This window comes from Lactuca serriola, chromosome 9 (assembly GCF_051521515.1).
Source record: "Lactuca serriola cultivar US96UC23 chromosome 9, Lser_US96UC23_V15, whole genome shotgun sequence".
NCBI lineage: Eukaryota > Viridiplantae > Streptophyta > Magnoliopsida > Asterales > Asteraceae > Lactuca > Lactuca serriola.
In genome coordinates, this window is record NC_136416.1 from 45,421,556 (window position 1) to 45,493,644 (window position 72,089).

At 33.9% G+C, this 72,089-nt stretch overlaps 4 protein-coding genes and 1 pseudogene across 5 annotated transcripts; 2 read left to right on the forward strand and 3 right to left on the reverse strand.

Moving 5' to 3' along the window:
• The first annotated feature begins 5,694 nt into the window (after positions 1-5,694).
• On the forward strand, positions 5,695-8,570 carry LOC145073578 (uncharacterized; annotated as a pseudogene). Its single transcript, XR_013691437.1, has 8 exons — positions 5,695-6,241; positions 6,586-6,733; positions 6,838-6,988; positions 7,071-7,196; positions 7,283-7,363; positions 7,443-7,635; positions 7,710-7,991; positions 8,098-8,570. The product of XR_013691437.1 is annotated as an uncharacterized LOC145073578 (transcript).
• A 2,736-nt stretch (positions 8,571-11,306) lies between these two features.
• Positions 11,307-14,494, reverse strand: LOC145076963 (2,3-bisphosphoglycerate-independent phosphoglycerate mutase). The gene is made up of 9 exons (XM_079022750.1): positions 14,245-14,494; positions 13,627-13,754; positions 13,360-13,510; positions 13,039-13,242; positions 12,516-12,940; positions 12,239-12,431; positions 12,072-12,167; positions 11,833-11,988; positions 11,307-11,744 (listed from the first exon to the last, which is right to left on the reverse strand). The coding sequence occupies exons 1-9, from the start codon at positions 14,404-14,406 to the stop codon at positions 11,583-11,585; spliced, it is 1,677 nt and encodes a 558-aa protein (XP_078878876.1). The 5' UTR covers positions 14,407-14,494; the 3' UTR covers positions 11,307-11,582.
• Positions 14,495-38,390: 23,896 nt separating this feature from the next.
• Positions 38,391-39,111, reverse strand: LOC145075649 (uncharacterized). Its single transcript, XM_079021811.1, has 2 exons — positions 39,049-39,111; positions 38,391-38,960 (listed from the first exon to the last, which is right to left on the reverse strand). Exons 1-2 carry the CDS (start codon positions 39,109-39,111, stop codon positions 38,391-38,393), a joined length of 633 nt encoding a protein of 210 aa, XP_078877937.1.
• A 3,859-nt stretch (positions 39,112-42,970) lies between these two features.
• LOC145075650 (uncharacterized) lies at positions 42,971-44,796 on the forward strand. The gene is made up of 6 exons (XM_079021812.1): positions 42,971-43,202; positions 43,255-43,390; positions 43,483-43,510; positions 43,566-43,746; positions 43,867-43,935; positions 44,264-44,796. Exons 1-6 carry the CDS (start codon positions 42,971-42,973, stop codon positions 44,794-44,796), a joined length of 1,179 nt encoding a protein of 392 aa, XP_078877938.1.
• Positions 44,797-46,143: 1,347 nt separating this feature from the next.
• LOC145074814 (protein LURP-one-related 8-like) lies at positions 46,144-47,365 on the reverse strand. Its single transcript, XM_079021140.1, has 2 exons — positions 47,004-47,365; positions 46,144-46,911 (listed from the first exon to the last, which is right to left on the reverse strand). The coding sequence occupies exons 1-2, from the start codon at positions 47,256-47,258 to the stop codon at positions 46,501-46,503; spliced, it is 666 nt and encodes a 221-aa protein (XP_078877266.1). The 5' UTR covers positions 47,259-47,365; the 3' UTR covers positions 46,144-46,500.
• Between the last annotated feature and the right edge of the window lie 24,724 nt (positions 47,366-72,089).

The following is a 72,089-nucleotide window of genomic DNA, read 5'->3' on the forward strand; positions in this document are numbered from 1 at the left end:
TTATGCTTCCACAGTTTATTAGGATATTCAAGTCGATATATTTTACCTCGTAAAATGATCTCATTCAAGAGATTGGCATTTGGACCCATGCAATTCAATAGTTATAAGACATTTTCTTTGAGGTAGGCGGCCTATGAATTTTGACAATTACACAACCTATTTAAATGAGGTCGATCTTCACATAAGGAAGGAATATGACTCAATTATGTATAGTGACGCCATAAAGTGTGATTAATCAAGTAATTGTAATGAAGAAATGATTAAAGAGCTTTAATTCGACATAAATGAAAGATGTTTGGGAACTTGCCGAATTACCAAAAGGTTTTTCAAACCCGTAGGATGGTTGTTAAAGGGTATTTATAAAAGGATATCAAGAAACGTTCTCACCCTACTTCGGCCTTTATAGCTCATTTCGATTTAGAGCTAGATCAAATATACGTCAAACGATTATTCTTAATAATGATTTACATGAAGATGTATACATGACCCAAACGAGAGGTTTTATTTCTAAGAGTCAATAACATCTAGTCTTTAAACTCGAGGAAATATTACATAGGCTAAAACAAGCTTTGTGTCAATGGTATCTAAATTCGACAAAGTCATAAAAAGGAACGCCTTCATTAAGAACCAATTAGATAAAAGTATATACCTTAAGATGAGTGGAAGGAAATTTATCATGCTCGTTCTATATATAAATGACATTTTATTGATGAGTAAATTACATTGATATGTTGCATTAATCTGATCACTTATTATCGTATCACCTCGATATGTAAATTATCTATGAAGCCACGCATGTAACGGACATATAAATAAATCGAGAAAACTAAAAGACTTTAGGATCCTCCCAAAAGGTATATATCGAGTATGTAGTAAATCAATATAATATGCAACAATGTTTCCCTTCAGTTGCTTCCGTAGTTAAAGAAGATGTTTTCGGTTTATTTTAACGCTTCAAAACAGAGGTAGAATGAAATCAAATAGAGTCAGTAGATTATGTTTCAGTAGTTGGAAGATTTATGAATTTCTGAATTTGTACTCATCTTGAAATCTCTTATGTTACTAATATCCTACGCCATTATCAATCAAATCAAGGTCTAGATCATTAAAATGTTGCCAAGAAAGTTTTGCGATTTTTCAAGAGACAAATAATTACAAAATTATGCAATAAGTGATAACTTATAAGTATTATGATTTTAGACTCTCACTTTGCAAAATGCAAAGATAAATAGTCGTTATTGGGATACATATTTGTGATGTCAATTGGCTAATATTATGGAAGATTACTAATCAGAATTTGATGACTACATCAACTATGATGACGAAATATGTTGTAATAAATAATGCAACTTGTCATCAAATTTTGTTGAGAAATTTAATTACAAGACTCGTGATTGTAAATTCCATTTTAAGGTTATTAAAAGAAACTTTATTGCTATAACATTTCCCATATAATCTTTTCCACTAGCAATAATTATAGTTGAGTGGTAACTTACCTCGATACAAAATACTTGTTCGTATGAGAACAAGTGGAGGATAATGATATTTGTATCGAACACATTAACACTACTTATATGCTAGCGGATCCGATGAAGAAAGGTCTGCAGCCCAAAGTATTGCAACATGTCGTCAATAGGGGTTTAAGGGTAGACCTAATATAATGTAATTTTGGCATAGTGTTTTAATGGAACTTTTAATTTTAATTTTAATTATTCAAGTAGTTGATTATTATTCCTCCATAATATGCAATTTTCTATATTAATAACTTGTGCACACTTATTCTCTATATAGACAAATGTATTGCATTACCACTTAAATCTTATGTCGTTTGGCTTAAATTAATCATAAGTTTCATATGAAGCACTAAAGCATGATAGGTGGGGGTCTCGTGTCAAAAAACAACATTTTGGTTGTACTTTTCTGCTTTTTGTGTTAATATGAAACAAGATGAAAATAACTTGGCCAAAACAATAAAACATGTATATAAATAGTCACTCGGTCAGGTGGAAAAATGTTGGAAAATAACACATCAGTGTGGCCTTTGGACTATTTTGTAACACTAATTATATATTAGGTGGAATTATATTTTGTACCATAATGTTTGTCATAGTGACATATCAGGTCCCAAGACATTAAATTATATAGTAGGATGGATATGACCGATCATGGGTGGTGTAGGAAACGGAAGAACATGGGTCAGATAATGGTATATTAAAGGTTGAACTGCAAATAAAAGTTATAGTTACCATAACTACTATAAGTACGAAGTACAAGGGAAGGGGTAACTTTGATGTAACCTTTTAAAATTTAAGGATAATGACATGTAAAGGTAACAAACTTTAGATTTTGTACATATTTAGTCACCAAACTTATTTTTATGCTCAATCCACCATTGAACTTCTTCAAATTTTTCAAAACACCGTTATGACCGAACGACCGGCTATTGTAAGTTTCTATGTATATATTTTACACATTAAGTCACTAATATTTTATATACAAATTTAGTCACTAATATTTCTTTATACATATTTTACTATTAATCTTACATAATTTGTTCAAAAAATACATATAGTTACATAATTTGTTCAAAGAATAAACATATACATATAAATAAAATAAAGTATTTTTAAAGATAAATATGTGCTTTTTGCATATAAATATATTTTTTAATGTATAATATGTATTTTTACATTTAACATTCGTATCTTTAGGTATAAATACATATTATTTATATTATACTTATAGTAAAATTGTTATGATATTAGTGGTGGGTTAAGAATTTATGTTGTGACAACTCGAGATTGTTTTGTATTCCGAAATAATTGGTAGAGCATATTATGATCCCTTGGATTATGTTATAGCATAGGCTAATTATTGTACTTTTAATAGTATGAATATATATTTGTGAGTGGACTGTTGTACTTTTCACTTGTTTTAGTTTATGTGTCTATGTATGATTGGTGGTATACTATTATTTGTTCTCGTATCTATATAGGAATATGTCTTAGATTGAGAGTAATGTTCTTAGAAAGTTTGTATTCATCTAAATACTTTAGCCTTACTTTGTAATCTATTTCTACAATCAATCAGAGAGCTTATACTGATATTGACATTGTTTGTTGGGTAAATGACACAAAAAATACTATTTTTACATAGAAATTCGATTTTGACACCGTATAATTTTTTGTGTCAATTTTGACACTGTGTTTTTCAATTCGTTACAATTCTGACTATTTGACCGGTTAACCAGGTTACATGCTGACGTGTCAGTTTTGATGACGTGGCATACTGACATGATATGCTGACGTGTCAAAATTGATTTTTTTTCCACAAAAAACACTAAGTTTTCACTTTTTTTCGAATTTGATACTAAGTTTAATTTTTTATTTCAATTTTGACACTATGTTTTTTTTGTTCCAATCGAACATCATTTATCAAATTTTGTTTAATTTTGTCTATTTTCCATTTGAAACCGTATAAATATATTTTTTTATTACATTTTAAACCGTATAAACATATTTTTTTCGTTTAAAAACCACATTTTTAATTAAATACAAGGTGTTTTTTTCTTACATTCAAAGCATTAGTTATATCATAAGAATCAAACTAACCATAAGCTTCTAATAAGATGTAAAAATTTGATGGGTTGCAAACTTGATATCCAAATTTTGATCAACTACACGCCTATAAACCTTCAAACACATTTTAAAGTTGCATATTAATATAAAATACAATTTTTATATAGCTAATACATATTTATACATAAAAATATGGTTTGAGTGTAAAAAAAATGTATTTATACAAAATTATGGTTTTTAAATGAAAAAAAAAACATATTTATACGGTTTAAATGTATTAAAAAATTATTTATATGGTTTCAAATAGAAAATTGTCAACATTGAACAAAATTAGAAAAAAATGATGTTCGATTTGGAACAAAAAAACGTAGTGTCAAAGTTGAAAGAAAAACTAAACGTAGTGTCAAAATCGAAAAAAATGAAAACTTAGTGTTTTTTGTGAGAAAAAAATTCAATTTTGACACGTCAGCATATCATGTCAGCATGCCACGTCATCAAAACTGACACGTCATCATGCCACGTCAGCATTCAACCTGGTTAACCGGTCAAGTGGTCAGAATTGTAACAAATTAGAAAACACAGTGTCAAAATCGAATTTATGTGTAAAAAAAGTGTTTTTTGTGTCATTTACCCTTGTTTGTTCTTACTTTTAATTCCACAAATTCCTTTCCTCGTTGAATTCTTGTATAAATAAATGGTATCAGCTAGGGTACGATTGCTCCACTTTTATTTTTAGATCCGAGTTATGTTTTCATATCTAGTTTTTATTTCAAAAAACCAATTTTATGGATATTTTGACAATTTATGTTCCTATTTTCAACCAATGGCGAGTCGTAGTAAATCAACTATTAATTATACTATCACTGTATACATATAAACCTATAATAACCTAATGATATTTTTTGAACAAACGTAAATAAATCCTCCTTAATAAATGAAAGTTTTTTTTGTCACATGTTCTTTCATGAGTTTTGACACTTGTAATTTTGTGGTATTTTTGAAATAAATATTATCCATTTGTCAATTTTTGTTTTGTTTTAATTTTTAAAATTAAAGTCATATATTTATATATGTAAATTATTAAATATTTTCTGTGTACACTTTAATGTTATATATATATATATATATATATATATATATATATATATATATATATATATATATATATATATATAAATCAACAATTACACGGTTTCACATCTTGTTCAATAATAGATCAAATCTAAAAATAAGTTTAAAGATTAAATAGATACAAGAACCTAAAATTAGATACTTTATTTAAAGACAAAATATAGGCAAAACCTAAAAGTTGGATTGGTTACTATAGTTATCCCTAAATTGAAGATTAGATCAATCTCCCTATCTAATAAAAGAGTAGCACATTTGTCACGTGTCAATTAATTAGATCTTCACATTAATTATTTGTCACTTGTCATTGTAAGGTTTTTCCTCATTAATTAAATTTCCACTAATTCACTCCTCCATTTTACACATATCAAACACGTCAACAAAAAATTTATTTGTAATATCTATTGCCTAATTTATTAAATTATTAATTTTTTTTATCATTGTTCAATAATCCCTATACTAATAAAAGAGTAGTTTTTTTGTCATGTGTCATCATATTAGACCTCTTAATTAATGTGTTGCCACTTGTCAATATATTAGTTCTCCATTTAAAATTTTTTAGACATCCTCATTAATGTGATGCTATTTGTCAATGTATTTATTATCTATTTTAAAATTTAAATTTTATATTAATGTTTTCATTAATTCACAAATAAAAAAAGTCTAATATATATTAAAAATTAATTTTACATATTTATTTGAATCAACTATTATAATTTTGCATAACTAAAAAAACATCTTTTAAATTAATAATTTATTTAAAATAACTGATTAATAATTTTGAATTTTTAATATAAAAATTTAATTAATTTTATAACCGTGGTTCCCACGGGTTATAAACTAGTTACATTATAATTTAATTAAAATTATTTTTACCTTTTTAATACTAATGCCCACGGTTATAAATTAGTATCGTTATATATGACTAGGGAATAGGGATATAGATGATCGTCTCAAAACCAAATATAAACACCAAGACGTAACCGTAATTGTCGGTTTTATTTTTTATTTTGGGATGACGAGAACCGCAATGTGACTGTGGTGTGGGCTTCATACTTTACCAATTTTATTAATACAAGTAATCGGGGAGATTCCCCTTTTTCGTCGTTTCGATTCAAATCAATTGAATTATATGATTCTTTGAAATCTAGTAGCATTCTGAAGATCATCATCTACTCTGAACTAATCAACTCTCGCGGCGTATACTTCCTGGAATTCCGATTGCAAAAATGTGTTTTCAATACCTAGATTCTTAATGAAGGGGAATACAAGGGTTTGGTAGTGGTACTGGTACTGCTACTGACAGCAGCAGCAGAATTATGATGGCGAGCAGCAGCGGTAGTGGTGGTAGTAGGCCGCCGCCACACTGCGGTGGTCGGAGGAGAGTGGTTGCTACGAAGAAGCGTGACTGGACCAACTGGCTCTCCGTCAACAACAGCGTCAAGAAGATTCAAAGACGTGAGATTTCTTCCAAACGCCAACGTTCCGTTTCCATCAGCAATTCCATCCACCGGTTTAGGAACATCCGCTTGACGGTAAATCCTCCCTCGTTTACCTTGGTTCCAGTCAATTTTGCAGCAATTTTTCGAAATTCAATGACCTGGGATGACAAGAACTTGAGATAAGCTTAGTTTAGGGATCCCTTGTTGTGCATTTAGATCGACCCAATAAGGAATTACTAATGGCCATGATTGATTGGACAAGAGTGTTAGTTCTCTTAAACAAACAGTTAGATCTTTTTATGTTCTTGTTGTCCTTGATGATTGTATTGCTATGTGTAGTCATATAGGCATATTCATGTTCGATGTTAACATATGGTAACTCCATCATTTGTATTACCCGTTTCATTTAAAGTTTAAACTACTCATAATTGGATCAGGAACAATATAGTACCCATGATCCCAAGGAAAGTTCATCATTTGCATTACCATTCTTGACAAAAAGGGCAAAAGTTGTTGAAATAGTGGCAGGACGTGGTATCATATTCGCTCTTACAAGTTCTGGTGTTTGTGCAGCTTTTAGAAGAGGTGATGGTTCTTAATTTATATTCCATTCTTGTCAATTTCTGGTTATATTTGAAACAACAACAGTCTTAAATCTTAATAGTTTTCATTTGGCACTCTAAATGCAGATACAAAAAAGAGGATATGTTTCTTGAATATCTTCCCAGATGAAGTCATCCGCAGCTTGTTTTACAATAAAAATAACGACTCATTAATTACTGTGTCTGTATATGCTTCAGACAGTTTCAGTTCACTCAAATGCAGATCAACAAGAATAGAGTCAGTTTCCACTTTCTACTCCTTACCTTTACATATTCTGCTTTTAAGTTACATTGATATTTGATTTTTATATAAACTGTAGATACATAGAAAGAGGCAAACCAGATTCTGGTTTTCCTCTTTTTGAGTCTGAATCCCTCAAGTGGCCTGGCTTTGTGGAATTTGATGATGTCAATGGGAAAGTTCTTACCTATTCAGCTGAAGATAGGTACCTTTCTTTTTATAAAATATTACATTTTTCTAATTTGGCTGTGTAAAAGTTGTTGCTGATTTCTATTTTCTTTTTGTTTTTAGCATATACAAGGTGTTTGACTTGAAGAATTATACACTGTTGTACTCTGTAGCAGACAAAAATGTAGAAGAAATCAAGATCAGGTAATATCCTTTGTAAACATAACTTCATAATTATAATATTATCTCTCCTTATGCTAATAAATTTTGTTTTATGACACAGCCCTGGTATCATGTTATTGATTTACAGTAGGGCTGCAAGTCATGTTCCTCTTAAAATACTTTCAATTGAAGATGGAAGTGTTTTAAAAGATTTCAATCATTTACTTCATCGAAACAAAAAGGTGGAATTCATAGAGCAATTCAACGAAAAGCTTCTTGTTAAGCAAGAAAATGAAAATCTCCAGATTCTTGATGTATGTTCATATATCATTTTTATGGATCTTGTTAGTTACATATACTTTATTTATTAACTTATTGAAATAAATAGGTAAGAAATGCTGATGTGAAAGAAGTTGGAAGAACAGAGTTCATGACACATCTGCATTCATATTTCTATATGAGAATCAACTTTTTTTAACATTTAGAAACCGAAGTGTTTCTGTTTGGAATTTCAAAGGAGAGCTTGTGACATCATTTGAGGATCATGTGTTATGGCATCCAGATTGTAATACTAATAACATCTACATAACTAGTGATCAAGATCTTATAATTTCCTTCTGCAAACCTACTGATTCAGATGATCAATCCACTATTTATGGAGATGGAAAAGGTACAATCAACATTTTTATTAAATATATCAACACCTGTCATGTCATGTCATGTCATGTCATATATATATTTATGGATATGGTTGTTGTTGTTGATGATGCGTGCAGTTGGTTCGATTAATATAAGTAATATATGGACTGGAAAATGTGTGGCTAAAATAAACTGGAGGAATGCGTGTTTAAATGAAGAAGATGAAGATGAAAAGAGGAAAGTTGCAGGGGCACTTGAAGAAGTGACAGCTCTTTACTATGATGAAGAACACAACGCCATTTATACGGGTAATGCTCATGGTTTGGTTCATGTTTGGTCTAACTGAAGTTAGAATGCAACAGATTGTTGACACTTGGCATGCTTTTTTTTTCTTTTTTTAAGTTAAATAGTTTTATGTGTGTGTATATATGATGATGATGATGATGATGATGATGATGCATATAGCATATGGTGTTTATATATATGTTAGAGAGGTTATGTTGAGTAATGGTATACTTATTTGATGCTTGACATTTTGAGACTACAACTATTGATGAGGTCTTGTGGTTGTTATTCTTTTTTTATTGCATTGACTTTTTGAGTTGTTGAATCTTGACTTGTTGTAATTTTGGAGCTTGCTAAAAAGAGTTGACACATTAGAGAGAGGTATTGATTTTGTCACTCTCCTTCAACGTAGTGACAAAGGTGTCCTAATTGTGATTAAGAGGGTTCATATACTTATGGCAAGCTTTTTCATATCTTTCACCAAAGTGTCAAAACATGTGTGTATCGGTGAAAATGATTATTTCATACACATTAACTATAAATTATAATTCTTAAATTAGTTTGGTTTAAAACTATACAATAAAATGGTATGAAATAAATAATAGTATATATTTTTTGGTTATAAGTTTATTATTTATTGACTAGAATAAGTAAATAAATAATTGGTTATTTATTATCTAGCAAATAAAACTAAACATATAATTAAAAAGGTTTATTTATTAAAGCTAGTAACTTATTTAATGGTAATTAATTAAATGGATTGAACATGTGGGATTAATCATATATGTCGCACATGGCATTTTGTATGCCTTAAGCATGCCGAGTTAAGTTCAGACCAATCCTAACAAGACCTGTGCAATCAAAAACATTCTCAGATGTTTGATAGGAATGGGATATATGTTCTTGATTTATAGAGGTAAGGAAGAGCTTGGAGTAAAGAGTTACATTGATGCTAGCTTCCAAGTTGATAAAGACAATTCTTGTTCGTAGCCAGGATGCGTGTTCTTATTAAACGGCGGAGCGACGACTTGGAGGAGTTCCAAATAAGATATTGTAGCTGATTTGACAATATAGTTTGGGTATATTGCAGCTAATGGAGTTGAAAAGAAGGCTATGTGAATGAAGAAGTTCATAGGAGACCTCGGTGTGGTTCTAAGCATTGACCATTTCATAAAGATCTACTATGACAATGAGGTTGCATTCGTTTTTGGCTAAAGAACACAATTCACACAAACTCACACCACATACACTCATGAAATATCATTATATTTGAAAGGTTGAAGAAAGAGGCCGTATCCATCAACATAATTGCATTGGGCATGAATTCGGCTGATTCGTTTACCAAGCAACTACAATAGACGAAGCATGATTCTCACACTAGGTCGGTTGGCATTGGATTTGCAAACGACTTGGCTTGACTAATTTTATTTTAGTTGACTAGATGTCAAGGAACTAAAAATTTTGTATGATATTAAGATCTTAATATATGTTAGGAACAATTATTTTCATTTTGTTCATTATTGCGTTCCATTTGCATTTTTACTTACTTCCTTGAATACTAGTTTATTTGGAATTTCAATATCCGTTCCTTTTTATGGAAAGATGTTATGAATTAAGATTGATGCGAGGTGTTAGTTAATTACCCATAGAGATAGATATTGCATGGAGATGTGACTATACTCTCATGTATTTTATAAAGATCAAATATTGGATATCCCGTACTTAGATATTACTTCATGGATCACGTCACAAATAATTCTAAGATAGTAATATCTTACGTCCTTAAAACAGAGATACATAAGATTCTTGACTTAGTCTATTATGTTTTAGCACAACGTTGTTTGTAATTGTCACCCGTACATGGAATGACTAGGTGTGACATGATGGGTGGGTGCAGTCTATGTAGTCAACGTTTATTTGTTCATTGTAACATATAAATGTTTATTTGTTTCTTCTAACCTATAGTAGAAGTGATATCATAGGACCCCTCAATGATTATGCTAACACTAAATGCATGGCCATGCTTAGAATTGATTGATATTGGATCAATTGTGCAATCTGTTTTGTTGGTCCCCATGAATCTATGTTGGTAAACAAAATATTGATGGTCTATATCAAGAACAAAAGGATGCTTGATAACTTACCTATAAGATTGATTCATACCTTTGGGTTTTTGATTTCTTTACTTGTTCTGGATAAATTATCATATGCTACTTTTGGAGTGCTTCCATATAGTTGTAGTGTCATGTGTAAGCGAGAGTTTGTTGGAAATATGACCACTGACACAACAAGTTGGTAACACTACTAATAATACATATGCATATTGAGTTGCACATAGAGGGCAATCTAAAATAGCAATAACAGTAAATATAGGGATTAGTTTGTTATTCATCAATAGTTTGATGGTTTTAGTTAGAAACTATAAAAGAGATAGGCTTTGCTTTGCAATTAGGCATATTTGAATTATGAATAGATGATTATCTATTTAATTAATAGATAATTATGTCATTATTCAAATTGAATTACCTATAAAACTTCTCTTTTGGCATCCCTTTCCAAGCAATCCCATATTCGAACTCTTTCTCCACCCCCTCTCTCACATTTTTGGTAGCACTAGCATCTTGCTATTTGTGTTTTTTTTTTAATTTTTATTTATTTATAAAAAGCATTCTGCCGTCTAAAAAAAAGAACGTGATTCCATAGGTGAACAAGTTCCACGTGTGTTCCTACTGACATTTTCCAAAATGACATGGTCTTCTATTACCAGTCACACAATGTGTTGAGTATACTGTATACACTCTTCAAATTCCACAGCTGAAGGATATGCTTCAAGTGAGAGTGAAAGGAACATATTCAGAATGAGGTGTTTGGCTGAACAGCATTTTGTTCATCAAATGAAATCCAACACTTCAATGCCACCCAACGATGATTGTCAACAAACCAATAACAAATACAGAACAAAATGGATCTAAGGCTTGCGTCAAACAAAATTACCAAAAAAATATAAGCAAGAACAACAACTTGACAGAATATTTTAAAACCCATAATGCAAAAAAAAAACTATGTAACCACAACTTTTACTTTTAAATCAAACAAACCGTTCGTTTTACCAGTATCATTTTGTTGCATAAACATAAAAAAGCCTAAGGCTAAAAGTAAAAATAAAAGTAAAACCCACTGACTCAACCGTGGTGATGCGACCAAAATCGGAAAATGGTAACTAAACATATTGGTGTCATATGTTTTACATTTTTACTGTTTCCATCAAATTATTCAAACGAAAATGTTCCAAACTCCAAAATCACCTTTTTTCATCTTTACCACTTTAATTACTCAATCAATCAACAACTTCAATAAGAGTTGTCTCATAATCATCAGGAGCCACAAACCCATGAAGATTCATCACTGTTGCTGCAACATTCGCTAATCCTCCACTCGGCACATCCTTCCTGAACTTCACCCCCTCTGCTAACCCAGGTCCTCCAATCGCAATTGGCACCTACACATTAACTCAACCATGGTTAATTACTTAAACTTAACCCACACCTTCAATTATTTCTCATTATAGTAAGTAGTAGCTGACTTACAGGCTGAAGAGTGTGAGAGGTTAAAATTTGAACATTTCCTTCTTTATCAAGAGCAGGCTCTCCCTTTTTGTTTCTCTTCACCATGTCCTCAGCATTACCATGATCAGCAGTCACCACAAATATTCCACCTACTTGCTCTACTGCATCCAATATCATCTGTTTCACAAAATAAATTCCTTCATATACAATAAAAATAAACATAAACGATTTTCAATTTTCTATTATCTCTCTCTTTTTACCTTAACAGCTTCATCAGCAGCCTTACATGCTACAACAGTAGCCTCAACATCACCAGTATGCCCAACCATGTCACCATTTGGTATGTTCACACGCACCTAAACACAACAAATTATTTCTTGTCCATTTTTCATTTAAAAAAATATATATATTCAAAATTGCGTTTTACCTGATCGAATCTTCCACTAAGGATAGCATCACGTGCCTTTTCACCAATCTCCAAAGCTTTCATCTTTGGTTGAACATTAAAAGTAATTCCACTATCACTTGGAATCTCAACATATTCCTCCAGCTCAGCATTGAAATATCCAGACCGGTTTCCATTCCAGAAAAATGTCACATGTCCAAATTTCACTGTCTCACTGTTGAATCAAAAAGTCAAACATGGTCAACTCAAGATTCAAGAAATCAACATTTCCTTTCTTACAAACAAATAAATAAATTACCTGCAAGCGAAAGTGCGGACCCCATTATGAACCAAGTATTCGCCAGATGTCCTATCGATCAATGGAGGAGATACAAGGTAGTAATTTGGAAGCTTCAATTCTCCATCATACTGAAGCATACCTGCATATCTGATTTTCGGGACCCGCACTCTGTCAAATTTATCAAACTTTTCATATTCAAGAGCTTGTGCAAGCATGGTCATACGATCTGCACGGAAGTTGAAGGTGACAACAGCATCCCCGTCAACAATGGGGCCCACAGGGCTTCCACTTTCATCAACAATCACAAATGGAGGTAAGTATTGGTCATTAGAACCAGGAACTTGTCTTAGTGTCTTTACAGCTTCAACTACATTCTTAAACTTGTGTGGAGCTTCACCAAGAACCTGTGCATCCCATCCCCTTTTCACAACTTCCCAATCATTCTGAAATCAAGAGTTTGTAATCTCAATTGGGATACTTTTTAGGTTTTTGTAAATCAAACATCAAGAATTGTGATACAGGATTTAGGGTTATCACTTACCTCATAACGATCCATGGTGACATACATGCGGCCCCCACCAGAAGCAACTTGTGCATCAATGCCTTTTTTGCGTAAGTCTGAAAGTTCTTTTTCAAGTGTTTCAGCAAAACCGATACTTGATCCATCAAGAACATCACGCCCATCAGTGAGCACATGGAGACGAATCTTCTTGGCACCACGTTCACTGGCTCCTTTGAGCAACAACTGTAATCCAGAAAGTAGGACATGTCAATATGTCATTATGTCATGTCTCCATCAAGAAAGATGAAGTGAATGCTTGTTGAATAGTTAGTTACAAAGGTGAAAGTGAAATCTACATACCTGTACTTGATCAAGGCGTGAATGCACACCCCCATCACTCATTAGTCCAATAAGATGCAAGGTGTTGTTTGCAAAAGATTCCTTGATGTAGTTGAAACCTTCATCTTCATAAATTTTTCCAGATTCAAGAGCTGCATCCACGAGTTTTGCACTAAAAGAAAGAAGCGAAGATTGATAAGCAAATGTATACAATGGGAGGGAATACGAATCATAAGCATGTGATCGTTGAAGAGGTAATTAGGGTTAAATGAAGGATCAAAATCTCACCCTTGGGCATAGATTCTTCCAGCACCGAGAGCATTATGCCCGACTTCACTGTTTCCCATGTCATCTTCAGTGGGAAGTCCTACAGCAGTACCATGAGCCCTGACCAATCTCCATTTATCAGGGGCACCCTATAGCAAAAGACATACACATCAAAGGCTATTCAAATCATCTGATTACTAATCGATCAAAGAGCAATAAGTTCGGAACAACTGATATCGGAGTTTCCGCCCTAAGCTCGGACAAAATCACCTCCGATAACCAATTGAACTAGCCTCATTTTACATAATAGATGTACTGATCAATCTACGATTGCATACATACCGAAATCACAATCAGATCTTATTAAGATATACATCAAAAACATATGTAAAATATCTGTTCAAAATCGTTGATTCGCTATGGTTAAACTCGCTTAATTCCTTTGATCTAGAGCCAGTAACTATATCCGGTTGGGACGTAGGATACATCTACTAAACAAGATCAGTGGTCCTTAAGTCCTTTAGATCTAATTAGCAAACAAAAACGACTATCCGCCATTGAAGGGGATCAAAATTAACGTATATGCATACAAAAAGAGAAAAACAGATGTACAGCAAGTAGAGAGAAAGTGAGTAGTACGTTTTTTAGAGAATCCATGGTTGGGGTTTCTGCTACATGGATGCAGTTGAACTTATCGGGAGAAGCTTCACCCCATCCATCCAAAACAATCATGGCTACCAGCTTCCCCTTTGGTAGCTTCGGGTGATCGGCCAATTTCCATGAAAATCCAGTGCTCCCCATCTCTCGCTGTCTTTCAATCTCAGTCTTTTCTCTCTAGATCTTCGTTTGGGTTCGATAATGAAGCGAAAGAGTAGGTAGATGTCTGCGGCGATACCACATATGTCTGCAATATTTTATACTGCAATTTCTGATATTTTTTTGTAGTGCCAAAAAAGTCCCCCAAGAATTTCCCATAGTTCAAAATAGCCCATTGGTTTAGTGATTTGAATTTTCCAAGTAAAATAAAAAACTCAAAAAAAATCATAAAATTCAAATAAAAAAAATACATCTAAACGCTGAATAAATTATATACTTTTTTATTTAAAAAAAAAAAAAAAACTTGTTATTTTTCATTTTAGGTTACATTTATATGCTAAATGTTCAATTACAATTAGTTCTTTTTTCTACTATTAGATTTTGTTTCTGAAATTTATAGATTTGATTTTTATATGCAAGTGTTTTCTTATTCTAATATTAAAATATATTACAAACATCTGGTTAAATATTAAGCATGTTTATTTAAAAAATATAAAAAAAAAATTATAGCCATCTATTTTAAAACAGTTAATTAAACATTAAACATGAGCCATGCAAACAAATAGATAAAGTAACATGTGTTCTTAATACTCATAAAATTGATTTGATATGTTCAAGTAGGGAGTTTATTTAGTGGTTTGTAATATAAGTATAAGTTATAAAGTATTAATAATTAGATTTTCTGATGTCCAATTATGTTGTTAGAACATCTTTAAAGAGAGATTTTTTTATAGTTTATTACTGTAATTTTTGTACATTTAATATATTTGATGTCCAATTATGTTGTTAGAATATCTTTAAAGAGAGATTTTTTTTATAGCTTATTACTGTAATTTTTGTACATTTAATACATTGGACTTGATAGTTTATTTGCTTTTTTTTACCACTAGTAGTCAATATATTTTATTAACTAGTATATATAACCCTTTCTATTTTAACTATATTTTATTTTATCCATTTAGTTATAATTTAGTTTTAGAGAATTTATTTATTTATTTACTAATTAATTATTTTGATTAAATATTTAGTTATATTTTATTTATAAATATAAATTTTATGACGATAATATAATATTTTTAATATTTTCATTTTATTTTTGTAACTATAGCATAATAAATGTTCATATTTTACATACAAAAATAATAAAACAATATATTTGTATTTATACGTGCCTCTTAATACAATATATTTGTTTAAAAATTGGCTAATTAAATGTTGAGGTTTTATAAAACATTTTGAGTAGATGAGGATAAATTAGTTATATTTATATAAAAAAAAAACTATTTAAATAAACTTAACCATAGAATGATAACTTATTTGGAGATCAAGATTAATATATGATGATGCATCACTCATTTTAAATGATAACATAGTCCAATCATTAGAGATGCTTTTATTATTTCAAATTTTGGAGATTTAAAAAAAAAAAAAAAAAAAAAAAAAAAAAAAAACTATATGATAATATATTTATAATTGACATTTGTAGAACTATGAATTATCTCTTAACTTTATTGAATAAAGTATATTTCAAAAAATCAAGTTCGTTTATATTAAAATACATAAGTTATGGGCCTTAATCATGCAAAATAGAAATAATGAATTATTTGCAAAAGTATGAAAACACAAAGGGTTTTTTCTACAAAACCTCTAACTTCTGTTATCAACTTGTTATATTCTTATCAACCCCATCATTGATTAATATCTTTTAACTAACTTATGAATTTTATCATCAGTTTTTTTTTTCTCAAATATATGTCATGGTTTGAAAGGAAAAACGGTTGGCATTTGGGGAGGCTTTTTGAAAGTACTATTATTTCAAACCGTATTTTTCATGTTGAAAAGACTTTTGCTTGCATGACCCTATTTTCTTATTATATATGATTGTTGTTTTTGGTCAAATATGTGAACTTGTTATAGTCAAGTCCATCAACTTGCTTAAAAACGTACAAAAGAGAGGTTCGAATTAATATTAACATAACTTCAATATGTAACTAGCTTTTCTATTAATAGTTAAATACTTTTTGTTAAATATTTTATTTAGATAAAAATATATGCGTATGGAACGATGTGGATTGAAAAAAAAAAGGAAAATAGAAGGGTGCAAATGCAAATCCTATAAAAGGAGGGTTGGCTTTGAAATAAAGGAAATGAAAAGAGAATATTCGAGAAGCATCTAGTAAAATAAGCAATTGGTGGTTTAACGCAAACAGCGTGTGTTGTGACGCCACACCATCTTCATTTTTCATGCCTCTTCTTTGAAAAGTCAAACTGACGCAGCCCCAAACTCGAATGCGCCCACCGTCTGTCTCTATACATAAACTTGTGAGTAAATTACAGTTTCGGTCCCTGTATATTCTCACTTGTCCAACCTTTGCATTGTTGATGGTAAGACTGTTTACTGTTTGGTTAAAACCGAATTGTCCAATAGGACAATTTGGATTGGACTATTTGGTTTGAATATTTGGATTTTTGCATTGATTTTAAGCTAAACCGTATTATTATTTTTGAATTTCGGATTGGTTTTGGTTTATAAAATAAAAACCGAATAGTCCAAAAAAACTGAATAATAACTTATTATTTATTTTTAATATATATCTTTAATCATTTATAAATTTACTAAATTATTTTTTTAATTATTAGAATCTTTCAACCAAGATAGTACTTTAATATATACTTATCAAAAATTTCAATGAAATATTAAACTATAGCTAATTTTTCTTAATAGTTGTTTATAAATTATAATTCATAGCTAAAAAGTTTTATTTATTTACTTTTAAAGAGTTAGTTATTATTTAAGTTATACATTATTTAAAATGTCTTGGTTCTTAAAAACCGAATTGTAAAAACCGATCCAATCGAACTGTAATTTGGTTGGATTAGATCGGATTTGAACTTAGTTTGGATTATTCGGATCGATGTTTTGAAAACCGAAATCCATTTGGATTTACTTGATTGGATCGGATCAAACCGATCCATTCAAACGAACACCCCTGCAGTTTGGAAAATTAGTCCGAATAAAAAAACAATTTTATCCTACTTAATTTTTTTTCTTATACTCATTGACAATATTTAATAATAGGGATAATTATTTAAAAGAGTAATATATTTTATGATTTATACATATTTGATTATTAAGTTTTTATTTATTTATATTTTCTTTTCATCCATATTTATTACTTCAACTCATTCAGTCTTTATTACCGGCTATTCCAGATAAGTCAGAAATATTGACTTAATATGGTAATATATTTATCACTTTATACACATTTAGTCCATAATTTTTTTTATTTTATTTTATTTTATTTTTTTTTTTTGCATATTTAGTCTTTAATATTTTTGGTTGCAAAATAAGCTTTGCTGTTTTTGTACACATTCAATACTTATGATTGATTTCTTTTGAGCTTCTCACGACATCCTATTTGGAACAATCATTAATGAGATGTTTGGGACTGTTGATGCTTGTAGCCACCATAGTCTCAGTTGTTTGGTTGCTTAGGTTTTGTGGTTTGACTTAGGTTTTGTGTTCTAAATGTCGTAATTTCTTCACAATATCTCGGATTTTAACGATATTCATATTCACGCGTTCATATTTCAGTCTACTACAACTTTCGTTTAGATTACTCTCGTTAAAAAGTAATACATTTTACTTACGTATATATATATATATATATATATATATATATATATATATATATATATATATATATATATATAGGTTTAGGTTCTATGGAAAACAAAAAACCCTAAAAATGCATAAAAAAATACTTAGAGATCACAAAACTTTTTTTGGAATTTTTTTATAAAATATCGCAACTTTTTATAAAAATTCGCTGAAAAAAAAATAAAAAATCAAAATTTTTTTTATATAAAAAAAAAAGTTTTTTTTTTCAAATTTTTTTTAGCAATTTTTTGTTAAAAAATGTCAAAAAAAAGTTTGTGATCTCTAAGTATTTTTTATGCATTTTTATGATTTTTTGGGTTTTTTTTAGGGTTTTTTTGTTTTCCAAATAACCTTTCCCTATATATATATATATATATATATATATATATATATATATATATATATATATATATATATATATTATATATATATATGTGTGTGTGTGTGTGTGTGAATACTTTTTTTTTAATAAAATCGTAAGTAAATATATATATATATATATATATATATATATATATATATATTACTTTTTAATGAGAATGATCTTAACGAAAGTTGTAGTAGATACAAATACAAATGGGTGAAAATCCGAAATCGTATGAAGAAGTTACGACGTTCAGAATACATGATCTAAAACCAGTGGCTAATCTATGATTCAAACTCAATGGCGTCCAATTTAAACAAGTTAAAATTTTATGGTTATCGAGGGTCGGGTTGTGAATAATATCATCTAATGTATGTATAATAATGAATTCAATTCTAATAAATTTCTTACAATTGCTCATGAAAAATTTATATGTATATGAAAATAATCTATAGAAAAATAGTTGTCAATTTATTTTTAGTGATAATGCTCGAATATCATTGACATGTTTATGTAAAACTATTTTAAACTTTATGATTCTTTTTATAAAATATGAGTATAACTAAATAAATTATAATATCCTAACCACATAATATTTTATAAATGAAAAAGTTGAAAGTAAAAAAATATAAGAATACAAAGCAAGCTCTTTAGTTGATAGCACTATAGGTAAACTATTAAAAAAAAAAAAAAAAAAAAAAAAAAAAAAAAAAACTAGAGTAGTCGGTCATAATGACTTCATTAATGATTGTCATACATAGGATGTTGTGAGAAAAATCTAAAGAAATCAGTTATAAGTATTGAATGTATACAAAAATAACAAGGACTTATTTTGCAACAAAAAATATTAAAGACTAAATGTGCAAACAAAAATATTAAAGGCTAACCCAAAGTAGTCGGTCATAATGACTGAATATGTACAGGTTAACAAGTTGAAGAGGATAAATATAGATGAAAATGAGTGGCCAAATGTATACAAATCAAAAAAAAATAGATTAACCTGTACCTATTTACCCTCTTCAACCAACCCACCCACCCACTTCTTTCTTCTACCTATTCACATGGTCTTCCTCATTCCTTCATTCATCTCTCAATTGAAAACCCTAGTTGTATCTAACGTCTCTGTTCACCGTTTTCATCTCCGACGAGAGACCATTATCTTTTATTCCACCGACATAGCGTACTCATTATCTCTCCCCTTTTCTCATATCAATTTAGTCTCCTTCATTCTCTTCCTTGCCACTATTTTCCGGCTAAATCTCAACCTTCTATATCAAGCTGCATTTCCACCTTATCTACTATCCTTCTATGTAACAAAAATGATAAATCCATCATTATCTCCACTTTTGATCAGATTTTCTGGTCACTTTCATTAGAGAGGGTGAAGGACCCACCATTGTATAAGCTTTCAACGCATGTTAATTTAGTGCGGAAGACTTTACATCACTATTGGTGGGATTTAGGTGGGTGGCATTTAGCTTGTTGCATGTCACACCCCAAAACCAAGAACGGCGGAAACGTTCTGGGGCGGAGGACGTCATGTACAGTATCACAACACGGTAAATGTAAATAAGCAAACAACATCATCCATTGCATTAAATATATAATTTTAATACAAGCGTGTTCTGTACATTTTTAGACACCAAAAATATAATGTAAATCAAAATAATATGATGAGTCTTGAAGGCGCTCCATCTTCTCAAAAGCTGGCATCGGTACCTGTCTACTGATGACCTGAGAATACAAGTTATTTTGAAAGAGTTTATCAGTATTAAGCTGGTGAGTTCATAAGTATTTTAGTGTCGATGTTTGTTATCAAAACGTTTGAACGTGTCTCAAGTATAAGTTTCTAAAATGTATGTAAGTGTTTGTAAAAGTTTGAATCTCTCAGAAAAACCTATATTTTCTATTAAAGTAGCCTTCTACCAAGGCTTAACTGTTTTGTTTGCTCGTTTGTTGTAAAAGTGTGTAATTTCCCAAGTGTAACTAACATTTAACAAATATAGTTTGTACATTAATGTTTAAGTGAGGTTATCACTAAAAATATGTAATGGGTAAATCATTGTAGTACTGTAGTTTTGTATTATAGGAACTACTGCTGTACTAACTACCTTAAACCGGATTTATATTAAGGTATAATGTGATAATTGCACCATACTATCGACTGGTAACAACGACATACAAATGATCGTGATAACGGAATGACGTTTGGCACCCGCAGACCTGCAGGTCCGGCTGTAGCTAGCAGCAAGGTGTAGGATAGTCAATCCAGTATAGATCTATACGCAAACTCACGCTCTCCCTTCAAGAGAATTCTGGCTACAACTCGGGCCATGACATTTAAGGCATGCACCGATCCAGTGGATCATAATTGTTAACGTATTCTTGTATATGTAATGTTTCTCGTTCTAGTATAGTTGTATATGTTCTCCTCTTAGTATAGTTGTATATGTTCTCTTTCTAGTATAGTTGTATATGTTCTCCTCCTAGTATAGTTGTATATGTTCTCATAGTAATGTAATGTATAGACTCATGAATGAACTGACTCATTGATCTAGAAGTTGTAGTAGTATGATCTTGTGTTACCCCGATGGTAACTTACTAATGGTGTGTATAGTGCGCATGAATATGGAAGTACTTTTATGTCTATATATGTATATTTGATATATAAGTAATATTGAAACGACCTTCGGACGGTCACCCGAAATCCCACCAGACCACATCCAAATCGAGAAAAAGGAAATAGGGCGGATGGCCTTCCTAAGCCCTTTAAACATTTCTTATATATCTATACATATATGGGCATGCAATTTATAAGTAGTAAAACAAAGTTTAATAAAAGCATTTGATAAGTAAAAGAGTTTGTAAAACATTTTGAAGTAAAGCAGTTTGATAAACAGTTTGAACAGTGATAAAATCATTGGTTTTCTAGTTATTAATCACATGTGATTAATGCAATCACATGTGATTGATTTCAATAACTATAAGCATTGAACTTGTATCCCCCCATAAAGTATTTAAAACATTTAAAGTATTTCAAAGGTTAATTAAAGGGGTATGAACTCACTTGTGGTGAGTGGTTTGGATTGTAGTGTCGGATACCGTGCTAGGTGGCAAACGGAGACTTGTTCACAGGCACGAGCCTAGTTATCATATAATAAACATACATATAACTAATTAGCCAAATAATAACTTAATGAAATAAGTTGGGACACTTAGGAACATGTAAACACTTTGTATAAGTGTTATAGGTCCTAATGGTTGCATCTAAGTGTTATGGGACAAGGCTAAAGGGGTTTGAAGCTTCCAAGAACCTTGAATAAGTGTTTACTACCCAACAAACCCCACCCTTGGAGTTTACGGTCGTAAACCCTTGAGTTTACGGCCGTGAACTCCACTCTTGGTGGTTTTGGGTGTTTTAAAGTGCTTAATGATTTCTAGAATAAGCCTAGCTTGGTGGTTTAATCATTTGGGTAGTTTAGGGCATAGATAACACTCCTTTGAGGAGTTTACGGCCTAAAGACCATACCCCTTAGAGTTTACGGCCGTAAATTCTCATGGGGTGGATGTTTTAATTCTTTTTAAGTCTCTTGCACAAGTATGATAATTTCTAGGCTTTTGATTTAGGCTAAGGGGGACTTTAGGCACACTTTGGTGCCTTTACTTGGAGTTTACGGCCCAAGAGCATTTCTTGGCCATAAACTCCCTTTTAGGGATGTTTTTGATGTGTTTTAGTCCCCATTTTAGCTACAAGTATTTGAGGGTAATAGTCTAAAGCCTTAGGGGGGTGATTATGGCACTTTAAGCCCTTGAAAAAGGTGTTTACGGTCCAAGAAATTCTTGGGCCGTAAACTCCTAAAACTATATGATTTTGATTGTTTTCTAGTCTCAAATGAACATACATATCATCCTAAGGTAGTTACCTAACAAGGAAATGGGACTAGATGGCCTTAAAGCTCCATTTTGGAGTTTACTCCCCAAGAACGTTCTTGGGCGGTAAACTCCCGGATCTCATATATTAGACATGTAATCTATGTTAATAAGCATAAAAAAAACATTATAACACAACTAGAGAAGTGTACTCACGATTTGGGATGAAAACCCGAAGATCCGTGAGAGAGAATATGGCTTTTCTCTAGTTGGAAATGTGAATAATAAATGAATTTAGTTCAGAAATCTATTAATAGTCCTGAAATATTTTGGCAGAAAATATTTTTATTCTGGAATTGGACTCTAACATTATGAAGTGTTGAAATGCTCAAGTTTCACAAACCTATGAGCATCCACTCTCCTGATATCTCCTTAAACGTAAACCCTAATGTACACAACTTATTCGGACAAGTCTGAAATTCATTGAAATTGGACTAGCTTCTATTGAATAGATAATGTTCGTACAAAATGGAAATTTTGGGTTGTCACATCATCCCCCCGTTAGAAGGAATTTCGTCCCGAAATTAGAATTTAAGCAAACAAGAAGTTACAAACAATTAAGCGAAAAGATGAGGGTATTTCAGTTTCATCTGATCCTCGCGTTCCCAAGTGAATTCCGGTCCTCGCTTGGCGTTCCAGCGAACCTTCACGATAGGGATACGACTTTGCTTCGTCTGCTTGACCTCACGGTCCATGATCTCTACTGGTTCTTCCACGAAGTTGAGGCTCTCGTTGATCTCGATCTCGTCGAGTGGGATTACAAGAGTCTCGTCGGACAGACACTTTTTCAAGTTAGATACGTGGAATGTAGAGTGTACGTTACGAAGTGTGTCAGGTAGGTCGAGTTTGTAAGCTACGGGGCCGACTCTTGCAAGAATCTCGAAAGGCCCTATGTACCTCGGATTAAGCTTCCCACGCTTGCCGAAGCGTATCAAGCCCTTCCAGGGTGAGACTTTGAGAAGGACTCTGTCTCCCACCTGAAACTCCAAAGGTTTTCTTCGTTTATCAGCGTAGCTCTTCTGTCGGTTTCTAGAGGCTTTTAATCGTTCACGGATCTGAACGATTTTCTCTGTCGTTTCACGAATGATTTCCGGACCGGTGAGAGTACTGTCGGAAGCTTGCCCCCTGGCTAATTGGGTATCACCCACCTCAGCCCAGCACAGAGAAGATCTGCACTTTCGGCCGTAGAGAGCTTCAAATGGAGCAGCCTTGATGCTCGTGTGATAACTGTTATTATAGGAAAACTCGACAAGGGGTAAATGAGTATCCCATGCCTTCCCAAAGTCAATCACGCAGGCTCGCAACATATCTTCCAGTGTTTGGATGATCCTCTCACTCTGTCCGTCGGTCTGTGGATGGTAGGTTGTGCTCATGTCTAGCCTTGTTCCTAAGGAATGTTGTAGTGATTGCCAGAATCTTGAGGTGAACCTACTATCTCTATCGGAGATAATGGACATAGGTACACCATGAAGCCGTACGATTTCCCTAATGTATGTTCTCGTAAGTTTCTCCATCTTGTCAGTTTCTTTGATAGGCAGAAAGTGTGCAGACTTGGTCAATCTATCGACGATGACCCATATGGAACCTCTGGTTGTTGCAGTAGACCAGAGGGCTTCTGGTACTCGACCTTAACCTTTGCGCAAGTAAGACATTTACTTACGAAGGTAGCAATCTCTGCTTTCATATTAGGCCACCAGTATAGCTTTTTAAGATCCAGATACATCTTATCTGAACCTGGGTGGACGGAATACCGAGTGTTGTGCGCCTTGGTCATGACCAAGTCTCGGAAACCACCGTGTTTCGGTGTCCAGATCCGGTTCATGAAATATAAGGCTCCGTCACCCTTGGCTTCTAAATTCTTGTCCATTCCTCTAAGGGATTCACCCGTCACGTTTTCAGGTTTCATGGCTTCAAGTTGGGCCGCTTGAATTTGCTTAGACAAGTGTGAATGGATGGTTATTGACAATGACTTGACTTTGCGACCAGAATATTCCTTCCGACTTAGGGCGTCTGCTACTACGTTGGCTTTACCCGGATGATAACGAATATTGCATTCGTAGTCACTGAGTAGCTCGACCCACCGTCGTTGTCTCATGTTGAGCTCCTTCTGATCGAAAATGTGTTGTAAACTCTTGTGGTCGGTAAAGATAGTGCTTTTCGTTCCGTACAAGTAATGTCTCCAGATCTTCAGAGCAAACACCACTGCTCCTAGTTCAAGATCGTGGGTCGTGTAGTTAACCTCGTGTGTCTTCAACTGTCTCAAGGCGTAGGCGATGACCTTACCTCACTGCATCAGAACACACCCGAGCCCTTGATTGGATGCATCGCAATATACTACGAAGTCTTCTATCCCTTCGGGGAGGGATAGTATTGGCGCGGTGCACAAGGCTCGTTTGAGCATTTGGAACGCTCTCTCTTGTTTCTCTTCCCAGTCAAAGGCCACGCCTTTTTGGGTCAAGCTTGTAAGGGGTTTCGCTATTCGGGAGAAGTTCTGAATGAATCTGCGGTAGTAGCCAGCGAGGCCTAGAAATTGACGAATTTCATTAGGCGTCTTGGGTGCTGACCAGTTCTCAATGGCTTTAATTTTGGATGGGTCCACGTGGATTCCCTCTTCGCTTACCACGTGTCCTAGGAATTCTACTCTTCGGATCCAAAATTCACATTTCGAGAACTTCGCATAAAGTTTCTCCTTTCGTAATGTCCCTAGAACTTGTCGCAGGTGATCGCCATGCTCTTCCTTACTTCGGGAGTATATCAGGATGTCGTCAATGAAAATGATGACGAATTGATCCAAGTAAGGTCAGCATACTCTATTCATCAGATCCATGAAGACTGCAGGCGCATTGGTCAATCCGAATGGCATCACCACGAACTCGTAATGTCCGTAACGAGTTCGGAAGGCTGTCTTCGGCACATCCTCCTCTAGTACTCGTAACTGGTGATATCCGGATCTCGGATCAATTTTGGAAAAATAGTTCGCCCCTTGCAGTTGGTCAAATAGATCGTCTATGCGAGGCAGAGGGTAACGATTCTTGACCGTCAGTTTGTTGAGTTCTCTATAGTCAATACACATACGGAATGATCCGTCTTTCTTCTTAACGAACAAGACCGGTGCTCCCCAAGGTGAGAAACTCGGTCTTATAAAGCCCTGACTGAGCAGTTCGTTAAGTTGACCAGAGAGTTCCTGCATCTCAGCTGGTGCTAAGCGGTAGGGCGACTTGGCTACTGGGGTAGCTCCTGGGACTAAGTCGATTCTGAACTCGACCTGCCGTTGCGGAGGTAATCCAGGTAGCTCTTCTGGGAAAATGTAGGGTAAGTCGCTCACTACTGGGATGTTCTTTAGTTCTTTCGTTTCGAGGCTCGTGTCGACGACGTGAGCAAGGAATGCATGGTATTCTTTACGCAGATACTTATGTGCTTGAATACTTGATATAATACGAAGACTCGCACCAGGTTTGTCGCCGTAGACTATAAGAGTTTCGTTAGACGGAAGGTTTAGACGGACTGCTTTCTCGTAGCACATGATGTCGGCGCGATGAAGACTTAACCAATCCATGCCGATGATAACGTCGAAGCTTTTTATTGAGACCGGCATGAGGTCGATTAGGAATGAATGGTTATCTAGAGTTAGGGTACAACCTAAGTATATGCTATTCGTACTTTCAGTTTTTCCATTAGCCATTTCTACTGTGAATAGTTCTTTGAGTGTGTGTGGTTGTTGCTTAAGCATGCGAGCAAATTTGTGGTTTACGAAGCTTCGCTCCGCTCCACTATCGAACAGAATGCATGCATAGGAGTTATCGAGGAGGAACGTACCAATTACCATGTCGGGTCAGCAGCTGCTTCCCCGTGGCCTATAGCTAGTACCCTCCCTGCTCCACCAGCATTCTTTGCTTTGGGGCAGTCCCTCTTATAGTGGCCTGCTTCGCCACATCCATAGCAGGTCGGGCTCGCGCCAGAGCCAGGGACCTGGGTGATCGGTTGTGCCGGGAACTTACAGAAATGGACGGTGTGTCCTTTCCTATTGTAGTTAGAGCACTGCATTTCACGGCAGGGGCCGTTGTGGTGGAAGTTGCATTTGTTGCACTTAGGCAAACTTCCAACATACTGTTTCCCCGAAACAGTAGTAGCAGCAGCAACAGGGGTTATTGTGGCATGCACTGCCACAATTTGCTGCTTTCTGGCAGCTTGCTGCTTCTTCTTTTCATCCCAGAATTTCCGCTTAGTGTCAGCGGGTTTGGAGGGTTCCGGGATGGTTAGGGTGGTTGTTGTTGCAGGGGTTTTGACTCCATGGTCAATGAGTCGTTGTGCCAGTCATTTGGCACTGTCGAACGTAGCGGGGTTTGATGCTAGGACATTCCCCTGATACGGAGGCACTAGCCCCCATATGTACCTTTCGATCTTTTTCCCCTCAGTGGGAACCATATTGGGGCAGAGGGCCACCAGCTCGCTGAATCGGGCAGTATAAGCGATTACGTTGGTGCCCTTCATAGTCAGGTTCCAAAGTTCCTATTCCAGTTTCTGGACTTCGCCCCTCGGGCAGTATTCCTCAATCATGAGGTCTTTCATTGTTTCCCAGCCCATGTCGTTGGCTACGACGAGGGTTAGAGCTTTAACGTGGCCGTTCCACCACGTCAGGGCTTTTCTTTCAAAGGTGCATGCGGCATATTTGACTTTGCTTGCCGCAGGGCATGAACAGATTTCGAAGACTGATTTAGTCTTCTCGAACCATTGCGAGAGGGCAATGACTCCGCCGGTGCCATAGAAAGGCTTCGGCTTGCAATTGGTGAAATCCTTGTAGGAGCACTCTCTCGAGCGCACAGGGGTTTCAACCGGAATTGATTCAACAGGGTTCCACCTCTGCTGGCATCAGATGAGTGATACTGAGCCATGGCAGTTGCCACTGCTGCAGCTACGGCAACATTCAGGGCTGCAGTATCGATGACCGGAGGCGGAGGAGGCGGTGGAGGTGCAGGGTTATTCCTGGGAGATTTGCGAGGAGGCATCTTTCAGCTATAAGTTTATAAAGATAAGAAAAATGGTAAGAATCAATTTGTAAGCAACGTGAGAGTGACACATGGACTAACTAACCATAGCCCAACAGTTGAATGAATGTTTGAGATCACAACAAAGAATATTAGTAGGAACACAAATGTACAGATTTTTCCCACAGATTATATATATGATGTCAATAATACTGGTATTACTGATGTAATAAGTTCATGGAAAATCGACCTATCAGTAGGTCTTACATCATACCATACAGAAAAGTTTGACAGTTCTTAGATTCCTAATTAGAGTACTGAAAGTTAGGAATATTTTACAGATAAGTGCTACATAGAGCACAGATGTTAAAGGCTATTCCTTAACCAAAAGACAGAGATGTACTAGACATCATCTAACGGCGATGGGAATTCCTCGGGCGAGCCCTAAGGTCGGACACTTGACGAAACACCTCTTGAAGGTGTCGCTCCTGAGCCCTATGACGGGCTTGAAGTTCTAAGACTTCAGCTCGGGAGGCAACCAACTCTTGCTGCAGGGTTTCATTGGTTCTCCGGGTCCGTTCCATGTATTCTTCAAGACGGCGGATGCGGACTGTGTTGAAACCAGAGTTGGCATCAATCTCCATGACCCGGTCGATGGCTGCTCGACCTTGCTCAACATTACGAGCTATTCTGCGGATAATGATGGGCAGAGCTCGGTCAGCAGAACCACCTTCACTGACGTTGTAAAAGCTTCGGTCCCCAAAGTATGGTAAGGGTTGACCCTATTCGTCACTCCAGCGATTCAAGTTGGTTGCCCACAAGGGTGTAGGACCTGGAAAAGATGGTCGGGGGTTGTTGTTCGGGGCTTGACCTACTAGCGGTAGGTTGTTGACTTCAGGCTCGGAGTCAGATCCATCAGAAAAGCCTTCTGCGAGGTGATCATCCAAAGGGATTGGATGCTCATCTTCGGGCTCTTCTTCGATCCACCCGACATTGCCTTCATTTGGGAAGTACGGGTCGCCGTGATGGAATCCAGCCATTTAAATCTACGCCAGAAGAGAGGTATAAGAATATAGTATACATGTAACTAGTAGTACAAAATACACCTATAGTATTTTTAAGTTTAAGTTCTACTGATCTTCTTGTGGTATTGTTGGTAAGTTTTTAGACTTGTTAACACATCACAACCATTCTAGGGCATATGCTAATCACTCCTCGGACCAACATAGTTGATCAGGCTATGCCATTCCCAGGACTGACCATACATCCCCGAGCTCACTTGTGATATTTAACAATCGTAATACTTTTGTTCTTGTCATTGTGACACTGATTTTAGTATGAATGCAGACTAGTATACTTAATTAAATATTTTAATATTTAAAGTATAGACTTTGGGTCAGAGTGTTTTTAATCCCTAATGGGTTTATAGTTTAGTATATCTTTTATGGGTTGATATACTTGATTCACTATAAACAATGCTCTGATACCAATCTGTTACACCCCAAAACCAAGAACGGCGGAAACGTTCTGGGGCGGAGGACGTCATGTACAGTATCACAACACAGTAAATGTAAATAAGCAAACAACATCATCCATTGCATTAAATATATAATTTTAATACAAGCGTGTTCTGTACATTTTTAGACACCAAAAATATAATGTAAATCAAAATAATATGATGAGTCTTGAAGGCGCTCCATCTTCTCAAAAGCTGGCATCAGTACCTGTCTACTGATGACCTGAGAATACAAGTTATTTTGAAAGAGTTTATCAGCATTAAGCTGGTGAGTTCATAAGTATTTTAGTGTCGATGTTTGTTATCAAAACGTTTGAACGTGTCTCAAGTATAAGTTTCTAAAATGTATGTAAGTGTTTGTAAAAGTTTGAATCTCTCAGAAAAACCTATATTTTCTATTAAAGTAGCCTTCTACCAAGGCTTAACTGTTTTGTTTGCTCGTTTGTTGTAAAAGTGTGTAATTTCCCAAGTGTAACTAACATTTAACAAATATAGTTTGTACATTAATGTTTAAGTGAGGTTATCACTAAAAATATGTAATGGGTAAATCATTGTAGTACTGTAGTTTTGTATTATAGGAACTACTGTTGTACTAACTACCTTAAACCGGATTTATATTAAGGTATAATGTGATAATTGCACCATACTATCGACTGGTAACAACGACATACGAATGGTCGTAATAACGGAACGACATTTGGCACCCGCAGACCTGCAGGTCCGGCTGTAGCTAGCAGCAAGGTGTAGGATAGTCAATCCAGTATAGATCTATACGCAAACTCACGCTCTCCCTTCAAGAGAATTCTGGCTACAACTCGGGCCATGACATTTAAGGCATGCACCGATCCAGTGGATCATAATTGTTAACGTATTCTTGTATATGTAATGTTTCTCGTTCTAGTATAGTTGTATATGTTCTCCTCTTAGTATAGTTGTATATGTTCTCTTTCTAGTATAGTTGTATATGTTCTCCTCCTAGTATAGTTGTATATGTTCTCATAGTAATGTAATGTATAGACTCATGAATGAACTGACTCATTGATCTAGAAGTTGTAGTAGTATGATCTTGTGTTACCCCGATGGTAACTTACTAATGGTGTGTATAGTGCGCATGAATATGGAAGTACTTTTATGTCTATATATGTATATTTGATATATAAGTAATATTGAAACGACCTTCGGACGGTCACCCGAAATCCCACCAGACCACATCCAAATCGAGAAAAAGGAAATAGGGCGGATGGCCTTCCTAAGCCCTTTAAACATTTCTTATATATCTATACATATATGGGCATGCAATTTATAAGTAGTAAAACAAAGTTTAATAAAAGCATTTGCTAAGTAAAAGAGTTTGTAAAACATTTTGAAGTAAAGCAGTTTGATAAACAGTTTGAACAGTGATAAAATCATTGGTTTTCTAGTTATTAATCACATGTGATTAATGCAATCACATGTGATTGATTTCAATAACTATAAGCATTGAACTTGTATCCCCCCCATAAAGTATTTAAAACATTTAAAGTATTTCAAAGGTTAATTAAAGGGGTATGAACTCACTTGTGGTGAGTGGTTTGGATTGTAGTGTCGGATACCGTGCTAGGTGGCAAACGGAGACTTGTTCACATGTACGAGCCTAGTTATCATATAATAAACATACATATAACTAATTAGCCAAATAATAACTTAATGAAATAAGTTGGGACACTTAGGAACATGTAAACACTTTGTATAAGTGTTATAGGTCCTAATGGTTGCATCTAAGTGTTATGGGACAAGGCTAAAGGGGTTTGAAGCTTCCAAGAACCTTGAATAAGTGTTTACTACCCAACAAACCCCACCCTTGGAGTTTACGGTCGTAAACCCTTGAGTTTACGGCCGTGAACTCCACTCTTGGTGGTTTTGAGTGTTTTAAAGTGCTTAATGATTTCTAGAATAAGCCTAGCTTGGTGGTTTAATCCTTTGGGTAGTTTAGGGCATAGATAACACTCCTTTGAGGAGTTTACGGCCTAAAGACCATACCCCTTAGAGTTTACGGCCGTAAACTCTCATGGGGTGGATGTTTTAATTCTTTTTAAGTCTCGTGCACAAGTAGGATAATTTCTAGGCTTTTGATTTAGGCTAAGGGGGACTTTAGGCACACTTTGGTGCGTTTACTTGGATTTTACGGGCCAAGAGCATTTCTTGGCCATAAACTCCCTTTTAGGGATGATTTTGATGTGGTGATTAGGGCACTTTAAGCCCTTGAAAAAGGTGTTTACGGTCCAAGAAATTCTTGGGCCGTAAACTCCTAAAACTATATGATTTTGATTGTTTTCTAGTCTCAAATGAACATACATATCATCCTAAGGTAGTTACCTAACAAGGGAATGGGACTAGATGGCCTTAAAGCTCCATTTTGGAGTTTACTCCCCAAGAACGTTCTTGGGCGGTAAACTCCCGGATCTCATATATTAGACATGTAATCTGTGTTAATAAGCATAAAACAAACATTATAACACAACTAGAGAAGTGTACTCACGATTTGGGATGAAAACCCGAAGATCCGTGAGAGAGAATATGGCTTTTCTCTAGTTGGAAATGTGAATAATAAATGAATTTAGTTCAGAAATCTATTTATAGTCCTGAAATATTTTGGCAGAAAATATTTTTATTTTGGAATTGGACTCTAACATTATGAAGTGTTGAAATGCTCAAGTTTCACAAACCTATGAGCATCCATTCTCCTGATATCTCCTCAAACGTAAACCCTAATGTACACAACTTATTCGGACAAGTCTGAAATTCATTGAAACTGGACTAGCTTCTATTGAATAGATAATGTTCGTACAAAATGGAAATTTCGGGTTGTCACATTGCATCACCACCATTTCAATGTATAATGGAACTGTTTAAGATAGAGCCTCTTTTTCATGAGAACTTTATTGAAATTGGAAGGATTATAAAGATACGGAAACTATTTCTAATGATGGTGACGAAAGAAATTAAGGCCTTACGATGACAAGGATACAATAGATAATTTGATGGTGGATAGTGGTGGTAAGGAAGTTGAGGAGCAGGGGAAGCATGAAGAAGTGTGGTGTGATAGGCAAAGTAACAATGGGTGGTCTGGTAGATTAAAGTTAGTGATACATTTTCGCACACCCCAAGGAGATATGCAGACGCCTTAACGAGTTTGTATTCATATGGATTGTGAAATCCCGCCAAGTCAACCATCACTAACACCATCTTAGAAATTTACATGGATAGAAGTAGGAGCATCAACAACTTATCATGAAACTCTTTATGTTCCATTGATCCTGTGAATGTTTAGGTGGCTTATCATAGATTTAGTCAGAATACATTAGTAGGATCAAATTTCCTACTAAAACTTCGCTACAAAATCAACGACACTCCCATGTTATTGTGATGTATTTCACATGTAACCATAGCATAGAGGATGAAGGTGATGTTTTTTTACTGATAGTGGTAATGGTGTCGTCCATCTCACACTATCACCATCGTCGTCTTCCTCCAACCCATTATACGCCTCCCAATGTTACCACCATTCATCATCTTTTTATTAGCACCATAGGTTATCTTCCTATGGGTTTAAACCCACTAGACACCTCCCATCACCAACACAAAAGCAAAATCAGATTCATGAAATCACAACTTCAACCCATAAATCGAAAAAATATATATCATAACAAAATTCCTTGTTCAATGTGTGCATCATTGTTATTAAGTTACCCCTAGGTTTTCTTTTCATTGTTGATATATAATTTATTTGTACTTAAATTTCATTATCTTTGGTTTAATGCTTCAAGCTTCTATAAAGAATGGCAATGGTATAAATATATTCAAATCCGATAGAAAACATCAGTTCAAAAAGACCTTCCCCTACCCAAATTAATTTCTAGTTCTCCAACTGAATCTGACCATAACAAAATTCGATCATTTAAAACATTTGTGTTTTAATTTTTTTTTATCTATTTATGTTAGTATAAAAGTACAGAGTCCACTCAAAGCTTACCATTTTTGGTAAATACATTTAAAACTTTGGTAAATATTTTTTTTTGTATCTACTACGGTAAAGAATGTTTAGTTGATATATAGTTGTGACACAACCAATATTAATGAATTTATCTATCAATGTGGCTCATGACTTTTTACCAAGGTTCTAAATGGCGTGAGGCGTGGCGTGGCGGCAAGGCCAAGCCTCAAGCTTAACGAGCCAAAGCGAGTCATAACGTTTTTCAAGACGTGGTGTAAGGGGGCGATTTTATATTAATTTAAAATTATATTACCACATAAATATAAATTTATATTAAATATAACTACTTTTTAGAAGTGTTAGATCAATAGCTAATAACAAAAAGTTAACAAAAACCACAATACTTGTATCTCCGATTAGAAAAGACATAATAAAAAGCAAAAAACCGTGTATCAAACGAAAAAACACGCGTCATAACACACCATGGCGTGCCATATCACGTCTTGCCACGTGCCACGCCTAACAACAACGTTATGAGACTTTTCGTAACGGCGAAGTCACGCCTCACGCCATGGCGCGCCTTTTAGAACACTGCTTTTTACCATTTTTTAACACATGAATGAGAATATAAGCCTTAATATTTGACTTAAGCTAGTTTATCACATTTATTGAGTCAAATATGGAGCATTATTAAAAGGGGCGATTTTATTATAGGGCATGTAGTGACACGTGCAACTTCTAACTTTTCCGGACGTAGTGCAAAAATTTTCGAATTTTTTTTTTCTGCTATCATGCAACCCCTAACTTTCTCGTGACAACCATACTATGAAATCTTTGTCCGCCTTTGAGAATCAACCCCTTTTATGCATGGTTGATAGAGGTGTTAGTATTTGAAACAAAATAACTCAAGGTCCACATTTTAATGCTTAAATGGTTAAAAGGTATGTAACAAATAATTGTAACTACTATGCCTGAATGATGAAATAAAAGAAGTATATGGAAAAGGATTCAAAAGATCATAAATGTTGATCTATTGGACTTATTGGGGGCATTAGAGCCTTTTGCTGACCAATGAAATGGTCTTGTATGTATGAATGACCCACTCATTCGGCCCAAAATCACTTCAATTTTTTTCTTCGTATTTCATTTTATTTTTATTATCTAGCAATTGAAAATCTGAAATCGGAGATTTTTTTAGAAAAGATTTTCTGCTAAGCTTATAAAGTACGATGGATACAATATATTAATCTCTAGGTTATCGTTTACATCCATCCATATGTCCTCCATTAACATGGTTAGTTTTCATGAAATTAAATCACAAACCGTTCTTGTTTTTGGTGACACTTAGTTTTAAATGTATTTAACATACTGCCATAGTGCCATTTAAGTTTATGTAACATTTTCGTATTACATACATATAAAATTCAGTATAAAAGGCGGTGACCTAATTTTCATGGAATTCATTGCTGCCCTTTCGTGGTATGTAAACTGTAAACTGTTGTATACGTGCCTTTGTTATTGAGGCTTCCTCTTTTTAGTTGTTTAGATTTGGGGAAAAGTTGAGAAAAGTTTTTAGTTGTTTATTTTGGGGAAAAGTCCTAAATGTCCAACTTACTCTCTTCAAAACATTTGTATATTTATTTACACTAAAACAATTGTATTTTCTGATTTTGGTTAGATTAATGCTTCACAAGTACATGACAAAGAAAAATCGGTTACATAACCTACATAAAGTTAAAAAAAAAATACTTTACAATATTGATTTAGATTATAAAACTGATTCAGAATAGCAATTATATATATATATATATATATATATATATATATATATATATATATATATATAGTTTTATGAAATTAATAATATTGTGTAATCTTTTTAGTTCAATGTATGTTGTGCAATTTGTTTTCTTAGGTAATATGGTTTTCAAAATGACCTAATTGTGATCATTTGATATGAAACATTTTAAAATGGAATTAACCCAAGTTCGAATCTCACATGCTTCAATTTTGAGACGACATGTTCAACTTATTTTTTAACCAAAATCACAATTTTTTAATAGACACAAAAACAGCATAATGATTTTTTGGGATAATGTGTTGGGTCTATACTTTTCTTTTTATTTTAGACTTAACCATTATACTTGTATTTCAAAATTTTAATAGTGTGTTTTGGTCCCAATATTATTGGATTTACAATAGGAATATGAGGTCTATAATTAATTTGTAGGTTGACTTCAAGAACTTTGTATCGTTATTCTTTGATGTATCTAACTTTTTGCTAGGTTAATAAACTTACTGTCCGTTCTAAAAGGAAAAAAAAAAATGAGAAAGACTTTAAACTTGTTGGTTGTTGAACTAAATCTCATAGCTAATGTTATGCATCCACTTTTGTCATTTTTTTCCGTTGTATGTCGGTCAAAGCTAAGTAAAAGATGTTATTAAACACTTACAAATAAATTATAAAGGCTTTAATAAAAAACATTAAGTTTTATGCCATATTGTGCAATTCATCCAACCACTTTTGTTACTCGTTTACGAGGAGACGTTTAATTTATTGAACCTTAGCTCGTTATGATCAATAGTTGACTTACCTTATGGATGATATGTCATGCTAAGACCTTCCGCATTGACGAATTGCAAACATACTTGCAAGTCCACCTCATCAATTTGAAATGTCATATTTTTTTTGGAAACGGCAAATATATTAATAAGGGAGAGCCTCACCTAGCAAGTAACTAGATGAGGAACCCAAAAACAAACATACATAAGAGTACAATCTATTACAAACCAGTAAACGGGGACACTAACCATTCATCCCAATTACAAATTACTTTCCTACCCCTGTGCTTACACCAATAAAATACCATAGTTTTGATACTTCCAGTCGACTGGATCAATGAGACTCCTTCATTATCAAACAATCGTTTGTTCCTGAACCTCCATATATTTCATAACATTCCATAGCATATGATTATTAGCCGTTTCCTTTTCTTGGGACAGCTACCCCATGCAGAAATAGCATGAAGAAGATCTCCCATAGTCCGTAATGAGCTTTGATCAAACATTACTCCACACCAGCTCATAATATTCTCCCGGATTCTGGATGCAAACGGGCAACCGATGAGAATATGGTCGACATTCTCCTACTGTCCAATACACGAGCTGCACAACAGAGAATTGACGTTAATACCTCTCGTCTCCAATTCGACAGCAACATGTATTCTACTTCGTGTAGCCTTCCAGATGAAACATAAAACCTTAATGGGGACTACTTTGCACCAGTTAATTGTCATGGGGCCCAAGACGGGGCTGGGATGTTTATCTAAGATTTTTCGAACAGAACTAACAATATACATACCATCCCCTGTTAGTTTGCATTTGTAGTGGTCTGTCACATGGACTAGACGAACACCTGAAAAGTCATTGGCGAGTGCTTGGATATCAGACCCTTGGCTAAGATCAGGAGGATAAGACTTCCAATTCCATGAGATGGTTGATCCAGAAATTCTGTCAGCTATTGAACATTTCTTCCTAGCTTCCAAATCAAACGGTGAGGGGTATTTGTCTTTTAAGTTCCCTGACCCTAACCAAGGATCATACCAGAATAGAGTTTCATTCCCAGATTGTACCTCCAACTTGAATACGTCATGAACTCCTAATCCATGCATCGCCAGTTGCTTTTTAACTCCTTCGATGGTACTCCAGACCCCACTGACATTCTGTCTAGATAAGTAGCCAAAAGGCTTATTTGACAATTTATGGATCTCGTGTATTACCCTAGCCCAAAGAGATTGCCCCTCATTTTTTAAACGTCACCACCACTTTATAAGTAGCCCAATGTTTAATGCTTGTATCGAGCCCACACCTAGTCCCCCATCGCTTTTAGCCGCTAGGACTTTATCCCATGCCACCCAATGTATTTTCCTCTTATCTTCATAGCCACCCTATAAAAAGGTTCTTCTAATTTTCTCCATTTCGTCTAGTATTCCTATCGGGGCCTTGAATAACGATAAATAGTAGGTGGGAAGATTACCAAGGACAGACTTGATTAAAGTTAGCCTGCCCCCGAAAGAGAGGGTTTTGGCCTTCAATAATGATAGTTTGGAATGAAATTTCTTAATTATGGGCTTCCAATTTTTTAAAGGTTCATATTGGCACCTACTGGGACCCTTAGATAATCAAACGACAGCACCCCAGCTTCACAACCCAGTAAACTTGCCCAATTTGTCGTTTCTTGCAAGGAGGATCCTATACCAAAAACTCTTGATTTGTGGAAGTTCACCTTGAGGCCCGATGATATATGGAAACACCTAAGTATTCGCGCCAAATTTTTGAGGTTAGCTCTAGACCACTCACCAATAAACAACGCATCCTCCGCGTAAAATAAGTGAGATAAAGTTGGTCCATTTCCAGGTATTTGAATTCCTTTAAAAATCCCTTTGTCCCGGGCATATTTGAGAGCTACATTTAAGACCTCCATGGCAATAATAAATAAGTGTGGTAAGAGAGGATCCCCTTGCCTCACTCCTTTAGATATAGAGAATTCTTTAGTTGGAGAACCATTGATGATGACTGATGCCCTAGAAGACTTCAAGCATCCCCGAATCCACATCCTCCATTTGTTCCCAAATCCCATCTGAGCAAGGATTGAGTCTAAGTATTCCCAGTTCACCGAGTCAAATGCTTTGTCAAAGTCAACTTTGAAGAGAAGGACTCTTTTTTTGGAACGCTTCGCCCACGAACAGATCTCATTGATTATAAAGGGGCCATCCAGTATACATCGCCCATCTACATATGCTGATTGAACATCATCGATTAACCCACCAATGACAGTCTTCATACGTATTGAGAGTAACTTACTTATGACCTTACTCAGGCACCCAATTAGACTGATTGGATGATAGTCATTCAGGGAAAGATGGTCCTTAATTTTCGGAATGAGTGTAATGAAGGAAGAGTTACACCCACCAGACAAGGAGCCATATTCTTCAAAATGCCTCACAAAATTCATTACATCGTATTTCACAATGTCCCAAAAAATTTAGGGCTTTATCGCTACCACATTGCCAGACCGCATCTTTCACCTCCTCTAAACTGAAGGGAGATTCGATTCTAATGGCGTCCATCATTGATAACGTCTTAAATAACGGATTTATGAACTTGGGACGAACAACGTGGTCTTCAGAGAACTTTTTCTCATAGAATCTCAGTACTTCCTCTTTGATCAAGTTGACCTCTGTTGTCCAACGACCATTAATCATTAGGCCATGTAGGTAATTCCTCCTGTTTTTACCGTTGATGAAGCCATGGAAGAACTTAGTATTTTCGTCGTCATCGATATTCTATTTATCTCGGGCCTTCTACTTTAATTCCATGGTTTTCCATCGTTCGAACTCCGATATCTTTTTAATACCACTGTTCCAATTACTCATCTCCAAAGCTGTGAGAGGTCTGACTTCCGCCAACTTCTCCAGATCATTGACCAGGTGTATTGAATCATTCAGCTCCTTCATTTCATTTTGACTTTCTTCCTTCCTCTACTTCTTAATCGAGTTCTTTAAGAACCTGAGTTTGGCAGCCAAGTAAGCATCCGGAGTGCCAAAACCGCTGAATTGGCTCCATGCATCAATTACTATCTGATCAAAACCCTCTCTCAATAACCAGGAGTTGAATAGCTTGAATGGAATCGGCCCAAAGTCTGTGACAGCAGATTGCAATGTGATAGGGCAATGATCGGATAATTCACGAGGGTGAGCAGTTACATCACTAAGAGGAAAGTAATTGAGATAGCTCGAGCAGACCAAGAATCTGTCGAGCTTGCTTAGTTTGGCATCTATTCGACTTATAAAAGTAAAATTTTCACCACCCATATTGAACTCCTTTAGGTCCGCTTCTTGAATGAACTTGTTGAAGGCAAAAGCACTAGAGGGGCAAAACTTTGAGTGACATCTCTCACTAAGGTATCTGACAGCATTAAAGTCCCCAAACACAACCCACATGTCTGGCTCTTCGTTCTTTATCCTTGTTAGTTCTTCCCACAGCTTCTTTTTCTCAGTCAGTGATTGCGAACCATAGACATTGACCGTATTCAGGTTGCCCTCAATGGTCTTGCATTACCGATAATTATAAGAAAGTGTTGATTCTTGATCACCTCAGTTTTCTGAAAAACCTTGGTATCCCATATAGAAAGGAGACCGCCAGATCTTCCATTGGAGGCAACACCATCAAAATCAAATTCGTTGGAATCCCATCACCCATTTACGTTAATGCTTGAGTAATCCGATATTTGGGTTTCTTGGAGCCCAATAAAAGACATTGTGTGTTGCCCTTTCAACCTTCTAACCCAATTCACTTTCTCATCTTCACCCACGCCTCTTATGTTTAGTGATAGGCAATTCATGGATTAGGAATACATTCTCCCCTACCAAGCATGACCTCAACCAATATCTGATTGAAGGTATCCATTTGAAACCCGATTTCTGCCCCAATTTCAACAGTTTTCCTGCTTTCATCTGACTCGGACACATCTGATCCCTTTCTACAGTTTCTATCTGGCGAGGAGTTTAAAGGGTTTTTGTTTAGATCAAGCGAAACACTTGTGTGGGGAGATAGAGGGATATCACCGCATTTAGACGAGGGATTGATGCTGATTGATGATGTGGAAGTTCTTGGAGACGAGCGATTACCGACTCTTGCCCGTTTTCTTTTTTTAGTTTTGTCTTCATTACTGCTGTGCTCAGTACTTGATATCGGATCACCTATTAGGGTTGAAAATATGTTTTGGCATAGAGTGGGAACAGAGTGGGGTAGTCCAGTATAAAATTTATTATTGGGCCTAGTTCCATTTTGACTTGGTCCATCCTCTATTTTTTTGATACCGATAGTTGGTGTACTCATTAGGTCTACATTTGTATCCTCATTCACCCTTCTAATCGGAATTCCAAATGTCATATCGACCTCATTTGACCGATCATTGATGTCTACCATTCCAAATTCACAGTGTTGGGAATTGTTCGTCGAGCCTTCATTACACACCGCTTTTACATTCCCAAAGTTTCTTGGAGACTTTACACTTCTATCATGACTTTCCGACTTCTCCGGTTGAATCTCCGGTGTGTTCACCCTCCTCCAACTCATTTTCCACTTCCTGCATCAGTGTCTCTGATATACCCTCATCTTCGTCTACGACATCAGTGGCTTCCGAGTCACTATCCTTAGCGTCCATGTCAAAAGGGTAGGGGTTAAACGGCGACCAATCATCAGTGAACTCAACTACACCAACGGAGAGTAATATGCCATTCACCATAACTTCAACTTCTTCATTGATCCACTTCTTTCTTGCTGTGATAATTCCGACTTTGCCCATGGAGAGATCTTTCCTGTTATGTATGTTATCAAATGGACATATAACCTTCCCGAATCTGCTGGCAATACGAGAGAAGTTATCTTCAACCTAATATTTGAGGGGCACACCATTAACTTTCAACCATGCTAATCTTTCATAACTGGAGTCCATCTGTTCCCCTAGTATCATCCCTTTAAACCATTCTTGCCATCTGCCCTTTTCTTCTACAAATTCACGGGCGTCTTTCAATGAGTCAAATAGAATGGCCACTCTCAAGCCGCCGAGATACTTCGTACCGTCGTTCATAAGGGTGGGTGTAGGTAGGTTGGCAATGTGGTCAAGGCTATGTGCCTCTCCAATCAACATAATTTTACGTATCCATTTACTCATAGTAGTTTCAGGATTAAGAATGATGGGGGGAGAATTACTCAGGCTATTACCATTCTTACCTAATACGACTTGCGCGAAAGTTCTGGAGTCCCTAGTACCATTTCTTGAGATGGGTGTTGCGTGAGGTTTACCTTGATGACTTGTTGGGGGTCTTTTAGTGCCCATACTTTCCTTCTGGTATTTGGCCATATTTGACGAGAGTAGCATGCCCCTTATTCTAACTCCCTGCATGGCTGCCTCCATGGCCTTCACATCCTTCACCCCAGCGTATCTGATGAACGCAAAGTTTTGCTTCCGTTGATTCTTCTTCCCACCAATGTAGATGTCTGCTACAAGGCCAAATCTGTCAAAAGACCTGTATAACTCCATTATACTTGTTCCATCTTAAAATCCTGATACGTAGAAGGTGGTCACAGCTTCTTTCTCATCTCGTTTTTGCTTTCTGCGCCGAACCTCCGTCCAACCCTCTTGCATTTATTCTCTGTGAGATTTTATTTTGTTAAGAACAAAAAAGAAAGGGTGAAAGTGCTTCAAGTCAAAAGAAACGACGGGAACACGACAAACAAGAACAACTAGTTGGCGGGGGCGGGGCCATGAAATGTCACCTATCCTTTGGTCTTTCACCATTGAAAGGCTTGCAAGTTGATTTTTTTTCTTTTTTTCTTTTAGGGAAATGACATAGTTAAATATCAAAACCAATTTTATATATATATATATATATATATATATATATATATATATATATATATATATATATACACCTCATTTATCAATTACGTACAAATGAATTTGGAACGAATATGATGATGCCGATGATCAATTTTCTAATATTTTGATTTTTATGTTTTATAATGTTAAATATTTTTATTTGATTTATAGATAATTATAATTATATTATTTTTTTATTTATTATTATAATGATTAATATTTATGATATTTTAAAATAAAATATTAAATGGTCGGTGAGGTGACAATGTGGATATTTTTAAAAGATGAATGATATTGCAGTGATGTCGACGTAATTACAAAACTAATATATGACATTAAGTTGATATGAATGATCTAAATCATAGGCGGATTCAATTAAGGACCCTGGGTATCAGAGGAGCCCCCCAAAAAAAATTAATAATACAAATTTTTATTTATACTACAGGAAAAAATTAAAATATTTTTGGGCTACCCTAATTTTTTTATGCTTTTGTCAATGTTTAATCCAATTTAATAAGCAGCCCAATTGCTCAAACATAAAGCCCAAGTGTGTAATACCAAAAAACTAATGAACGATCAATCCCTATATCATGATTTTAGAATTCATTTCCCAATTCCCTCCTTGTCCTTGCGAGTCTGTGATACACACTGTTGCCCTTTTTCTTCTGTCGCCAATAGGTGGCCAGTGGTAGGTGTTTTCCGGCAAAATCCTCTGGTAGCCGGTGGTGGGTGATTATTGATCAAAGTAGTGCACAATAAAGCAAGTAAGTAGAAATTTTGTAATTATTTTTTGGTTAATTGAAATTCAATTTTTTTGGCTTTGTGTTGAAAAAATAGAAATTGCCATTTAGGATTGTTAAATTAGAGACATAAGGTCACTAATTAGTGATTATTTGTTGTTGAAACTCGAAATCAAGTTATAGAATTAGAGTTGATTGTTGATATATTTTGATTGTAGGTTGCTATTAACAATTTTTTCAAAAGACAATTAGATGTTGGAGACAATAATGTGAAGGAACTTCAAAAAAAAAATAGGGTTAATGAAAGTACACAAGTTCCACAACTTAATCAACATACACCAAAACCACAATCTAATGAATCTATTCCAAAACCACAAGAACCACAATCTAATGAGCATACTCAAAAACCAAAAGTGCCACAATCTTTTGATTTGAATGATCTTCCTTCGGACCCGGGGGAGAGACCAAAGATTACATCTTATAATCCTAATCAAAGGGATGAAATAAGGAGGGCATATTTGATTAAAGGACCTTGTCAACCAAAGGGGCATAATTTTGAATTTACCTTATTTGGTGAGAAGCAAAGACGTTTTGTTGTGGAATGGTTTAAGGAATTTCCATGGTTAGAGTATAGCATTAAAAAAAAGAAGGCATATTGTTTTTGTTGCTATTTGTTTAGAGACATGGTAGGGGGTCAAGGTGGAAAATATGCTTTTATAACCGAAGGCTTTGATAATTGGAGTAAAAAAATCATTCCGGAAACATATGGGTGAGATTCATAGTTCTCACCATAAGGCCGAAGAAAAGTGTCATTTGTTATTGAGAAAAAATCAATCTATTAGTGAAGTTTTGCATAAACAAATGGAACTTGAGCAAAGTAATTATGAAATTCGGTTACGTGCTACAATCCGTAATTGTAGATTTTTATTGAAAAATGCATTACTTTCGTGGACATGATGAGACAGAAAAGTCTAATAATAAAGGACTTTTTATTGAAGTCTTATCTTTGATTAGAGAAGATAATGAGAAGATTTTTAAAGTTACTTTAGAAAATTCTCCAAAAAATGAAAAGTTGACTTCTCCGATGATTCAAAAAGATATTGTCAATTGCTTTTCAAAAGAGATAATCAAGTCTATCTGTGATGAAATTTGTAAAGATGTGTTTGGTATATTAGTTGATGAGTCTAGTGATGTTTCCAGAAAAACAAATGACTATAGTTTTGAGATATGTTGATAGACTTGGGATTGTAACGGAAAGATTTATCGGTGTTGTTCACGTGTTGGATACATCCTCTTTGTCTCTTAAAGCCGCCATTGATACCGTTTTTTCCAACAACAACTTGACTATCGATCAGTTAAGAAATCATAAAATATTTATTCCTTTAACATGATATTAGTTTTATTTTTATGTGTTATATTTTTTTATTATTTTTTTCAAATATATAGGTTAGGGGGCAATGTTATGATGGAGCAAGTAATATGAGTGGTGCATTCAACAGTTTGAAATCTTTGATTTTAAATGAAAATAGTTTTGCACATTATATACATTGTTTTGCACACCAACTTCAATTAGTGGTTGTGACGGTTGCTATAATGATGTTGATGAATTCTTTGAACAATTAGGTATGGTGGTTACTGTCATTTGTGGGTCTTGTAAGAGAAAAGATATGATACGAGAGAAGCAAAAAGAAAGAGTGACAACTGAAATTGGTATTGGTTAAACTGAAACAGGAAGAGGGTTGAATCAAGAGATTTCTCTTATTCGAGCTGGAGATACTAGATGGGGTTCACATTTTATAACAATTGTAAGTTTGTTGAATTTGTTTGCAGAAGTTGTTGCAGTCCTTAAATATGTCAAAGATGAGGGGTCCACTTTATCTAACCGTAATCAAGTAAATGGTATTTTGTCATATTTCAAAACACTTGATTTCGTATTTCTTACACTTGATGTTGGAAAATCTATGCCTCACCGATACTTTGTCAAAGCATCTTCAAAAAAAAAGATCAAGATATTTTGGAAGCGACTTCGTTAGTAAAAGGGACAAAGAAAGCATTGTTAGTTTTTTAGAAAAGATGGGGTTCCACAAATTTGGAACAAGGTGTGTGTTTTTTTGTGAAAAGCATAATATTAGAATTGTGGACATGTCAGAATATTATGTTACCCCACGAAAGCGTAAGACCAATAAGACTAATCAACATCATTTTGAAGTTGTGATTTTTAACACAGTTTTGGATATGCAAATTCAAGAATTTGGGGATAGATTTAGTGAAGTTGGCACAGATTTGATAGAGAACATGGCGGCTTTGAACCCTTGTGACTCATTTTCTAGTTTTGATAAAGCAAAATTGTTGAAGTTAAGCGAAATATACAAAAACGATTTTAACGATTCAGAAAGAGCGCAACTTAATGGGCAACTTGATATCTATTATCACTCTTTGCTCGATGATGAGAAATTTTTCAATTTGAAGGGAATTGCAGACCTCTCTCGTTTGTTGGTGGAAATTGGGAAACACCTCTCTTTTCCACTGGTTTATAGATTATTAAAACTAACTTTGGTTTTGCCCGTTGCAACTGCAACCGTTGAACGGTGTTTTTCTGCAATGAAGTTTTTGAAGACTGATTTGCGTAATAAAATAGGTGACGATTTTATGAGTAGTGCTTTGATTTATAGTGTAGAAAAGGAAGCACTGGAGAATGTTAAGACTGAAAATACAATTACTCGCTTTCGTAAAATGAAAGAGCGGAAATGTGAACTTTAAAACATAACTTTGTGATAGAATTTGAGCTTTATGTCTAATAAAATTGAAAATATATTACACGATTTTTTTTCTCAGGATACCCTTTTACTTTGACCCTAGCTCCGTCACTCATCTAAATAAGTTGTAATGTCAAAACATGTCATCTCCTTATTCTCCTAAAGAAAAAGGAAGCATCAATGGTGGGAGTTGAGCCTTCTTCATCTTCTTATAGAGTGAAGTCCAAAGGCTCGTCTAATAATATATTCCATTTTGGTTAGTTACTATACAATTTAAAAAATAACGGTAAAAGATGAAAAGGTAAAGATGGGACTATGTATAATCCAATCAAAATTTTTAAATTAATAATTTGATTTTACCTATAGTGAATTGTCCTACCGACTGTCACTAGTTGACAAAACTGGACCTTATAATATTCAAATTTTAGTCCATATTATCGTAAGGGAAGTTTAGCTAGTAATAATTTTATTTTATTTTTTTGTTTTTAAGCGAAAATTATTAGCAACGGATCTTTTTTTCAACTATGGCATACTAGTAAACTAGTAATGTTTGAATTGATTGGACAATTTATGGCTTTGCAGACACAAACCACCAAACAATTATCGTCTTTTTATTAAATACATGACGAATTTTGATCTTGACATTTTCTTGTAGTCATTCTCTACCCCGTTATCTAGATTTTCATAGTTAGCATCAACTAATTATTTGAACGTTTGATGTTGAAATATATATATATATATATATTTTTTATTTTTGTCTCACTTTGACATTTAATACGGTAAAATACTTTGAATTATTCTATTATTCTATATACTTGCACAACTAATACAACAATTAGAATCAACGGTGAGGAATTAAGCAAGCTTATAATATTAATTAAAAAAAGTTTATAACGTAAAGATATTTTTATGTACATGATGTCAACACGATATATCATGAACTCTTGGTTGATAACCAAGCAATGTACCAATGAGTAGAAACTAGACCAAGTTGTTTGCCGACCTTTGCTATTTAACAATTAATAATGATTAAATTTACCTCTCTGTTTTCAACTTTTAATTTATGTAATTATTTTAATTAAAGTTATAAACCATTTTTTCGTTGATACGATTGGTTTTAATAATAATAATAATAATAATAATTATTATTTGTAACAATTTAATCAAAATATAAAATAACTTTTAGTGAAAACTATCAATAATTTACAAAGAAAGATCGAATTTTAATTGTAATATTGACGATGTGGCCACATGCATAGAGAATTCTGGAATAGTAACCTTTTATGGAAAAGTTTGTTTGATGAAGAACATTTAAGAGCAATGAAGAACAAACAATACTCAATAGTCGATATAAATCAAAGATTGAAATTTTATATATATGATCATAGCAAAATACTCCTCATCCGGAGCTTGATCCTTTATATAAAACGAAAAAACCAAGCCCTCAACATCATCATTATCATCCATCATCATTCATCTTCATCATGCATATGATGATGATATGATTGATCATTGGATCACAATTTCAAAAAATTGAGAGAGAGGAATTTAATTAATTATACACTATACACTACCCTATGAACTGAATCTCACACATATTATCAACTCCCTCGTTTTCTGAATCTTTATTCATGGATGATCCAAATGCAATCCTATGTACGTATCCAATCGGATCCCAAATTGGCTGTTTTCATTTCTCTGGTTTAATTTATGTAGCGAACCTTCTAGAAGAAGAAGAACCACCGAACATTTGATCAAGAAGGACGACGAGGGCCATAGCAACGCTGGAATCAATCTCAGGCTGTACAACCAAACGGAAGACATCTCCGCCAAACGCAACCCCTGCCACCGCTTCCTTCCGTTTAATCTCAGCAACGCGCCGCCGCTTGTCGTCATACACAACGCAACTCCTCTGTGTGTAAGACCCTTCGATCTCGTAAGCCACGTTCTTCTTATTGCCATTAATCCTCGGTGATCCTGATCCCGATCCTGATCCTGTAAAGCTTACATGCGCCAAGGACTTGGAGTTGAGAAAATTAACATGTTTCGTCACCGAGAAGCGGGGATTTACCGTCGTCTCGCCGTCGTATATCAGCCAACTGTCCGTTAGGGTTAACCTCTGTTGGATTAATGAATGAATGAATGAATTAATACATATTTCAGAACTCAATCGATCAAATTTAGGAATCCTGTTAGTATATGTATATATACCTTTCGGCGGATGGTGTGGAGAGAGTGGCCGGAGGCATCCATGAGAACAATCTCGGCCTTGTTAGCGTTGGCGTAGTTGTCGACTCGAAAGACGAGGTTTCCAGTGGTGTCGAAGACGGTGAATCCATCGCAACTGAAGAGCAGGGATTTCTTCCACACGGTGAGGACGGTGGAGGATTGTGTAACTAATCGCGGCCGATCAGAAGGAAAAAGAGGGGGAAGTGGAACAACAGATTTAGGGTATACTTTTGTCATTACTCCGATTACTAATAACGATTCTCTGTGTAAAAAGATGAGAGAGAGAGAGAGAGAGAGAGAGAGAGATGTTGTGTTTTTGGGTGGGTGGGTATTTGATAGGAGTTGAAGGTGGTGGTTAAGGGGTCTTTATACTCTCAACAGAAATATATGTTTTCCAGAATCACGAAAATGCCCCTGGAAAAGTGGAAAGAATGGAAAAGCCAAGTTTGTAAATTGAATCAAGTTTCAACCGCTCGCTATACTTGGCCCTTGCAAACATCGATTGACATTCCCTCCAGAATCTTACACTTTAAAAAGGCTTTTCTTTTAAAATTTTATTTTTGATGCCTATTCAATATATAGCGTTCATCTCATTTTTTGTCACAAACATCATCAAATTATTATTTATGTCACCAAACTTTTAAAGATAAGTCATCAAACAACAATCTATTTAAGTTATACCATTAATATCATTCACACAAGAGTCTAATGATTGAAGTGTAAAATTCTATATCGTAAATCCAAGTTTCAAACCCTCGAATGTTAGAAGTATTATTAGTTGTTGTTTGTTTTTTTATAAGCAAAATATTTGTAGTCTGAAGACCATATTTGTAGATGTCTGCAGTATAAAACATGGACCAAACGTCTGTAATATGTAAAAAGATTATTGTTTGTTTTTAATATCTACAGACTGCTAAAATAAATTAAAAATTTAAATAAACTGTTTTTAAAGTATTAGTTTACAAATTTATCTTTTATTCTCATATCATTTTTCTAAAGTATTAGTTTACAAATTTATCTTTCATTCTCATAAGGATGAGCAGTTTGTCCTAAATCTCAATCTTGTACTGGTACCGTACCCGAACCGGTACCGAACCGTACCGAATTTGAAAATATGGGACGGTACTTGATACTCCAAATACATGAAATTCAGGATGAGGTACCACCGGTACCGGTACTACTACCGAAAACTGGTACCATTCCCAGTACTGGTACCGGTGATGTTAATTTGGTTCGGTACTCGGGATTAACTTTCGATAAAATTCGGTTTTCGGGAAATCTAGAACGGTACGGGTCGATACCGGTTCCGTCCCATACTCATCCCTACATTCTCATGTTGCCATGTGGTAGTCTCACAAAATTTTCTCTAATAATTCGGTTTAAAAAATTCAAATAAAGACAAAACTGCAAATATGGTCTTTGTGGTATGCAAAAATCTTTGGGTAAGGTCCAAAAAGTTTCCAGCTTGCACAGAAGGTCCAAAATCAAGAGTTTTCTGGGTTTTTGGTCCAAAAAACTTTGAAATTACCTATTACCCTTTAAATTTCAGTTTTGTATTTTCTTTTCTTGTTTATTTTAATACTTTATGAAATAAAAATAAAAAACTAAAAAGATAGCACTCCATCCCTACCAGTACCCTCTCTCTCTCTCTCTCTCTCTCTCATCCTAAGACCAAAAAACCCAACTACTCCATCATCTTCTTCCCACAGGTCTATCATCTTCTCACCATCTTCTCTCCATGGACACACCACGTGCAACCTCATACTTGTTACACTTCACCGATAAGCAAACCCCCTTCACATCATAATTCCCACCTTCGACCACTTCAATCATAAACACGACCTACAAATCAGAAAGAAATCACACATAAGTTCATTTTTCTTCAACCGGGTTTACACCATTTTTTACTTTCTCGAGTGTGTGTGTTTTTCAATTTTTCAATGTGTGTATTGAACCTAGATGTCAAAAATTCAATTACTTTTGGAAATATGCTTCGATTGTCCTTTCTTCTTAAGAGCCCTAATTTCTTGGATGTGTGTGTGTGTTTGTATGGACTCTCGAGGACCACAAGTTGACTACACGTATTCCACCCCCAATCAACCCCACCAAGGATGGGTAAAAAGATGAAGAACAGATGTATTACTTCCCCAATCAGTTAACAGCCAGTACCAAGAACAAAGGTTTGATTCTTTTTGTTGGAAGTGTTGATTGACGATTGAAATAAAGAAACCCCAAAAAATGAGAGATTTATAGGTCTATGTAAAGAAGATGATGAACATGGGAGACTTCTCCCCATTTTTTTACTAGGCCTCAGTCTAGAATGAAAAGGGAATGTGCCCGATTGTTGCTTGATTTCAACATTGCTGCATGATTTATCCATTGTTGCTCGATTTAAAACATCCCATCTCACCTTTTCAGTGCAGGAAATCATGAAAATGGTGTCTGCAAATCTGTTTCGATCTCTACTTGATATTATTACTCATGAAAGCAAACTGCTAGTGGTTTTGAGATTGCTCAATCTCTTCATTTCAAAGAGAACAAGAGTCCTTGGGGAGAATAATCAACGGAGAGAGAGAGAGAGAGAGGGGGGAGGATGAGGAGGAAGAGATAGAAGGGGGAGGGCTCCGGTGGGGGTGGGTAAAGAGAGAGAGAGAGAGAGAGAGAGAGAGCCAACTTAATTCCTTTTTTTTATTAATATTTATAAAATAAAAATATAGAAAATACAAAAAAGAATTTTAAAGGGCAAAACAGTCAATTCAAGTGCTCCATGGACCAAACATACAAGAATTTCTTAAGTTTAGGACCAAAAACCCAGAAAACTCTTGATTTTGGACCTTATGTGCAAGCCGATAACTTTTTGGACCCTATTCAAAGATTTTTGCAAACCACAGAGACCAAATTTGCAGTTTTGTCTTCAAATAAATCATGATATGTATCAGATTTGAAATTTAAAATTTGAAATCATTTATTTGAGATTTTTTAATATATACTTCCTTTTTGTTTAAACGCCATTAAATAATGAAATTAAAATTTATGGATTTGTAATCGATTTAAATATTTTAGAGATTTATATGTAAATTGATTTCTTACAATTAAAATTTTTAATTAAAGAAAAACGCCTACAAATCAAATAAGTGATTTGAAATAAATTATATTTTTATATTTTCATATTTTATTATTATTATTATTATTATTATTATTATTACATTTAATACTATATATATATATATATATATATATATATATATATATATATATATATATATATAAGTATTATGTGGCTTTTTAATTTTAAAAATTGAAAAACCCATAAATTGATATGTGGATTTATTTAAAAAATATCATAAAATGACAAGTGTCAAAATTGATGAGAAATTGAAAAGTGTCAAAATTATTTTCATTTATTAAGGAGGATTGAATGACCAATATATATATATATATATATATATATATATATTTTGTAAATTTAAACACTTATCCTTAAGCATATTTTTGTTAGCCTATATATTATTAGCCCACTTGTTTACGGGCCCTTTAGCCTCTAGCCCATTAAAGTTTTATCTAGCTAGTATTTATATCTGCTTTATTCTTTGTAGTCTTTATGCTTTCATTGAGAATCCTTGTAATTTCTCTTTATTATAATCATATGACAATGTTATCATGGTATCCAAGCGGATGTTTGATTCGTTGTTAAGAGCCTTTGTAGCAGTCATCTGTGGCAGATGGTATTCGTTCATTGTTGCTGGTATTCATTGTTGATGTGTTGATTCGTCGTTGCCGTTGATTCGTTGTTGTTGTTGATTTGTTGTCTGATTGATTGCTTCAGATGGTTTGTTACTCCTTTCTTTGTTGTCGTTGATTCGTTGTTGTTGTTGATTTATTGCCGTTGTTGATTCGTTGTCCGATTGATTGCTTCCGCTGGTTTGTTACTCCTTTCATTCTCAGATTGTTATATTGTTATTGTGGTTATTTATTCGTTGTCAACATGACTGGAAAGGATGATTCCATTCAGTCAATCAGTACTCGTCTAGATGGAAAGAATTATATGTAATTGAGTTATGTTATGAAGAACTTCATTTATGGGAAGAATATGTGGGGCTATGTCACTGGGAGTAAAGCCATACCCTTAGTGCCTCAAACTGAGAATTTTGATTTGTTGCTTGATGCTTAGGAGACTGATAACTCCAAGGTCATTACTTGGATTAATAACTCTATTACTCAGTCCATTGGTATGTAGTTGGCTAAATATGACACATCAAAGGAAGTTTGGAATCACTTGGAGAGACTGTATACTCAGTCCAACTTTGCTAAACAATACCAGTTAGAATATGATATTCTTGCCCTTAAACAAAATGACCAAAGTATTCAAGATTTCTATGCTGCTATGTCTGATATGTGGGATCAATTGGCTCTTACTGAATCTAAAGAGTTAAAAGATTTTGTGCCTTACATTGCTAGGAGGGAAGAACAACGCTTAGTCCAGTTCTTGATGGCCTTGCATTCTGATTTTGAAGGTCTACGTGGAACAATTCTTCATCGCTCTCCTCTTCCCTCAGTTGATTTTGTTGTCCATGAGTTAATTGCAGAAGAGACTCGTATCAAGTCTCATGCAGATAAAGGTTTTAAAGCAACCTCTATTCCTACTCCTGCTCCTGATGCGCTTGCTGTTTCCTCTAATCAGTCCCGACAAACTTCAAGGGTTGCTTATGATGAGTGTGCATTCTGCAAACAGAAAAATCATCGGAAAGCTCAGTGTCCATTGTTAGTCAACAAGGGTAAATATGGTCAACCTTAGTCGGGACAACAAAATAGTTCTGGTCAACAGAAGTTTCAGCCACGTTCCTCTAGTACTCCTCCATGGACCCCTCGTCCTCTACAGTTTGTTGATGCTGCTATACCACCAGTTGATACAGATTATGTTGGAAACATGTCACCATCTGCATTGGATCCCAAGGTGTTTGAGAGTTTCAGACAGTATTTGGCCTCTAATCCCACTACCACGTCTGCATCTATGTCTCATTCTGGTCCTACTTCATGTGGTACATCAGGTATTCCCTCATCTTTGTGGATTTTAGATTCTGATGCAACCCATCATATGACTATTCATTTGTCATCATTTACTTCTTTGTCGCAAATGTCATCTATGTATGTTAAGTCTGCTAGTGATACATCTATGCTAGTTGAGGGTGTTGGGTGGTTCTCTATTTCTCATATCACTCTCCCTACTGTTTTTTACATTCCCAAAATTACTTTGAACCTTGCCTCAGTTAGTCAGTTATGTAAGTTTGGTAACTGGGTGTTCTTTTCTGATTTTGTCTATGTTATACAGGATCAACACACCCAAAAGGTGATTGGGATCGATCCTATGGTGGGGGAACTATATGTCTTGGAGGTTCTCAAAGTATCTGATGTGTTGCCTCCTATATTGATTTATCTTCTTTCAGTTTGAGTCCTTTGTTGTCTGAGTTTTATCTTTGGCATTCTCGTTTGGGACATGTGTCTGTATCACGTTTGAGTTTTTTAGCATCTAGTGGTGTTTTGGGTCATTTAGACACTTGTGATATTTCTGATTGTAGTGGTTGTAAACTGATAAAATTCTATGCTTTACCTTTCAATAAGAGTATGTCTTGTTCTACTGCTCCTTTTGACATTATTCATCCTAAAGTATGGGGTCCTGCACCAGTATCCACAAAGGGTGGGTCTACATATTATGTATCTTTTATAGATAATTATACTCGATATACATGGGTTTATCTTATGAAACGCAGCTCTATTTTCTTTGATAATTACAGTAATTTTAGAGTTCTTGTTATAACTCAACATCCGACTGTAATTAAGTGCTTCAGGTGTGACTTAGGGGGTGAATATACATCTAATGATTTTCTCAGTTACTTTCTTCTGATGGTACCATACACCAGTCGTTGTGTACTGAGATACCTCAGCAAAACGGTGTGACAAAACGAAAACACCGTCATATTGTTGAGGCTGTCCGCTCATTGCTCCTGTCTGTGCAGGTCCCTAGTTCCTTTTGGGGAGAAGCATTCCTAACTACTTTGTATGTGATTAATCGTATCCCTACGTCATTGAATTTAGCAATGTCTCATTTTGAGAAGATATATGGCCATCTACTAAACTGCTCTTCCTTACGAGTTTTTAGATGTACTTGTTTTGTTCTTCGTCCTCATGTTGAGAGGAACAAGTTGGGGCCGAAATCTGCTATTTGTGTATTTTTAGGGTATGATATTGCACAGAAACAATACCGTTGCTATGATCTTGTGAGTCACAAGTTATATGTTTCCTGGCATGTCACTTTGTAACAACCCGAAGTTGTTCATCGCCAAAACCCCATTCTACCCGTATAACTCGCCGTATGCCGAAACGTTCCGATGTCGTTTGTGAGTAAAGTTAATTAAACTTATACGTTTAATTGATGCTAATGAGTGTCCAAACCCCTTAGGAACTCATGTAATTAGCCCAAAATTATTTATTTCATAAGTTTTAGAAATGTCCCCGCCGGGTGACGGAAACTTAATCGGGTGCGACCTAAAGCCTCGTTTAAGGCCGGTATCGGGTAGAATTCCACCGTGTCCAAGTTTTGGGAACTATATAAACATGTTAAACCTTTCATTTGAAGCTTTCTCTCTCTCTATCTCTACTTTCTCTCTAACCTCTCTCCTAAATCCAAAGTTTAAGGGTCCAAAACTCAATTTTAAGGCCTCAAATCCCTAAGGTACCTTCCTAACCTTAATCTATAGCATATTTGGCTTCCAAATTAGGGATTTAATCATGATTTAAGGCCTTGAATGTGAGTTTACGGCCATGGAAGGAGCTTAGGCCGTAAACTCATAATAAGTGGGTTTTTAAGCCATAAAACCCTTCCTAAACACAATTGGACTTTAGATATGGCTAAATGACTTCATGGAATGGACTTAGAACATTTTAAACATGGATTTTAATGGATTTGAAGGAGTTTACGGCCAAGGCACAAGCTTGGGCCGTAAACTCATATATATATGGGGTTTTTATGACCTTAATCCCTTCCAAATCACTTATAAGGCTTAGATATGAATTTTAGGATAATGGTTTTAGCATTTGGACACCTTAAACAAAATTTTTGAAGGATTTATGTGAGTTTACGGCCAAGGCTTGTGCTTGGCCTGTAAACTCCTTAAAACATGGTATAAATTCAATTTCAAGGTGTTAGAAAGCCATCCAACACCACCAAAAGCCTTGGAATAAATCATAGGACCAACCAAAAATAGTTTAAGGACCTTAAACACATTATCTAAGGGATTTATATGAGTTTACGGCCAAGGCTTGTGCTTGGGCCGTAAACTCCTTAATTCATGGTGTTAGAATGCCAACTAAACACCCCTAAAGCCTTTAGATGAATTTTAGAAGTCCTTTCAAACAAGTTTTTGACCTTGAAACACAAGAAATCACTCCATAAGAGAGTTTACGGCCATGAGTGGGGTCTCATGGGCCGTAAACTCCAAAAACTCCTCAAATGTCTCATAAAATCTCATGTAAGGCATTGAAATAATTTTAGCAATCACATGTGATTTGTTTGGAAACCAAAAACACAATTTTTCTTGGGTATTTAGGAGTTTACGGCCAGGAGCCTATGCTAGGCCGTAAACTCCCTTAAATGGGTCTATTTGATGTTTTAAAATCATTCCAAGTCCTTAAACCAAACCTAGAAATTATTCCCTAAGTGTTTGAAGCCATTTTGTGCCATAACTCACCCCACCATGAGTTTACGGCCGTAAACTCATGGGGAGAGGGTCATTATGGCCGTAAACTCCCTAAGGAGTATTCCTTTGAAGTCCCAATTCAATATCCTAACTATATGTGTCCCTAAATGTCACCCGGGCCCCTTCAAACACTTGTATCGGAGTGTTTTCGCGACTAGAAGCAATTGTCCCTATCAAATAATCAATCTAAGTCCTAATTAGATACAAATGTGTATCTTTACATTATACTTAGGAACTTCGTGCGTATGCAAGCCCCAGACCAACACTTAGCATCCAAATCGTCACATTTCTCGTCCGGTGAGTTCATACCCCTACGCCTTTTTCCGTGATTTTCAATGTTTTCAGGGGGGGAATACAAGCAAACTATAACTGTTTTTGAATTATAACATTGACGTGTTTCAAATAATATCTGGCAAACTTATAAACTCCTTTACTCCTTATGTATTATGCTGAGCATAAGGAATGATTTATCAATTACAACTAAATGGATTTTAGTTAAGAAAATAACCAAACTAATCAAATTATTATGGGAATAATTTGGGGTTCTATATTTCTCTTTATATCATGTACTGATATCTGTATAAAGTTATTAGATAAACTATGTCTGATTCAGTTTATCTCCGTATCATTTGAATGTATTGCCAGATAGTTTATTGTATGTATCTATTTTCACTGTATCATGTTTCATAATCTTTGTATGTTTGATATCGTATGAGAACCCTGTGAATAATTTAGTACTAGTTTGTGAGATAGTCACTACCCTTTATGGATGACCAGTAAATCCTCCCCGGAAGTGTAACCAGAGTCTCCTGGAGGGAGAGCGAGGAATTTGTGAATAGATCTATTCGGGACTGACAATCCCACACCTTAACTGCTAGCTACAGTTAGGCGGGCACGCCTGGGGTGAAAAATTCTGTATATCGTCCGACGTCTGACTAACGTCAAGGAGGTCTCGTTTTCGTATCAGCATGGTTACCCGACTCACAATACGTATTAATATAAATTTATTCACAGCTGAGAATTTGTTTAGAATCTATATCTGGTTCGAGATGATAATCCTATGGTTTTGTATCTATATCTCGTTCGGGATGGTAATCCCATGGTTTTGAATCTATATCTTGTACGGGATGGTAATCCCATGACTTTATCCAACTATCTTATATCAAATTCGGGATAGTGATCCCATGGTTTTATCAAACAATCTTATATCTGATTCGGGATAGTAGTCCCATGGTTTTCAGTCTATATTTCCTAGTATATCAAACTATCTTGTAACTAGTTCGGGATGTTAGTCCTAAGGTTTTCAAACTATTTTCTATCTACAGTTCGTGTATATTATGGTATTCTTAACTAATTCGGGATAGTAATCCTATGATTTTCAATATATAGTTTGTGTATTAAACTATACTCTGTGTTATTCAATCAATCTTGCATTTAGGAAAATATGGGATTTTCCTGGGGTTAACATATATCACGTAATTGAACTGTAACGAAAGATAATCAAACTAACTTTACATAAGAAAATATGGGATTTTCTTGGATAACAAACCTTTTCGGAAAACTAAAGGAAACCGATACATTTTCATAAAACAAAACCGCTTATGAACTCACCAGCTTTATGCTGATTTTCAAATTGCTTGTATTCTCAGGTCCAAGTTAGACAGGTACCCGGTGATATCTTTTGATGAAGACGGAGTGCATAGAAGACTCGTCTCGTTTTGTTCATATGATATATGTATAACTCTTGTACAATTTACTTTTGAACCAAATGTAAACTTTCATATATATGTAATGTAATGGTTGTTTACTGTGATTACTATGTACATTGGATTTGATACAAAACTTGGAGTCAACCCCGGAAATGTTTCCGCCTTTGATTTTCGGGGTGTGACACACTTTTTTGGAACATATTCCTTTCTACTCAATTCTTGTTACAACCCACAATGTAATGAAGTCCGATCTTCTGCATATTGATCCTTTTAATGAAGAGATAGAGGCTCGAGATCCATCTATGACACCTGATTCTTCAGCTCATGACACACCTACTTATTCAGAGAGTTCCTTGACTCCCCCTGTTCCTGAGCCTGCTCCTCCGATTGTTGAAATTGAGGATCCACCTCCACCACTACCCCTTAGGAGATCTACTCGTCCTGTCAAGTCCACGGAGCTTCCAGATTTTACTTACTTTACATATTCAGGATCATTTGCTTCATTTATAGCGAGTATCCATCATCTGTCTAAACCTGAATCATATAGAGAAGCTATTTTAGATCCTCTTTGGCAGAATGCTATAGTTGAGGAACTCACTACTCTTCATTAGACTCATACATGGGATTTGGATTCCCTTCATCCTAGGAAATATACGATAGGTTGTCGTTGGGTGTACAAGATAAAAAAAAGCTGATGGGTATGTTGAGCGATACAAAGCCAGACTTGTAGAGAAAGGGTATTCCTAACAGTATGGTTTTGACTACGAGGAGACATTTACCCCAGTTGCAAAGATGACGACAGTCTGTACTATGATTGCAATTGCATCCATTCGACGGTGAAAGATCTTTCAAATGGATGTCAAGAATGCTATTTTGAATGGTGACCTCCATGAAGAGGTTTATATGACTCCTCCTCCAGGAATTCAGCACCGTCCAGGTGAGGTTTGTCGGCTTCGCAAAGCTTTGTATGGTCTTAAGCAAGCCCCTCATGCTTGGTTTGAGAAATTCTCCACAGTGATTACCTTTCTTGGATTTGTCCAGAGTAATCACGACTCTACTTTGTTTGTTAGATGCTCGAGTATAGGACTGATTCTTCTGTCCTTATATGTGGATGACATGATTATTATAGGTGATGACCATGGTGGTATTGAGTCTTTGAAGCATGATCTAGCTCATCGATTTGCTATGAAGGATTTGGGCTTGCTGCATGATTTCTTGGGTATTGAGGTAGCTCGGTCTAAGAAACAATATCTTCTTTCTCAGACTAAATATATATCTGACTTGTTTACACGGATGAGCCTATCTGACAATTGAACTGTTGATACTCCTCTTGAAACTAATGCACGATACTCTCCTACTAATGGTGTTCCTTTGTCCGATCCGAACCTTTATCGCACTGTTGTGGGAAGTTTGGTCTAACTCACAGTTACTCGTCCAGATATTGCTCATGTTGTTCATGTTGTCAGTCAGTTTGTTACTGCCCCTACCTTTTTTCATTGGGGAGCTGTTCTCCATATTCTAAGATATCTTCGTGGCACTCAGTTTCATACCCTCTTGTTTCCCTCGATGTCTTCTCTTGAGCTACGTGCCTATAGTGACGCTGATTGGGATGGTGATTGCCATGATCGTAATTCCACCACTGGGTTTTGCGTATTTCTTGGAGAGTCTCTCATTTCATGGAAGAGCAGGAAACAGGACGTTGTCTCTAGATCTTCCATGGAGGTTGAATATCGTGTTATGGCTATAACTAGATGTGAGATTATCTGGTTACAGTGGCTGCTTGCAGATATGAGAGTTCATATTTCTTCATCTACCCCTTGCATTGTGATAACAAAAGTGCGATATAAAGTGCAAAGAATTCTGCTTTTCATTAGCGGACGAAGCACATTGAGATTGATTGTCATTTTATTCGTCATCACCTGCAGCTCGGGACCATATCGCATCCGTTTGTTTCATCAACTTTGCAGCTTGCGGATTTTTTTGCGGAGACTCTATCGGCTTCTCGGTTTCGGTTCTTATGTGACAAATCATCAATGCTTATTGTTGTGGCATTGTGAGTTTGAGGGAGGATACTAGCCTATATATTAATAACTCACTTGTTTATGGGCCCTTTAGCCTTTAACCCATTAAGGTTTTATCTAGCTAGTATTTATATCTGTTTTATTCTTTGTAGTCTTTATGCTTTCATTGAGAACCCTTGTAATTTCTCTTTATTATAATCATATGACAATGTTATCAATTTTATGTTACCTTTAATTATATATACTTTTTTAAATGTTTAACATTTATTTACTAATTATTTATTTTTATTAAATATTAATCACATTTTATTTATATAATGCAAAATTGTAATGATTTTATAATATTTTCTAGCTTTTTTATAACTATGAAGTATATTTTTCGTATTAATTTCCTGAACGTCTTTTGACAATGTATTTTAGTGTTTTTTTTAATTATTTAATATATGACGTTTGTTTAAAAAATGACTAATTAAATGTGGGAATTTTCTATAACATTTTAGATAGATAAGAATAAATTATTTAAATTAAAAAAAGCTATTAGAAAAGGATAATCATTAAAAAATCATTTAATTAAAAGTTAATATTAATGAAAATATGAGATGACAATAATTTTGAGTCATGATATATGTTTCTGATGCTTTTAGCACTTTTTTTTGGATAGATATAGTATGGGTAAAGAAAAAAAAAACTGATATACAGTTTGAGGATTCGAGTTGTTGGCTATTGGAAATTTTGAAATGCCGATATATACTATGTTGGTAGTTATTCGAGAATCATTGATGATAGTATACAATGATGTTTATTCTAGTACTTAGGTTGTAGAATTAGAAATTGAATTATGTATTTATCATATGGTAGGAGTAGATCTATTCTATTATTGGGACTTTCGTATTATTATTGTTATTATTTTGAATCATATATTTTATTAAATTTTAGTCATATGGGGGATTCTGGAGTGTGAAGACGGAAGAGTATTACATATTAAAACTTGTTTATCTCTTTGGTCAAAAGTACTTCCTTATTCTAAGGAAATGTATGGATGAGGTTTCTTTAGTAAATTATTCACTTATTGAGACTTGAAATTGGTTAATGAGTTTTTTAATATCTAATAAAATAAGTTATAATTTTAAGTATTCTACTTTTTTCTTAAGATTAAATAAACAGTTTCATATCTATGGAAACACAACATATTTTTAAAAAAAAAATAAATAAATATATATATATATATATATATATATATATATATATATATATATATATATATATATATGGGAAAAGTGAATATACCCTTAAGGTATATAAGCTTAGGTACCCAAACTCATCATAATGCGTTGTTTTGTATCATATAATACATTTTAATTGTCTAATGTTCTTATAATTTAACTTCTAACTTGATTTACTTCCAATATTTTTATAAATTACACATTTATCTTTCCCTTAAGGGTATATTCACTTTTCTTGTATATATACTATTTTGACTTAATTTACTATATTTTTAATACCATATACTTGTCTAATATTTTTGCAAAAATACCATTTTTGGTTCTAACTATTATCTAGTTAAAATAATTAAAATCTCAAGCATTTGGATAACTGATAGGCCAAAATATATAAAAAATCATCATATTTTATCAGTTTTACATCATTCATATTTTATTTGCTTTATTAAAGTTATCATATTTTGAAATAAGGAATTAAATTTACATGATAACTAATGATCTCCTATTGTTGTTTTAACATGCTACCGTTATAATATGATGTTTTTTTCTTCATTAAAGCCATCTAATTTTAACATATTTTCTAATTTGACTACAATCAGAACTTTTTGTATTTTTTCTTATGTGTTATTTTTTTTCGTTAAAAAAAGTTGTTAAAGGAATTATTTTATTATATTATTTTTTTTTTCAAAATTTTTATCATTTTTATTAAAATTAGAAAAAAAAAAACACGATGTTAACATATACAGATGTTAATGTTTGTGGTTGTTGGTACAAAAAAAACCTAATGCCACAGATCATCGATATTATTTCTCTATGAATTTTTTCGGCGATTGTTGGCATAAAAGCCTCATATTAATCCTTTTACATATATTTGTGTATAAGGTTACATAATTGAGGAATTTTCAATTTGCAATTCCAAGGATGAAAAAAAAAAAATGAGCCAAAGAAAAGATGTGATGGTATTTGTTTTGTGGTGGGTTTCACACAAAAAAATATAAAAAATTGATTAATGTCAAATCATCTTAATATTAAAAATCTTATCTTAAATACTAAAAAATTTCACATAAACCGTAAAAACTTGTAAATATGTCATTATAGTTTAAAACGATTAAATTACAAAAAGTTATTATTATAAGAGCAAATAACCAATTCTTTAAAAAATACAAAAAAAACATAATAAATGAAAACGAAAAAAAATACAAAAAAAGAAAAAGAAAAATTATTGTTGTCAATTTAGAAAATGTGTTAAATTTGGTGACAAAACGAAATTCATTAATTCTGATAACATGTTGAACATGCAATACTTGATCATGATTTTTTTTAACATATGATGACTTTAATAGAGCAAATAAAATAGAAATATGTTTAAATTGTAAAACTGGCAAAATATATTTGTTTTTTTTTCTCGTATTTTGGACTAATTATAATCTTATTTGAATATTTATAAATAATCAAAACACATTGCAACATTATCTTCTATGACATATTTTGATCATAACTATTTATTAGATTTTTACCCATTAAATAGCATATAAATCTTTTCAAGATATGCATTAAAATACACCTTACTTAGAAGATGTGTATTTCTGTTTTGGGCTCCATGAGATGATACTCATTTTTCTGGATTGAATAGTATAACTAAAAACTATAAACTAATAAAATGGACAAATTAAAAAATGTTAGATATTTGAGGGAAGATAACATATTTTTATTATGGAAACAAAGGAGGAAATATTAAAGAAAGAAAGAAACTTGTGGCTGTTGATGAGTTTGCGGTGAAGAGGTGGTATCCCAGAAAGGAGGAGATAATTTGGTGGGACGGCTTCATTTACATATATACTTCTCACCAAAATTTTCGTTTTTTATTAGCCCTTTCACAATCATTAAAATAAACAACTCATTTTTACTGTTGTAAACAAAGATACAATGATAACAGCCATCCGTTTCATGGATTTTGATACTCTTTTAGATCTCAAGAAGAAATTATAAGGAGGCAAAATTCTCGTATCTTATCTAAGAAAAGTATATAATATATTTTATTAAACTAAAATAATTATTAAATAATAGTTTTTAATTGTTTATGTTTACATGAAATTTCTTACATTTCTTATAATATTCACAATATCATCTACAAATGTTCCTATGTTAAACGTTTGGTACTAAAGATAAGCTTTTGAAACAACTTTTTCTAACATGTTATAATTATCTTTTCGAGATTGGGTTCATTTGGGGCATGCAAAGCCACAAAGATTACGACTTTGTGGTTTAAGATATTTCATATGACTCAGATATGTGATTGGGACCCTTAGACTTAAGGATTTAAGAGCTTTTTGGAGGAATGGCTTAATTAGTGAGTACATTGGGCGTACAAGCTTGTACACGCAAAGTACAAGCCATGCAACCTATATGCTTAGCGTACAGTTGAGTACGCCCCGCGTACTCAATGAATTGGGCTTTGCGTCTTTTGGGCCTCAGTTGGGCTACTTCCTTGGACATTGTTGTTTTGGGCCTTAGCGGGTCATCTGAAATCGAACCTTTGGTCTAGGGAACATTAGTGGGCCTTAGGCTAAGGCCCATGTGTAGGGATTGGGCCTAATTGGAAATTGGGCCATATTTTGGGCCTTGATGGATTGTTTAACTTTTGGGCCCGTTGGATTGTGGTTAAGGGCTTCATTCTTTGACCAAGCAAGGTTAGGGGTAAAATAGTATTTTTACCCCAAGTATGAATTTTTGGTTATGATGTAGATCCTAAATGTTAATTAGTTTTTTTTGGCAATTGACAACGCGGGGAGTTGTAGGACCAGCAGTCATTGATCATTCGTTTCATTCAACTTTTTGAGGTGAGTTTCCTCACCGGGTTTAGCGGGTCTAAGGCACCAAGGCCGACCCTTGATTGGTTATATCGATATACTTGTTGTCTGTGTGATACTTGTATGTGCTTGTATATGTATGTTTATCGGGCGGGGCCCGTTATGCAAGTGTGGGCGAGGCTCGTTATATGATATATTTGGTATGCGGTATCTTGGAGAACTTACTAACCTTTGTGTTTACGGTTTTTAGTTTATGTTTCAGGTACTTTCGGTTCCAAGGGGAAGAGCTCAGGCTGACTGCATCACACACAATATTGATTATGTTTATGGGACATACTCTGATTTTCGTGATGTTTGACATATTATTTGATTGGGATGTATGAATAATATTTTGGAATACTGTTTTTACTTAAATCAAAAATGATAATATTTGGTCATAATTTCTGGATGTTTCATATCATAACCAAAGCCACTTTTGTGTGTACTATTCATAATATCATAAACGTGATGTCAATCTTTTTACATCATTTTGATCTTTAGATCAATATGGGTTTACCATTATACAAGAGTCAGTGATTATTCCTTTTAATGTATTTTCTAGATGATGTAAATATCCCGATCTAAAACCATTATCGACTTTAAATCCACTGATGTTCATTATATTCACCAATACTTGTACAAGGTTTTCATCTTTGATAATTGTCTAATTGTGATAGTTTCTACTTTTTTTTCATCACACCTATTGCCACAAACATAAAATTTAGATAAACCAATGTTGAACACACACACACACACGCACGCACGCACACACACACACACACACACACACATATATATATATATATATATATATATATATATATATATATATATATATATAACCGATAAAAAGGTTGAACTTTATCATTAAAAATGACAAATGCAACACCAATTTCATAATAAAAAGACAAAATATTCTATCACCTCATTATAAATAATCAATGTGTAGCACTTAAAGAATCAAACATAGTTTGTTTTAAGTTGTTTCTAAATGTAGTTTACTTGATTGATACACCAACAATATATATATATATATATATATATATATATATATATATATATATATTATCTTCAACTTCACCTACGACGTCTCCAGTTCCCAAAGATTGTTTAAATTCATTCTCAAATAGATTAGTTGACATTTACTGCGTTATATAATCGTGATGAAGACAACATGTCATTACAATCTTGTTTTTTTAGTTCAATCGAATAATGTGAGTTGTTCATTAAAACTCCCTATTTTTCCTTCAAAATACCAAAACATATTTCTATGAAATTTCTTGTAGATGAATGCCTCATGTTTAAGATTTCTTTTGGTTTAGTTAGCTTTTGTCCATCATGTCAATCATTCAAATGATACCTTTGATATCTATAACGAGGGCTAATAAACCTTCTCCATATATATAACCAACATCTACCAAATTATAATCCAAATGACATTATAGTTAGTGAAAATTCCCTCACAGAGGTATTTTTTAAAAAAAAACCTTTTAAAAAAATTTGTTTTTAATTACCAAAGTTTTATAGTTTTAGTTATGGAAAACCATATGGTCTCATAGTTTAAAAACAACTTTATATGTTCAAAAATAATGACAATGTGATGATACAATATCATAACATAGCTCAAGATAACCACACAAGTTGTGGCCTTCAAAATGTCTTTGCCATATTTTATTCTTATCCCCAAGGTCTTCAATTTGAGCATATGTCAAAATAAGTTAAACAATGGAATGCTTAGTAAGAATACTCGAGGTTGACTCAGGTTGAGTAAGTGATGATATCAACATCACAGTCAAGTCAAATTTGTAAAATCAATTAAAATCAATAAAAAATACCAATAATTAATAATCTCAATTCAAAGGTTCAAAGACCAAAAAGCCAAAGTCAACATAAAAGTCAAAGTCACCGTCACAGCAAAAAAAAAATGGTTTGGTAACCCATAAGTTCAAGTCAATGGTTTAATAACCCACAATTCAAATATAATGTTCATCATAATTAAATAAGTTAAGAACATAAACTTAAGCTAACCATGGTTAATTCACATTTCAAATAATTTTTTATAGCTTCAACAAAATCAAAAGAGATCATTTAATGAACATAATAATAATAATGCACTATGCATTTATCCCAATCCTAAATCCATCTCATAATGATGGTGCAGTGTGGGATTAATGTAGAGCACTCATATATAACATGTAGCATCTTCATATCTAAGAATCTTGTGAACCATCCCACAAGATCCATACATGGGGTAGCCAACTCTAGCATGTGCATAATGAAGATTATCTCTAATTTTAGGCATCAAAACTCCATCAAAAGGGATTATGAACATGAATTTCAGTAATGTCCACCATAAACCAATATGAGTAATCCAACTTTGTTTAAAATTCATATGAACTTGCTAAGGAACTCAATCATTGCTTGTACTTCATTCCACGTGAGTGTAAGTATTTATTTCCATCAATGAAATAATATATTTCCATTCCATATTTCATAATACACTCAATTCCATTTATGCTCCTTAGAATCACCTTGGATTCATGGATTTTTCCTTGTTATATGGTTATTACTACTTTAAAATGAATAAAAATTAATTCCATGAATATTTTCTTAATTGTGGAGATTGCTTAACTCATATACCACACTTTTGAGCTTTGGAATATCTAATTCTTTTAACAAAACCATAGATATTGACATATGATGAGTTTAATCTCCCAACTAGGGGTAATTGCATCAACACCACCACAAAATAAGAGGAATCAAGGAATTACTTACGTCTTAATTATATCTAATTCGTAAAACTGCATAATTAGGGTTTATGGTTTGTATTTACCCAAACTCAAATCCATCAATAGAAATGATGTTTCAAGCTTGGAACCATGTATAACACCATATAATGGATTAGAAAACAAACCCTTTTATAATTATCTAATAAAATCGGATTGGATTTCCCACCCAAACCCGAATTCAAATCTAGAGAGTTTTGATGTGGATTTTTTTTTTTTCCAAATCTAGCTTCAATTTACCAAAACTTTCTTGAATCCAAGCCCTATTGTAAAAACAAAAAAATTATGTACTTATAATGGACGTGTTAGCATTTAATATCCCAAAAAATATAATGAAAATGTTATAGAAACAATGATTACGACTGAAGGTTATTTTGTTCCTTATGCTAAAAATATTGAAATCCAGTTAATAAAACATTTTATGAATCATTATGAATTTAAAACTCTATTTGTTTAATTAAATGCATTTTTAATATCTATTTTGTGCACTTTTATGGAAATAATGCATAAAAGACCTATGTTGTGCACTTTCATGGAAATAGTACACAAAAGAACCATTGTGTGCACTTTGATGGAAATAACGCACAAAAGTCCCTTTGTGCGCATTTTGATGGAAATAATATATAAGAGATCCATTGTGTTCATTTTAATGGAAATAATGCAACGAGACCCCTTATGTGTGATTTGGTAGATTTAGTGCACAAGAAGCTTAATATATCCACTAAAATGAAAATAGTAAACAAAATGCAGAGAAGACCTAAATAGAAGATTAAGAACTAGTTCAATTTGTGACCCCTTAACTTGAGACCTATGACCATTTCCAATTCATCTCCATTTTTCCCTCACAAATGGAGTAAATAGTCTTTCATCTCCAATCCTACTTCATTTTCTACTTTATTTTTTATCCCAAAAAGTATATTCCTATAATATTTCATTTTTATAATTTATATATATTGTCAAATACACCCCTCTACTAATTAAACTCTATATTTATGATTAATTAATATAAATTAGTATATAACATGATATTATAAATATTAAATATTACATTTAAATTATAATTAGTAGATAAAGTAAATTAAAAATGTATAAAATAAAAATGAGATGGACTAAAATTGGCAGCCAAACTTCACCTATATTTTAGAGATATAAATAATATTCCCCCATATATGGGGGAATATTATTCATATCTCCCAAAATGGAGGTGAAAATGGGGTTGGGTTGGAGAATAATGGATGAAAAAATAGGGAAAGAAATGAAGTTAGGTGGTGAGTTGGAGATGCCCTATGATGATGAGAAGTTGTGTTAAAAGCAAATTCTAGCATATATGATAAGTTATATTTAGGGAAAAAGCTCAAACATAATGGAATTATAACAAGGAAGGTATGACCATTTGAAAATGGCTAGATTAGAGCCTAAAAACATTTATGGCAATGTCATTTTATCTGTTTAGTATTTAGGCTTGTCTTTAATTTGTACTAAACACTTTATACATGTTCCATCTAAAACTCCAATAGTTCTACATGATGGTCAATATTATATGTTAAACAAATTGTGCATTAACTGAAAAAATTCTTAATATTACATATACATTGAACTAGTTTCATCTTTAATCAGTAGAGTTCTCATGAACATGTTTGGGATTCTTAAGCAAATATAGATGCAATATTATTACTACACTATAAACCGAGGTAAAAAAATTTATTAATTGTCTCTCTTGAACGATGGAAATCGCATACCATGACCCAATTCTTAACATTATAGACAATAATGCAAATAAATTTGGCTAGTTCTTCATCAAATTTTCATTTGTCTACTTTCGTTTAACCCACCTAATGTTTGAAACATCTTCCGTGAACCAAACACATCTATTAAATTCCAGTCAATAAATGCTTGTAATTTAACTAGGATACCTAAACGTCTTAACAATATATATATATATATATATATATATATATATATATATATATATATATATATATATATATAGTTCAAACCAAGTGCATAATTAATGAAGAATGTAGTCATCCTGGCACCACTCAGCCTTTGTGGCATGGAGGTTCGCCTGCAATGATTCCAGGGCATGAGGCAAAGCTTTATGTTTGCAGCGGGGGATTAGTCGGTGCGCGAAAGCTGGCCCGGAAACCCTCGTTAGGGAAGTTCCCTTTCCAAAAAAAAAAAAAAGAGTGTAGTCATATTTTTTTTTTTTTAAAAAAAAAAGCTCCACAAACTCGTTAGGCGACACTAATAAGAATAGTTTTCTAAAAAGTTGGCTTATAAGATAGTTGATGAACTAATTTTTGGCTTGTCGAATACAAAAGCATCCAAAGGGCACCTTGGGTTCTTATGAGGGCAAGGAAGATGGTATGTTAGTTGTAGCACGTCTTTATAACACTTTAAAAAGATTTTGCAGTCATTTCTTATGACAACCTGGTTGAGTGAGAAAGTATAATACATCGATGTAAAAGTCTGATCCCTTCCGATCTTGGTTCATGATGGCCTTTTGATTAATAGAATTGGAAGACGAGGAAGATAGAGCTTATGAAGATCGTCTATTTGAGTCGATCATTTCGAAGATCTATTTTAAGTGTTTTTGTATTTTTGAATGGAAAGTCCTTAAAATCACAAGGTTGACGCTTAAGAAATTGGTGGATGCGGGACTTGGGATTGGGACCGCCACAATGAGCATGCAGGATGAGCCTAAAGAAGCTTCAATCAACCAAGCCACGAAGTCTGAGAATAAGGTGAGATCTCAGCATTTAGTGGCCAGCGAATCACCGATCAAAAAGTAGATTTTTGGTATTAAGCAACCTTGAAAAAACATTATTCATTTCATTTATTAATTCATATGGAAATATAATTTATTTGCATATTTTATTTACTAGATGTATTATTTAGTATTAGACATGATCATATGTCATGTCTCAATTGATTTTTTTTCAAAAAACTGTCAATTAAAGAGTACGTAAACAATAATTCCACATCTATCTTACCCATATTGCATCTCATTTCATTAACTTAAATTTTAGTATTTAGTTTTCAACATATAAAAGCTTATTTTCACAATTACAAAGCCTATAAAGTTATAATAGAAATAGTTTTATCAACAATATTTTGAGAACATTACTTTTTTTACAACAAATTTGAAGGATAAACAATAAGAAATTTTGAAATGTTATTTTCTTGACATCTCATTGTGAATTATCTTCTCCTGTAATTTACCCACAGGCTGTTTGTAGATGTAACATGATTCCGTTCATGATGTTGATATCCACTATGCATTCCCATTCCCATTCTTCATTTTCATTCGTCCTTTTTACCAACGCCCACATTATTAACTTACCAACAATTGCTCTTAATTATAATTTATACCATCCCTACCCCTTGAAACATATGATATATTAATATATATATTCACACACACACACACACACACACTTTTTCTACTTTGATACTCCAAAATCATAAGTTATGTCAAATCGATTCTTGTAATTTAGCAATAGATTTTGAATTCGTTATAGTAATCTCCATATATTCAAATCATTCGATATGGTTTTGTATTTTATAGCAATCTTTATGTTTATGATAATGAAAGTTAAAGAAAAAAAGAAAGGATATATTCACAAGAATAAAATAAGAAGAAATAAGAGAAAGAGAGGACATAATGTCCACTAAAAGCAAAAGGGTGAACAGAATGTCGCTCCATTTTCAACCTCAAATTCAGAGAGAATCGTCTCAATCCATCTGAATGCTATTAATCGAATTTTCAGAAACCATTATTTAAACGTTTTGAATCAGTATTTGTGTAAAAAAAATCTAATTTATACTTTGTATTCTATTTCTTGTATGTTTTAGGAAGATTGTTTCATTATTCCTCAAAATTTTAAAATATTCTTTAATAATATTTATTATAGAGTACATAAACAATTTATAAATAAATTAAAGGATACCGTATACATGGATAGGATAGCAGTAAGTTATATCTTTATAATAAACTAACAAAAAAAATCTAAGAATATAATTTATATATTGAGATAAAATTATCATCTTGAAAATGAGATTTTGGTACCTAACATTGGACATACCTAAAAGATAAAACTTTGGATAAGTAAATTGTGTATGAGTGCTATTCCCACTAAAAATTATATAATAAACATAAAATATAAGGAAGAAAAAGAAAGTCAGCTGAAAGTGGTTGATAAATGCTCATTCTACTTATTTTAATATTAGAAAAGGGTCGCGTCAACCTCCATGAATACAAATGGGCACAACCGTAATTTCAGTTCATTCTACTCATTCTTCTTCTTCTTCATGTCGATTTCCATATTGGTGATGAGTGATCATGGCTAAAAAATTATCTTGATTTGAAAAAAGGAAACGTATTAAATTTGATAATGCAGAGACAAGTTGCAAAATATATATCTCCTGAATGTGTTGTCATTATCTTTATTTTGAATGTGTTGTTATCCAAAAGTCCAGAACGTAAGTTTGAATTCATTAACTAATTTATGGAGGAATTCAGGGGAAAAGTTGTCGATAAGGGGCATAATAGAGTATTTTATGAAGAATACATTTGAGCAAACAAGATATTATTATTGTGGAGTTGTACTCTACAATACCAAAAGGGTTGTGGGACGAATGGATATCATGACAAACTTATCTCTCGTTAACTTGTTGCTAATTGATGAGACCATGAGTTTTTGGATGAAAACATAAAGAAGCGATTTCGTTACGTTTAATTAGGTCGCCCATAATTAATAATACTCATCACCTTTATATGTTTGGTGGATGTATGCATATGTTATTAGTTGATTTGTGTATGTATCTATATAGTATCTCTATATGTATGTATCTATTTATCACTTGAAATCTTGAATGTTTGTATGTATGTTAAACACTACTAGAATACTAGGTAAATACCTACGGTAATTAATGACGAATTTTTCCGTCGGAAATTAATGACAACATCCGACGAAATAGTGACAAATAAAAAAACCCTAATTTTAATGACAGAATACGGACAAAATAACGAAGGACAGAAATTCCGTCTATGATTACTGACAGATTGCATTTAAACTTATGTTTACTTTTACTATTCGTCGCTAATCATAAACGGAAATATTTTTTTAGAAAATAAATCAACTCTTTTTTATTTGTATTGCTATAACAATAGTTTAAATATTATTATTAGTATTAGTAATTAAAAAATTCTTTATTTTTATAATTAAAATAACTTAAATATTTATCAAATAATTTAATTCATCTAATTATTATAATATTAGTAATTTTATTATTACTTATATTTAATAAATAGAATAATAACTTACCAATGTAAATGTATTTTTTAGAAAATAAATCAACTTTTTGTATTAGTATTATATAGTATAAAAATAATTCAATTATTATTATTAATATTTGTTATTACATATAATTATTTACCAAACAATTTAATCCTTCTTATTATTATTAATTGCTATTTACAACAACAACAACAACAACAACAACAACAACAACAATAATAATAATAATAATAATAATAATATCGTCCATCTGTAGTGTTGTAAAAATATTAATTAGGTCTTGATTAATCCTTAGGCGCTACCCTACGATTAGAGAGCGTCTAACGATTAATCATTGTCTACACAATGATGAAATAGTAAAAAACGATGAAATTTTAACACTTTAAAGAAGTTCTATCTCAATGAAAATTATTTGAGGAATGATTAATGTTGTATTGATCATATAAACCTATTGTGTTTTGATATTAGTGGTATTTATGAACGTTGTTATGATATTAAACATATTTATTTTTTTTAAATTCAACGAATTAACAATTTATGACCCCCCCTCCCCCCTCTCAATTAATCGATTAACCCCAGTCCACATGTAACGTCCTATTTTCACAACAAAGTTTTTCATTTTAATTAAGCTAAAACATCATGTTTAATTATAAAATCCATGTCAAAAAATTCATTTTTTCCAAAATACATTTCTTTGAAAATCACAGAAATATAAAAAATACGGAATCCCCATGGTTGCTGATGAATGTGTACAATCACGCATTCGTCTTCCCATGATCACCTATGGTACCTGAAAAACATTTAGTCCACAACTGTAAGGCAAAACTTAGTGAGTTCCCGCAAAAAACCACACACTACAATATACATATAATGCATGCACACACATGAGCTTTTAGTCTATTTGGTCGGCCTCGTAAGGCCTGCAACATGCCTAGACTATTTGGCCGCTCTCTTTCAGCATACAATTGACCCACCACTGGCCTACAACACATTGCTGGCCCGTTCAGGTATGTTGGCCTTCAACACAAACTAAGACTGCTTCAACCCACCCCGCCACAATATGTCGACATATGAAACAAACAAGCAATCAAGTAAAAACATAAGCACATGCAACTATCGACCCTAGTATACATGTCTAACAACTTACTACTGTATGCCAAGCCTCATACAGTACACTACGCCACTATTGACAGATCTATAACGGTTGCATAGTTATATGTAACCAGAGGTGAGATAGACATTCGAACATGAGATCCCACTCTAGAGCCACAACCAAACGAATAGACAAGAAAGCCTAGATCAAGAGTTCTCATGTTATCCTACATGACTACATACAACCCCTAGGGCACTCCATTAGACGATCACCAACTTACTGGTACTCTAACCAACATACCACTACTCATATATCTTAACATACAAGGATATCCAT

What these genes read in the sequence shown, in the direction of transcription:
- LOC145075649 (XM_079021811.1), bottom strand. Translation starts at nt 39,111, where the DNA reads ATGGGTGATGGGATTCCAACGAATTTGATTTTGATGGTGTTGCCTCCA. An exon ending in CTCCAATGGAAGATCTGGCG is followed by an intron (nt 38,961 to 39,048) that starts GTCTCCTTTCTA and finishes CGGTAATGCAAG; the next exon opens with ACCATTGAGGGCAACCTGAA.
- LOC145074814 (XM_079021140.1), bottom strand. Translation starts at nt 47,258, where the DNA reads ATGACAAAAGTATACCCTAAATCTGTTGTTCCACTTCCCCCTCTTTTT. An exon ending in TCCACACCATCCGCCGAAAG is followed by an intron (nt 46,912 to 47,003) that starts GTATATATACAT and finishes TTAATCCAACAG; the next exon opens with AGGTTAACCCTAACGGACAG.
- LOC145075650 (XM_079021812.1), top strand. Translation starts at nt 42,971, where the DNA reads ATGCATTACTTTCGTGGACATGATGAGACAGAAAAGTCTAATAATAAA. An exon ending in AACAACTTGACTATCGATCA is followed by an intron (nt 43,391 to 43,482) that starts GTTAAGAAATCA and finishes TCAAATATATAG; the next exon opens with GTTAGGGGGCAATGTTATGA. An exon ending in AAGAGTGACAACTGAAATTG is followed by an intron (nt 43,747 to 43,866) that starts GTATTGGTTAAA and finishes ATTTGTTTGCAG; the next exon opens with AAGTTGTTGCAGTCCTTAAA.
- LOC145076963 (XM_079022750.1), bottom strand. Translation starts at nt 14,406, where the DNA reads ATGGGGAGCACTGGATTTTCATGGAAATTGGCCGATCACCCGAAGCTA. An exon ending in CCATGGATTCTCTAAAAAAC is followed by an intron (nt 13,755 to 14,244) that starts GTACTACTCACT and finishes CTTTTGCTATAG; the next exon opens with GGTGCCCCTGATAAATGGAG. An exon ending in CCTCTCACACTCTTCAGCCT is followed by an intron (nt 11,745 to 11,832) that starts GTAAGTCAGCTA and finishes GTTAATGTGTAG; the next exon opens with GTGCCAATTGCGATTGGAGG.